Consider the following 72,089-nt stretch of genomic DNA (forward strand, 5'->3'; position numbering starts at 1 on the left):
CTCAAGGTCATCACACTTATGCTTAACGAACTTCATGTCTAGGGTTAGGTTCACCACTGTATCTTGAAGGGCATGTAGACCGTCTTCATTAGCCCCAATCTTGGTCTCCGCCTCAGTGATGCGGGCTCCCTCGTGAGCCAGTTGTGTGTGAAGCGATGCCACTTTTGCGTTAATGTCATCTAGTTTTTCATGAATGTCCACAAAGTTTTTGGCCATGGCCTCCATCATGCAGGTAAGGTCTGGGGGTGGGGCAGAGGATGGGAAGGATGGCTCCCCTTGAGTGAGAGTTGAGGCACCCTGTTCAGCCCTTGGGTCGACATGGTGAGCTTGTCCATGGCACCAGTTTTCCTCCAACCTTTGGCTCCCTTAGTCATGGCTCGGGGCCAGAGCCCGGTGGGTGTGCTCCACTGCAAAGAAGGGGGAGAGAACATGATCCCCCAGAAGATCTTTAAGGAGGTTCTTGGTGGCCACCTCCATCTTCCCTTTGAGGGTGTCCTCAGGTACACCAATAATGCAGACATTGTTCCTGTCATGAGGACAGGACGATGGAAGTGTTGGACACAGTGGAAGCGCTATTGATACACCCTTCACGGCGCTCTGTGCAGCGTTCTAGCTGTTACGCTCTGTGCTCTTCATAGCGAGGTTAGCCACGCCCCCTCCTTGCGTTGCAACTGTTTCCTGTTCTTCGCTACACTGGTGCCATTGGTTCCCGTGCCTTCTGTGTATTTTCCTCCCGACTGGAATTTATCTTCTATAGCGTCCTTGTTCCTGTTCCTTAGCTTTCCGCCTTTTGCAGTGCTACTCTCGGCATCTTTTTCTTTCTGTTTATTTCCTCCGTTTCTCTCCCTGCGCTCGGACTTTCACTTTCTGGTAACTCCGCCTCCTTTTTCTCTGCATTTTCGGACTGCTTTTCCTCCGGGGCATCTTACTTTCACACTGCTATTTTTTCACAGCTCCTTCTAGCCTTTTGATTCTACTTTCTTTTTCTCCTTAACGTTTGGGTGAGTTCATCTGTATTCTGCCTTTCCCTTTTTTCTATACTTATGGTCCTCTTCTCTGTTTCTACTCATTCTTGTCTTTGCCGCATCACGTCTAGTTTCACGGCTTCTGTTTTAGTTTCTTTGGTTCTTCTCCAGTTTTCCCTTACACCCTACCTGCAGCTTATCCTGAATTGGATGGATGAAAGGACTTGGTTTTCCGGCCTTTTTCTGTCGGATACTGAAGCTGGACCTGTTACCTTGCACTTACCGGATCCCCTGCTGTGGACCCCCTTGTCCTTATTTCCTCGTGGCGCTTACTCTTGCGCTCCTCAGTGACTGTATTCTTCCCGGAACTGAAAGATCTTTGGACTTCCATCCAGCCTTGTGCACATTCAAGTAATTCAGGGTTTTTTTCTGCCACTGGCTTTTTCCCCTCCACAGGCTGTGCAGGGAATCCTCCGCCTTGGTTGCTGTCTGCCTTCTTACACAACCACTGTGGCGAGTTCCCGGAACAGACCGTATCTCTTCTCAAAAAAAAGGACTCCGGACCGGACTACGCCATCTGCTGAGGCTGAAATATCTTCCTGCGAATCAGACACCGAATCCCAGGTGAGCCCTACTAGTGACAGTTCCACCCTGAGCGGGACTCAAGGTCATCACACTTATGCTTAACAAACTTCATGTCTAGGGTTAGGTTCGCCACAGTATCTTGAAGGGCATGTAGACCGTCTTCGTTAGTCCGAATCCTGGTCTCCGCCACAGTGATGCAGGCTCCCTCGTGAGCCAGTTGTGTGTGAAGTGACACCACGTTTGCGTTAATGTCATCTAGTTTTTCATGAATGTCCGCAAAGTTTTTGGTCATGGCCTCCATCATGCAGGTAAGGTCTGGGGGTGGGGCAGAGGATGGGAAGGATGGCTCCCCTTGAGTGAGAGTTGAGGCGCCCTGTTCAGACCTTTGGGTCAACATGGTGAAATTGTCCATGGTACCAGTTTTCCTCCAACCTTTGGCTCCCTTAGTCATGGCTCGGGACCAGGCCTAATAACCTCCCTCCAATCAACATGTGTCTCTAGAGGAAAAAGTGCGGAGAAGGCATGCAGGAGCAAGCGGATGGTATCAGGCGTGGCCAGTGAGGCAGAAGTCTGGACTCCAGGATCTGGGGTTGCTATTGTGGCATCAGTAGCAGAGTACTTGTGTACCCCGGTCCACCCAATGATACCCGTGGGTACCACATGCAGGACTCAGGTTTGAAAGTCTCTGACTTGACAAATTGGACGTCTCGCCGCAAGCCAGCACAATGTGGACTGTCTCTCACTGGGCGCCCTGCGTACACCCTCGCCGGTGGAACAGACAGTAGCCCCTGTAGGGGGGAGAGCAGTGCAGATGGGTCCAGTGTAGGGGGAGCCCCACAAAAGAAAGGGAGGGGATCCTGCAGGGCGCTGGGGGAGACAATTAGGCTTCAACCATGGGGACCACTCCCAAGCTGCACAGGTCCTGAAGTACCCAGCCAGACAGTCGACAACAGAAATGTAGCATAGTCCACAGCTCCAGCCAGGGGGCGTTAGGATCTGATCCAGGTAGAGAGAGATGATTTGAGCAATTGCAGTGATGCAGGCCAGGTGAAGCTGGGTATGAGGGAGAAGGGTACAAATAAGCTGACTCCCCTCGTGTCACCCTTTGGTGCACTGGGCCCGGGTCGCCCACACCTGGGACCGCAGCCACGAGATTGCTTTGTGGGGAGAATGGAGTGGCCCCGCAGCACGTAACGTGAAGATTGATCATGCGGGTGACCCCCAGTGCGGTCCTGTATCCGCTGCAGTCAGGGCGGCCCCAGAGTAGTGTCCATCACGGCCCGGAAGCCAGAGGCCGAGGTAGCAGAAGGCTTGGTATGTGGGTCAACTCGGTCAGGGGTCCGGCAGGGTCTCGATGCGGCCACCAAGGCAGTGGGCAGAGGTCCAGAGTGGCCACAGGGCCCAGGGCACACGGGAGCGGGATAGAGGGGCTGCCGCCACATAGTGCCAGGGCCAAGGCGAACAGCGCTGGTGAGGGGATGACCCTCCAGTAGGCAGTAAATTGTGCTCTGCCCCGCCGGATCAATGCTCGCCCAATCACGGGTGCAGATCAATCAGACCAGTGACCGCTGGAACCCAGCCCCCCACCCCACCAGGGTGTGCGCCGCAGCGGGAGGTCCGGGTTACAGGCAGAGTTGCATTGTTAGCCCCTGCAGAGCCGCGGGTCACAAAGCAAACTGTCCACAGCCACTGCGTGGCATCCAGCGGCTCCGCTCCACCTTACGGGGGGACCCGGGTGGACAAGGGTGTTGTATGGTGTTAGTCCTGGCAGTGCATAGGGGCGGGTCCTCCAGAGATGGTGTCAGGCGGGAGGCTGCCGCTTATAAAGCAGGAGTGGCAGGATCTTCAGTGTTCGGGCGGGAGGAGCCCGGTGGTAACCTCTGATGCAGCCCATCCAAGAAAGGGTCCGCGTTCAGCCCGCAGGGAACTCAGCGGGAGGAAAGTCAGGTTGCCGGTGCCCCAGTGTTACACAATCCCAATGGAGAATTATAAAGTCTGGATCAGCCAGGAATCCGCCTTTTTATCGGATTATGTATGCCTGTGGCACAGAGCTTAGAAACTAGGCAGCCATTTTCCAGGCTGCTCAACAGCCCCCCCTCCCCCAAAGCATACAGCTTCTAGACCTCTCATTGCTATATACACAATCATCCACTTTCAGATCTTGCACAAAGCAACCCAATTAAACAAAAATAGTGCATTATAGGCGATTTTCCATCAATATATTGTAAGGTTGCAGAAGTAAGGCTTGGACACAATGGTGGCATGTTTTTGGATATAGACTTGTATTAATAATAAGAGGGTTGGAAGGAAAAATGCCTCTCTATCCTTAAAGATAAGAGGGGGACGAATGAAACTGTCTGAAACGGAAAATATATCACTGTTGTGTGCAAAAACCTACTACTCTCCCAAAGACTAATAATGTAAGATAACGGTGTAAGGGTGGTTCCTTCTTCTAGCAAAAACTGTTTGTTGTGCTTTTTTAAACAACATAATGGTTCCTAGTTCACTGCTAGTAAAAATGGATGCAAAATAATGTTACGAAAATGCAAGATTCCAGATACGAGGGTGTAGCTCCTTTGCCCTAGGTTTTTCCTTATCTCCACAGCCCTTTTGTCCTACAAGCTTGGCACACTACGCTACCAAGCGTAGGATTCCTTTTATTTAACCAAGAGAAAGAGTCCCCAGTTTTTTGGGTATTAAAAAGTGACGGAAGAGTAATATTTCACAAACAAGGTTCCAATGCTAGGGTTGTGCTCCTTTCCCTAGACTTATTCTTATTTAAGTCACAGCATAATTCTCAAGGAAGTGTTTCCTAGCTTCACAGTTCTGGTATCCTATTAGCTTGGCACAGTCCACTACCAAGCATAGGATTGCCCTTTTAGTCCTAGGGTTCTTGACCCTCTTTATTCTCAACCTCTGGCATGGGTGTGTGTCCCAGAACTGCAATACTTTATACGGCTTGGGCTGCTTCCCTGCCAAGCAAATATTTACTCTTGATATATCTCTTTGCTTCTGTCAGGGCCGCAGACCCTCTTTACTTTAAACTTCAGCTTCACGTATGGGTGCGAGACCCAGACTTGAAAATTTGTGCTGTGTCTACTTAGTTCACTCTCCTGCCAAGCAAACAGTTCTCTCTCTCTTATTCACTGCAGGGTCTGTGAGAAACCGGAGGGTGTCTCACCCGCTAGTACCCAGGGATCTCTCTCTCAGGTGGCCAGGGCACGGCCATCGCCTTTGGATCCAGACCCTGGGGGTGGACCAGTGTGGGAGGATCACCTGGGTGAGGGGTCTTTCGGGAGGGGTGAGACAGCCGATGGTGAGAGACAGTATTCTTCCCCTTAATTCTTCATCTAACTCATCCTATTATTCTGGTTTCCGCGAGGTCCCAACTCCCCCCCCCCTTTTTTACACAAACACTAGGCCGAGGAAGAGGGTAACTGAGAATAACCCTACTAACTCTCATACATCGTACTGGACATGTCCCATTAATCGGGTCAGGGAAGGTCAGGCACTTGACTTTAGGGGCATACGCCTGATACCAATTAGCTTTCAGATAAAAGGCAGAACCTAGAGACACACATTGAGCAAGGCAGAACACGGGTACGAGCAGAGGTGTCCAGTCAAAATGTCGAAAACATTTGGTCGAATGACAAAAATGTCGAAAAAATAATGTCGATTTTTTTTTTTTAATGCTTTCTTTTTTTATTTACATTTTTTTGGGGTTCCGCAAGTAAAAAAAAGGGTTAAAACAGATTATTTTTTTTAAAAAAAGGGGGCTTGGGGGGAACCCCCCATTTCGAACAAAAAACAAACAAAAAAAGACATTAGAAAAATAAAATGTGAACATTATTTTTTCGACATTTTGACTTTCGACCAAATGTTATTCGAAAAGGTCACTATAAACCACAAGCAGAACTTCTGGGGTGAAGGCAAACCTACTGGAGCAGTACGACGGACCAAGGGACGGAAACCCCAAGAATTCCCCAATGGAGGTTGTTGCCTCCGACAGGCCATGAAAGACACTTGGAGAAGGCCAGATCCCACATCAGAAGGCTGCACTGTGTTTGAAGGACACCAGCGAAAGGCAGAGTTGAGGAATCGAGGCCAAGCCTGTGGTACTAACTGTAAGAAAGACGGATCTCTCTCAGGTAAGTTCCTTTTATGTATCTTTATTGCCTCCACGTAGAAGTAGGTACATAGGAGAAAAGACCCCGGCTTCTGCCACCCGGCAGGCATTCACCAACTGACAACCTCCGAATGCACGCACGTCCACATGTAACATTCCAACCTGCAAGGCGCGCGTGCATTCCATTACATTTATGACCATTGGATACAACACTTCTCCCTCTGCAGATTAATCAAAGATCCAAAGAGGACAACACCAAACAAACCCAAGAATACACAACATGTGGCCACCACGCTGTGCACTCCATCATAAATTCACTGACAATTCCTTACCACCACAAACCGAATGCTGCAAACAGAACCCCACACAGATATGACAGGAAGCCATGTGCCAAGCCATGTATCACCCATACCAGATAGTACACATCCAGCTATCAAGATACAAACCACCCGCCTAAAGCGAACAACCCGAAAATAATATGCCACCAATAAATTACACATTCATCATACCAATACTCATCCAAACACCAACGCAGAGCCAACCACAAGAACACCAGTAACTAACACAACCCTTGTTCCAACTACTCAAACCCAAGGACCAAACCCGCGAGGACTCTAACCCCAACACTAACACCAACTCCGAGCTGCCCCTCGGAGCACAGGCCTGCCACACCTGACACCCAAAAACTGAACTAACGCTCACAACCAACAGTGCACTATTCACCTTCCGCCCCAGGCTGCCACCCCAGAGCCTCCAGCCTGCCACACCAGAGCACCACCCACAGGAAATGGACCCTCCCGGCCAAGCAAAACCCAACAACAAGCACTAGAACCGGGTCCCGTCAACCACCAGGAAAAGAAAAAAACATCAAGTAAACAACCCACAGGTAAGTAAACCACCTGCATCGCACATTACCCTCAAGCAGATGTAACCAACTAAGTGCACCTAGCACTAAGCAAAACTACTGACACTTAACTGACCAACAACAAAACCTTACAACCCTACTCTGCCATCGCAAAGCAACGCCAGTAACTGAAGCATGCCAACATAAATATGCAAAAACCACAACTCCACCTGTATAGCATCCAGGGCCCGGCCGGCACCCCACACGCTATGGAGAAACATGCCATCACCACTAGCACCCAAATAGACCCACCTGGCCATCTATTGGGTGAAACAATGTTAAGTGAAATTGCTCATCCAACAGCAGAAATCACTACACACCAAAGAGCAACTTATCATCTCCTGCACCCAAAAGATCCACCCGGCCATCTATAGGGTAAAATCTAAGGTAAATTTGCTCTCAGCAGGAACGAATACCACTGCAAACACACTGGAAACACAATCTACAGTGAGCATAAAATCTAACTGCAACCTGCTTTCGTGCAACTGCGGTAGCATGAACCCACCCGGCGTTCATGACGAAAGAGTACCTTGCTCAGAAACACTCATAAAAATCCGGTCAAGAAGTACTCAACAACCGCACATGTCCCTACCTTGGACATCCTGGCAGTAAACCACAATACTACAAGCCAGTAAATTAAAACCAGCGTAACCTAACCCGTACCCGGGTACCATGAACCCGCCCGGCGCTCATGACTACCCATAATAATACGGCTGCTCAAAAGCCTATAGTCGCACATGTCTCTAGCATGTACATCCTAGCAGGCATACGTATTTCAGCACGTTACCACAACACGAGCAAACACAGAGCATACTCACTGACAAAAATGTTTGTGTAACCAAGTAATTACATGGAAGATAAAGCACAAAAACATATCCCAACTTTCCATGTCTACATAGTTGCCATAAAAGTCCAGGCCCAACGTTCACGGGCTTGACACTCCTGTTACGCGATCGGACATCGGGAAACATCTGGATAAAGGAGAAAAATGAAACCCTCCCAACCTTACCACCCTCGAGTCCGACCATTCCCAAAACAACTTAAAACAAAATGCATTTCCAGCGCACCTGTACTAAATAAACAACGTTAGAGGGAATCCCAACTGCTTTGGGGAAAACCAGCTCCACCCCCCCTGCAAAAGAAACACATTTCCTTTTACATTAACTTGACTCGTGACAGGGCCACAAACACATAACATTCACTCATGCATACAGGCCCAACCAGAACAAGAACACCTGAGTCCACCAACACCATTTACGCACTCACACCGGCCTCACACAACGAAATAGCAGAAAATAGTATTAACTGTCACTTAACGTGAGATTATTGATCCCCACGTAAAAATCATACAAATCCGGATCCAACTCCCTGAGGACGGAAAGGAAAGAAACACATCGGACACAAAAAGGACCCTGGTGGTAGTTCTCCGTCCCACACGACACACACTCGCGGTCGCATTTCTTTTTCGCATAACAACAGTACTTGCCGTCACTGGCCTGTTCGAAACTCCTTTTCCTGGAAGCATGGACAGGTGCAACAACATCATCATGTCGTTCGGTGGAACAGCCTCCCCGATAATCTCGTTGCTCCATACTGCTAGTACCATCCGGCACCTCCTCATCGACTTTATTGTCCATGCGCAGTTGACATGCGGGCTGGCCAGTCACATTGCAGGATATTAGGTATGTACCGATCCTGCGTTGCAAAACAGGGCATGCGTTGCATTCCACTCGAACAAATGCGCCTTCACAGATCCTCGATTGGTTCCTCCTTACGCAACAGCCAGGCACATTACTTGATGAAAAGGGCCCCGCCCCACATCGACTGAGATCCTCAGGAAACGCTACGGCCATTGCTTAACGCAGAACACAGGATCCCTATAGTTGATATGGGAATCTCACTGCGCTGCCACTTCAAAATGCACAGATACAGGCAAAATACCTCCGGCACCGTCATGAAAGCTGTACCTCAACTACTGGACCCGGGGGCACGGCAAGCTAATGGCCCCTGCTACAGTTGCAGCTGACAGACATTCAATTTTGAAGCTTCAATCCGATGGTCCCTGCTGCACGCAAGTGCCGGACACCTATGAGTGGACCAGGGATCACTGTGACTCCCGCTGCAGCGGAAGGACTGGACCCAGGAGTCACGTACCTAGATGGCACCTGCTACAGTCACAGAACGCACTCCGGCCAAATCAGTCCATCGGCGCTAGATCTTCGGCACTGGACCCAAGGGCCCTGCAATCTCGGTGGCCCCCGCTGCAGTCAACCGACAAACAACGCTCCAGCAGATGACAGACAGCGGCCCGCCGGGTGGGATATTCGAAATGGAGGGCAGTGTCTTCTCCAGGTCTGCCGCTCCCTCCGCAGCAGCCCCAAACCTTGTCGCCAGTGTAAGAAAGACAGACTCTCTCAGGTAAGCTCCTTTTATGTGTCTTTATTGCCTCCACGTAGAAGTAGTTACATAGGAGAAAAGACACCGGCTTCTCCCACACGGCAGGCAGTCACCAACTGACAACCTCCAAATGCATGCACGTCCACACGTAACATTCCAACCTGCAAGGCGCACGTGCATTCCATTACATTTATGACCATTGGATACAACACTAACCTTGACTCGTGGATTGGAAATCAATAAACCAAGAAAGAAACGCACACAGCCGGTGAGTTGACAAGTGACCTGAGAGACTGGTGTGTTAAAAGCAAGTTTGAAGTGGCAATGTTATATTGCAAGTGAAGGATGCACGCGTGTAGATGGGACGCGAAGAAAGGCAGACCTGGGAATGAACTTTGAAGTAAGGACAGCTATGAAGTCAGTGATACTGAGTAACGGAGTGGTCCAGCAAAAGGAATAAGCCCACTCGAAAGTCGCAGCGAAGGTTGCATTGTATCGATAAAGCAAGTGAACTGCAAAAGCGAAGTCAGCAAAGTTAACTGCTAGAGAATGAGAGAGTGAATGAAGAACCTTGAACTTTTAGTTGAAGGGGTCCTGCAGAGGTCTGTAAAAAAAGCCATGCACATTCGAAAGTCTTCGCCATCTGATAGCGTTCCGAGCATGACTGAGGGAGACCCGGAGTGTAATAAGCTTGGGGACGGGAACCCCCTTGCAAGTCTTGTTGAACTTTGTTCTGAAGAAATCCGAGCCTGACAGAGGGGGACCTACCAGAACTTTGTTGTGAAGGGTCTGAGCCCGACATAGTGGGACCCACGTGAACTGTGTTTTGAAGAGGTCTGAGCCCAACAGAGGGGAACCTGCATGAACATTTTGTTGAAACATTATTTGGAAGTCTGGAAAGAGAGACTTTAATGTGGAAGGCCACGTTTTGGAACTGTTTTTTTTGTGTTGAAACCCCAAGCCAGAGTGTATCATCCTGCCTACAGAGACCGCCTTACTGCATGTGGTCTCATGAGCAGATTCAATCACATTTATTCTTTTGAACACTGTTTTTTCCTTTACGTACATTTCTCCTTTATTCACTTGTTGTGCAAGAGACAGGGCAGTCATTAGGTTTTGTTAGCATAGGCCATTTTGATTTGACAGACTCCACTAGGACTGTTTTGTTTATCATTTGATGGTCGAGATTACTCCCATCTTAGTTATAGGGCAAGGTAGGAGTTTTTCCAACCCCAGAAGCTTCAATAAAGGTTTTACAAATTGTACCTATTGTGTCAGTGTCATACTTGTGATACCATGCCCCCCCCACAGGTCCCAGACCCTCTCTCTCATTTGTATCCCAAACCCTCTTTCTCTTGCGTGTGTGTCCCATGCTTGCATCTTCGAATTGTATCCATTTGGTTCACTCTCATAGCAAGTATACCACTGTTTCTCCTTTAATTCAGGGTCCCAGTACCTTTCTCTCCAGTCTGTGAGCTCCCCCTGATGGTTCTCTGGACCTCCCACAGCTCCTGGGCAACCTGCATACCTGTTTGCTTCCCTCTTGACTGTACCCGCAGTTCCCAGGCAGGTGTAACCTCCCTGGAGGCTCCGGTGGTATTCGGGCATCCAGTGGGGTCTGAATGTCCCTGCAGACTGAGGCTTACCTCTGGCTGAGTGTTCTGCTTTCTCCGCACTTCACCTCACGCTGGTGGCTTGCTCGCACTATTCCTCTTCGCAGGAAGGCTCTCCCTCTCTCTTGTCTCTCTGTCACTTGTGGTAGAGCCTGAGCATGAACCTGTTTGACTTTGGATCTTGCATGTTGGACTGATGTATCTTTCAGAATCACTCACTGGCCTTGGAAAACCAGACCGCTTGCTTGGCTTCTCGCAGGTGATCCTTATACTCCTGGCCCTCTTCTTAATCACAGTACCAGCATTAAAGCTACATGCATCATATGTTGTGCTATCTAGCAGTGTTATCATGTAGGTGAGTTTGGCTATATCTATAATACTTTGTGTTATCTGGTTTTTCTGTGTTATCATGCAGATTAGTTTGGTTAACTTGACACGAATATATATTAGCTGAATCCAGGGAAGGTACAGGAGGATTTTGAAGAGGGGTTGGACATGGTAAAGTGGGGTGATACCACATTCTCTGGTGATGATCATCCCAATCCCATAGGGGAATTCTCTCCCTGTGTGATCCTCCCTTGGTGCATCACCCCAGGGGACCGATTGTACTGTGGATGGACCACCCTGGTCCCATGGAAAAGATTCACCCCCAGGGAAGAAGGGACGACATCCTCAGATTCATCACAATATACAAATAATGTCATTATATGACAACAGAATTAACTTAAATGTTGGTCTACCAGCTTGCATTCTATCTTACTAATTGCTATGCCACAACCTTCTTCAGGACACTCAATTAATCTATTATTTTGTTGTACATATTGATACACTGTTGCTATGTCTTTCTTCCTCCATTATATTTCCCATATAATTTCTAAAAATGCTTTGTCCCACTGAGCATCTATACTGAGCGTATGGCCCTTTAGGAATGTGCATGCAATAGATGGGTTCACAGAATAACTCAGAGTACAAATAATCAAACCAACTCAGGAAGGTGGCAAAGTACTGTTTTATTAACAATTATTTAAAACTGGGAGTTACAACAAACATCAACGGATGTACGCTAAATTTCTCTCAATGATCTTTTCATAAAAACTAGATTATATACTTAAAATACATCCGAGGTTACATCATACTACGTGGCAAATGATGAAAAACCAACTGGGAATTGGTATAGACTTAAGAGGAACATCTAAGTACACATTATATATTAGCTAGGATTGCGATTGGCTGCCCACTCTCAGGTGGCCAATACATGCCTACCTCTAAAACATGTCATCTTTAAAATCATTAGATACATGGTTTCTCATTGGTCTTTAAACCATAAGGTCCTTCATTATATGGACCACTACAATTGATGTTCACACTTGTGCCATGTCTGGAACATTTGGTTCATTAAGCAGCACATAAGCCCAGACCCACGTGCAAGGAGATGGGCCTGACTCTACCTCCCCACCCAATTAGCCCAGCATCTCTCATCACCCAAGCCTTTTGCCATGAAGATTGTCTTTGAATGTGGCCTTGAAAAGTATCCTTGTCTCTGGGAATACGTTGGAGTGCAGGCACTCAATACCGTTGTTCTGAAGCTCTGGGTTCGACTCTATTTTCATCCTTGGCTCACGTGACAGGAGACCACGATTTGGTCCATTTTGAAGGTTTTAAATGTCTAAATAAATAAAACTTGGCACTCTTGGTGTTCCTTCTTTGCACCTTAACAAGAGATGATTCATCCTTCGCACGTTCACTCCTTTCCAGAATAGACAGCCGACCTTGGCTGCTTCAATCTTGACTTCAGACCAGACAACCTTGCCATGCAGCTTCACTATTCAGTTTATTCTTACAGCGCCACAATTTCCCCTTTCTTCTTCATGGGTCCTGGCTTACCAAAATTCATGATACTGATGTCCAGCTCCTATAAAGTGGCAGCTCTGCCTGCATTCTATTCAGTACACAATAGCCAGCTTGTATCATGACTTAGTCTACTTGCGTTTCAGCGTTTGTACAATTATTGAATGGTTGATTCTCTGCAGCACTTGGTGCATGTATAATCTTCTTTTTTGCATTTAAAAGTTCTCTTGACTCTTTACTTCGTCATTAGTTTCTGTAGGATCCATACATATGCTTCAGCCAGTATCCTGAGACTTTGTTCATATTTTCTTATGACATCACAGCCTTTTTCTTTGCTCTTTTATCATATTCCTTCAGGCGGTTGCTTCCTCAGATTGTCGTCCCTTCAGGGATACATTCGATAGGGTTGTCTCAATGGGTATATTCTTTCCAATATACGCTGCCGTATTGGCACAACTGCTGGTGTCAAACACGGCACGATCTCAGGCTTCCAACATATAGGAGGTAGGGGGGCAGGATTTTCTGCAGAGGCATGCAGCTGCTCCTCTACAATATTCTTTAACTTAAGTTGTATTAATCTCATTGGCAAGGTTCTTTCCCGAATTGCTACTTCATTACGTATATAAGTGTGAAAGACTGCCTGGTTATACAGTAAGTGCTCATCCAATCTCCTTAGATGGAAACATTTCCAGTGTATGTAAACTTCTAGATAATGCTCATCTCATGGAATGGTAAGCTGAATTATTTATACCACCATTTTAGTTTATACTCCTATCACAATCTTTATTTGCTGCTGTTCTTATACATTCTGTATATTTGGTTATGTCACTTCTGTTCCTTCTGTTGGGATGCACTTACAGAATCCCAGGTTGAGAAAAACCTATTAGCACGTACCATTGTGTGAACAGGGTAAGTTTTGCGCGGCACATGCTGCATATATCAGTTGTAGTTAGTTTTGACACATATTAGATACTGTGAGACAAGCATGATATCAAGAGAGACACAGACTCAAAAGTAGCAGTTTGAAAAACCTTTATTATTAAACTTTGTGGGGTTGGTGTAATGCCTACCTGGCCTAACTTTAAGAGGATTATTCCTCCAACTGATGCTTCTAAGGGCCGTCGATGTCCATTGGTCCAAAACCAAAGTTTGTCTGTGTCCAAACCTATGCTTGCCCTCACTATTAAACCAAATGTGTTAAGGGATTTCCTTAAAGGAAAAACGGTGCTTAAAAAAAAAGGAAATGTAAACCGCATGCTGGTTTCAGGTAGTCTTACCAATAGGTGTAGTTCTGCCATTTCAAAATAGTTCAACTCAAAAGGGTTGCCATTGGAGCCTTTCGCAAAGGGCTCTTGCCATAAGTCAGTAAAGTTTACAATGTCTCTGGGCCTCCTGGGGTTCCCTTCCCCAAGCTTTGATTCTTCCAGTTCCCAAATAAAAAGACACTGTTCGTGTTAGGCCTCTCAGGGCTCCCTAGCCACGCTTCAGCCCCTCACGAACACCGGGCCAGCATCTCGGCACGCTGTTCCCCTCAGGATCCTCCAGTCTTCTCTTCCTGCAACTCCCTGTTCCTTGACTCCTCTTGTCCAGTCAAAATTCTCAACTCGCTCCTCTCTGATTCTGGCAGAACAACCCTTTTTATTCTGCAGGTGAGAGTCAATTGGAGTCAGGTGTGCACAGTTGGGAAAATGTGCCTGGCCTTGCCTGACTCTATTAGTGGGACAATTCAAAGGTGTTAGATGGTAAGCCTCACTTTGTATCCCTATGTTGTTTCTATGGGTAATCCTCGTTGCTCCTGATTGCCTCATCCTAGTCCCAGTACTTATTGGAAATGTGGAGGGGGAGATGGGACAAGACCAATGAGGGTTCTTGCGGGGCAAAGGGTAATATGGTGGTTGAAATTGGGGAGAAGGCGAACGCCGGTTGGATTTTTATATAACTGGGATAGTTCCCTTTTCCCAATTTCATCTTTCTTTACTGGCGATTTGGAATGTTTGGACCAATATGGATAAGAAGTCCTTTAACTTAAATTGGGGAAGGACCCATTGATGTTATAGCCAAACAGATTCTGTTCCCTCTGGTTCCCGTACTTCCACACCTTTCCCATTCTATTATGATTGGACTTTTCTTCCTTCTTCAAGAGAAATAGACCTGAATATCCTATGAAGGCTTTGGGATATCTTCCCTACCCCCTGTTATCCTAATCAGATACTGCGTTTCGCCAGAGTGTCTCCCGGATTTACTACCCCAAAATCCCCTACCAAGGGGATCCTCCCTCGCTTGTCCATCCCCGGGGTTGAGATTCAAATGAGCTGGCCCTCCCCTGGCCACCTGACTAGAGGAGTCTCTGGGCCTACCTTGGAGATTACCCTCAGGTCTCTCACAATACCCACATATAGAAACACAGAGGAAGCAACAAATATAATATTGTTGCAGTTGCAGAGGTTAAAGATAGGGCATTGCATAGGCCCTGTGTTTAGTAGTTGTATACAAAGTTATGTTCTTTAGTGAGGTCCAAGGAAAGAGCTGAAGCAGGTGGAGGATAGAGTCAGAAAGATACTGTGATAGGATAGATGTCATTGTGTTAACATGGCAGAAGTGCTGCCATATAGGATTTTAAGGCACAGTACACAATTAACAGAATAGAAAAAGTAGGCATTGATGTGGAGCTGCAACTTCGTTTACTCAATCCCAAGACAAATTCCTTTTCTGTCCCCCAGGAGAGAACCCGAGATCAGAGACACCTGCAGTGCACAGATAAACGCTAATTGTATCCAGCTGCAGGGCGTGAATATTGTGGGAACAGAATGTTAGTTGTTGGGATAGCAAGGTGGAATGTGCCCTTTGAAGGAAACATTCATGAAAATAGTGCATGAGGTTTTGTGATGCCATGAGGCCAGGCAACGATTTAGTGCACAATTGCCCCCACTCAAAGTGACTTCATCCCATTTGAATTATAAGTGGACACACAACCAGAGCAAATACATCCCTGAAATTCAGACTCAAGAGTGGTACCCTGGTCATGTCATTACTGGGCACCTGGAGTTTGGAGGAGATAAGATGGGAGCAGTGCCTGGAACACACTGTGATTTGGATAGCAGCAGAGATGATGCCAGTAAATTTGATACACGGTCGGAGTGCAGCTTTTGTGCGCCACTTTACACATCCGTGCCTTCCATCATGCAGTATTGGCAGCTCAATCTACCTCCATTTTAGTTACTGGTGGGGCAGATAAAAGGCAGGAAATATGTTTTCATAAACAGTTTGCTGCTTATCTTTCCAGCTAACCAACGTGGTTGTTTCCCATTCTCCCCTTAATATTGGTCTTTTGACTGTATGGTTGGGTGCCCCACTGGTGACATATGAGTGGCACGTGATTACCATCTAAGCTAGGTCTTGGTCTGGTCCTGAAATGGTCCTGAAATGGCATTAGCTCACTCTGAGTCTCACAGGCATGGGGCCAGCGTCCACCTCTGCTACATCTGTACATAGTCTCTACTCAGTTCCCTTGCTTGTCTCTGTTCACCACCCCTGCATTCCAACATGGGGCACAATAAACCAGCAACCACCAGTTACCCGTTTTCTACCTCCAAGCTCTACATGTGCTCCGTAGCTGCCAGTGTAGACCTTCTGCCCATTTACCATGGACAAGAGAACACGTAAGAGTGCTGATGATCAAACATATTTTTTCTTCAAATGTTCCTTTTTTCTGCCCTGTTCCTCTGCTCTTCACTGACTCTGGCTTCTGACCCCACAGGTGGAAACAAAAATCAAGGATGGAACGGATTGGCAACTTTCATTGCCAAATCTCACCTTTGTCCGGCCAATAGAAGGCCATGAAAGTGTCTACATAAGATGCATTTGTTGGGTAGATGGATTTGTAACTCAATAGAAGGAAAGATTCTCGTTGTGCATGCCATATTGATGTTAAGAATGGATGTGATATTGTTAGAATTTTGCAGTTTTGCATGTATCTAGAATAGTTAATTAAAAGTTGCTAAAGTTACTTTTAGTGTTATTTTGTGTCAAGTATGATATATTTAGATGTGTATACATGTAGCAACATAATGAAGATTGTGTGAACATAATATGGGAGCACATTGTGCAACTTAGCGCAATGAGATTTAAAAAGCAACGCTTCATACAAAGTGGAAAACGTCTCTTGAATGGGTTTGTGAAATAGATTTCTAGCTGGTTCAGAAGAATGGCTGGCTAAGGATGAAAGTATCAATTAGCAGAGGAACAGCTGCAAAAAACATGGAAGTGGCTATTTGGAGCTGAAATAGAATGAGGGCATGGGCCCAGGGTTTTTTAGCTTTGAAATTGTTTTTCAATTGGCCGAAGAAGCATCTGCCACCTGGCACGGTCAATCTAGGGCTAGTGCCTAAAACCGTAAAAGGGTAACGCAAACCAGATGGATTGAACTGGTGGTTGCATAATGAAAGGGTGCTAAGAGGACATCAAGAATAAATGCCCAATGTCAGAGTGTTTGGAGAAACAAGTTAGTGCCCGATGAAAGGAGCCTTTTGTTAGCTCTCTGTAGCCTCATAAAGTACCCATATATAAACCATCTATGTCAGATTTAGCATTGCAGATCTGTGACCAAGTGGAATCCCATGTTTGGGTTGTGTGTCTTGCATAAAAAAACAAGAAGGAGGTTGGGCTTGTATTTGCAATGTCATGAAGATTTAACTTCTGAGGGGATGGTGCCACAGTGAAGGTAGTCAATGAGATTTTGGGGATTAGATTTCCTTGTATAGGGCCAACCCATTTGTATTTTGGGTGATGACTTTGTAAGGGAACATGAGGGAGATGTGTGAGTGTGTTAACTGTTCTGGAAATGTATATATACGGTATCTGTTCTGTGGTTGAGGGGGGCTCAGGTTAGATCAATCTCCAAGGAGTTGTCTAGCCTCTTGCCCAGCGGCCGTTGTAAAATAAACTTGCTTTAATGACAATGTGCATTCTGTTATTGAGAGGTGAGCTATTTTAGAGTGCAGAGATCTGAAGTCAGCCCTTACGCCTTCATGCCTTCCAATGGGCTGAGACTCCCACCCACAACATCTTCTGTCTGCCAAGACAAACATCCAGTAGGCCTCAAGTGTGTAGGGCTTCCCACCACATATGGGGTCCCTGTGTTTCTGCAAGCACAGATTGGAACAGATTGCACAGCCCTACCAGTGTTTGATTGACAGGGGTCACTGTGCAATCAATCGTTCCATAAAAGGCGAGGCACTTCATTGATCAAAATGTGAGGTCTATCACTATGTTAAGACCACACTACGCCCTGGTACATCATTTTTTGTTGATAATAACATAATAATCATATTTTTATAGCACCTCAAACCAGATTCCTCAAGAGATAATATGTTCATCTCACTTGTGTGATAGTTAATGTATTGACCTCAGCACAATGACAAGTTGGGATGCCTCTGGCCCACTTTGGCCTTGTGATTGCGGGTTGCGGACTAATCTCATAAGATTGTGCTTTACCCACTGATCTATCTTACTGGCATGCTGTCCAAATAGCACTGTTTATCCCCCTCTCCACACACACACCCCAACGATTAATGTTATGTCACAGTGGTCGCATTGCAATGTTGTGAATTGCTTGTACAGCAAGTGCCAATGGTGCCATCTTTGCGAGTCACACAGTGTACCGCACTTACTAGCTGATATAGTAAAGAGGATTAGTGTTATCGCCTGTGGCGATATGGAATGTTTTGGTGACAACGGAAAGATACTAATTAAATCTAAGAAATAAAGCTGCAATGAGTTTGCGGATGCTATGGCAAAGCAAAACACTGCTTTCCCACAAAATTATCTGAAGAAAATAATATTTCAGTATGCTCCTGCAAGCAAGCAGCTGTACAGTGTGGAATTAGAGCACCCCAAGTCAAAGCCAGGATTCCTACTCCACTCCCAGTCAATAAATACCGGGAGTGGTCTTCAGTGAGTTCAAATGAGGTCCTTTACTCGTGAATGTATTGATTTTTGTCAGCAAGACATTTTCGAGATGACACTCTGCCCAAGTATCTGTGTGATTCCGACTGGGAGCAGGTGAGGTGAGGGTGGTTGTCAGATAATACATACGCCATTTTGTGAATTACACATTTCTGTCATGACATTGTTTTTTTTAAACTTGTTTCAATAGACCCGCATAAACAGGTACTCCCGAACTGCATGCCTCGACACAGCAGCAAAGCCATTGTGCTTTTTCCCTCTCTCCTCACTAACCTAACCCAACCCCTTCATTTCAGAACGGCCAGGGCACCTGCTGTCCATGCAAATAGAAGTGGTGTGTGCTATACTCCCAGTAACATAACATATTATCCTATGACATGAGAGGAACTGTTGAAACGCCTTGCAGGTTCTCTCAGAGTTTCCCCGTAGTCAGGAGTGTTGCTCGGTCGGGAAAAGATCTGGGGCTACACTAATGTCGGGATTGTCGGGACCCGGGGCTAGCTAGCCTTTTGGTTGTAGACTCTGAGATTCTATCCGGGGCTACAACCAAAAGACCCGGGGCTATAGTCCCCAAAGCCCCCCCACCCCTAGCAACGCCTCTGCCGGTAGTTATTGTCCAGCTGTCAGCCATCATTTAGACAATGCACAGCCATCAGATGTACAATGAAATGTTTCCGATTTATCGGACTCACCTGCATTTGAACTGTTCCATTAAATTTGAGGCCCACTGCACTGCAGCTAAATAGAATACCACTGGAAGGTGGTGCAGTGAGGCCGGAGTCAGCGGACTGAGGTGAGCATGCAGGACTGTCATGTGGCATTAGCAGTGCACGCACATTTCACATTCCTTCTTCAAAAGCAGGATGCATATGGTTGGGCATGAGTCTGCCTGCCTGCGCATTTCCCATTTGCCTTTTCGAGCAGATTAAACCGGAAATGAATGCCACGGGCCAAAAATGTATTACTTCTCTCTTCTCTCACGCAACAAGTTCATTTTCGTTGTGGGGTCACCAACTTCCTACAGAAGGCACGCTCTTACTCTTTCTGTGACTGGAAAAAACAGCCGTATTTTAAAATGCAGTGCAAATAGCACTTTCTTTACCTTTCTGGGGAGGGCAAGACAATGAAAAGCTTAAAAAATATTGTACTATTATATTAAGACCAACTTTTTGATAATTTCTCTAAGGATAAAATTATGAGTTCACCATCTTTTTCTCTCACTTTTGCCTGCTGTTAAACGTTTACGGTCGTAGAGTAGACATGAACCAAAGAATGTTTTCATTAATTTATTCATTAATTAATTAATTTGGGGGCGGGACAGTGCTTAATTTGTGGGCTGGGGGGTTGCCAGGGCTCAGCACTGGCACTTATTTTTGAGTCCTGACACTTATTGTCGCAGAATCAGTTTGATTATGGTGTGGTGTTTGGGCAACTTTATTGGTTCAGCTGTCAGTCTTCGTAGTCAAACATGAAGCAACTTCAGTATGCAACGTCTAGTGGTCTCTGCACTCTGGGCCAGCGCATTGTTATTCATGAGCCTGATGATTCAGGTATGTAGGGCGACGCTAGTTATCTATTTTCAGCAAGAACAATGGGTTGGAAGGTGGCAGTCAATCCTCTGTGCGTGTGGAAAGGACAGTGGCCATGCTGGCAGCACCAACACAGTGCAAAGGTCAATGCCAAAGAGCAGTGTCTGCACGAGTGCCAACCTACACAGAAGGATCTAGCTGCAGTGAAGTTTGTTAGTTCAGTTATGATTTGTCCTGAATTTGCTGATCAATTTTCTATAGGAGCAAAGCACATTTGCTCTTTTTCTCTGGATCGATGGTCAACATGTTCCACTTGTCACTTTTAGAATCAGAGCCACATGTTAACAATGATGTGTTTTAAAAAGCACTTCAATATTTCCCTTAGTTCAAGACGCAACTAGCATCTTGAGTTATTTTGTGTTAGGTTGATTGATATCTGTAAAACGCACGTGTCTTGGGTGGTGCATCCATCGACCCCAATGAGCCATTGAGAGTTACAGCTTTAACCCCAAATATCCTGAAACTGTGGGGAGCAGCCCATGGCTGGTGGCAACAGTAGACTGGGAGATGCACGCCCGGATGTGTAACAAGCATGCTTGAAAATATCTGATCCACAGCACTTATTTTTTTGCAAATTATGCATTGGAGGCAGCAGGGGTTGTGCAGCACCATGAAATACTTTACCTTTAGTATGGAACGATGGTTCAATAATTGTGTTTTCAATTTCTTGATCTTGTTTTCTAGCGGCAGCTTAATATGCTGTATCTGAGTTTACGCAACATCCTATTCTGAGAAACAACTGTTAAGAAAAAGGTTTGGTGATAAGGTGAAGGATTTCCCACTGTACTGCCAAACAATGACAAAATTGGCGGAATTACCGCTGGTGGAATTACCGCCTGCGTTAATTCCACCAAAATCCAATGGACTCCAATAATTGGGAAATACACTGCCCTACCACCACTTGTAATCCTGAGGTAAATCCATGGGACCAAGTGGCGGTAACAGTAATTCCATTCGGCTGTATTTCAACAGATTTACCAGCGAAATACTCATAATGACGCCTGAAGAATTTAAGGTACAGACAAACCCTTATTATAAGTAGTAAAAATGCATTCGTTTAGGGACACTGCATGGATGAGGGGGAGCATAAGAACAACCAGAAAAAACAAGTCAATAACCGTTTACGGGTTTAATAAATTGGGCCTTACCATACATATTTATTATAGTTGTCCATGAAAGTCTTTGGGAAGATAGAAAAGTACTTTAAGTATCCGTACCAGTATTTTAAACAGGCCCGGAATCAAGAGCAACCATGTCAAAAGTGGAAAGTGGACATGGACAGCGTGAGGTGGGAATTGGAGGAAATAGGGTAGGTTACCTTTAGACTTTCAAATGTTTTTGGGTTCAAATTCACTCCAAGTGGAAATGAAGGCAGACAATATCCAAAGTTGGTTACATAGGATCAAAAGGCTTAAAGGAGTTATATGGGGCATGGGGTTTAGAGTCAAGGAAAAGTCTCCAAGCAGGTTAGGCCACTTCCAGTGAGAGAAGCAGGACACATGGCTTCGATATCTACACACTGGTCACCATGGTCGATATTCTCACAGATTGAGACAAGATCTCTCAAGAAGGAGCAGTTTTTAAGTTGTGTCTAAAGAGCATTTCAAAAACGTTCATCATTTTGGCAGTTGCTTGTGATGGAGAACTTTGGAGATGGTGAAAATGGCCAGAACGTAATGGGGCGCTGTTGCCAGAGGTTGAAGGATACTCAATGGGCCTTGGATTATTGCTTGGATCTCCCTAGGTCAGTTCATCTGTTGATGTTGAGAAGCACATGGTGGAACTGCTGTAGGGTTTATCAATGGTTAGCACCCTCTTAGGGAGCGCCAACCAATTAGGTTGCTTATATCCCGGGCTGAATGTAAGGGTCCAACCCCATTTCTGAGCAAACCGAGCAGTGGAGGCAGCCGTTGGCCATCCTAACTCCCACTCCATACTCTCCCCATCACCGATCAGACCCCCACTCAGCTGCTGCAGCGCTGCCACAATGCATCTCACCTGCTGACACCCACGGCCGCCATGGAAATGAAAGAGGGGTCTGCATGAAGCCCTGACCACCATTTCCATGGAGCCCATGTTTGGTGAGAAGGCATTTGTGTGAGTGAATGGGTCGCATGTTCACCGGGACCCATTCATTCACACAACTATAATGCTGTTTGCATCCCGAGGGTTAGCTTCAGTGTGCTTAAAGTATGAAGCACCTGTTCTGGGCGCTTCACCGGATGGTAACGGCACCGGGGTCCAGCGTTAACTTGGAACCCCCAAGCCGTTGCCGTCTGATGAAGCCCCAAGAATGGGTACTTATTGCTATAATATTCCATGGCCCCCCAATGGGCTTGATGAATTGTTCTTGGGCGCAATAGTGGCTATTTATTTTCAGATTTTCTGTTTAATTACACAACGCCATCAAATGCCACTTTTACTGTGCTAGACTTTACAAGAGCTAACTTCCACTACACCATGTACCACAGCTGGGGCAATGCTTCTTGTTTACTGACATGTTCTGCACATCTCCACTTACACCTCGAAAGGTTGAGCTGGCAAATGATATGACATGATATGATATGATAGGTTATTTATAACGTGCTTAATACCCAGAGGTTTCTAAGCGTGGACCCGGGAATCGAACCTGTGTTGTTCCGTGTCATCTTGCTTTCAAGGCGAGAACGTTGCCGCTGAGCTATCCTCCCGAGACTGTATTCTTCTCTCTTGGTAAGAGAGAGCAATGGGCACCAAAGCTATGAATGCTCCGCTCACCAGGGCTTCCGGACACTTGGTCTCAGCTTTAGGTCAGTTAAATGTTCATCAATGATGCAGAAGGTCTCACTGGCCCTAAAGTGGAATTCAGTAAGCAGTTGTACTCTTCAGTCAGTCTTCAGTCTTTTAAGGAGTCAGGCAAGGAAAGTCTTCTAAGTTTAGCAAAAGGGTTTTCCCCAAAAATTGCTAAAACGTGGTGGCCAATAGATTGCATTTTATTAGAAACACCCAAACTCTTACTTGTGTTATTTCAAGCACCTTAAATGATCAATCAGTATGTTACTGAAGTGCAGTCACCCTCTCACTTTTACTAGCAATCTGGGTGTTGGCTTCCCATAGCAGCCATTAATTCCCAAAGTAGAAAGCTATATGCAAATTATTCTGAGCAAACATAGACCAACATCTCTGCTGCTCCACTGCACTGATAAATTGGATAATAATGATCATAATAATGATATGACTGATGATCCTGATAAAGATTATGATCCATTAGAGCCCATTCAGGAACGTGGATTACCGCTGAAAAAGAAGTGATACTGAGGATTCGGAGAATTACAGCACAGACAAGGGGTTATAGTAGTAATAGAAGCTCACTCGCACATGTGTACAGTCTCTTTCCGAAACAGCCTTCCTGTCACAGATCCGAAAGTACGTCACATCATTATGTGCATCTAGAACACAACCAGCAACAAAGCTAGCAACACAGTGCCGAGATGAGGTCAGCCTGTGTGTCTCATCCCCCAATGAAAGTTAAAAGTGAGGCAGCACTTCACAAAGAAGAAACAGAAAAAGAATCTGCTCACTTGCATGGTCTCCCGCAAAACGTTGTGCTGAGGGAAAAACAGGGACCAACTTGAGTACCACATCCATGCAGTCCCATATGTTCTGGCAGTTTGAGAAGACATGGGAAGAACACAAAAGACCTGATATGCACCACTCCCCATTCCACCAGACAAGCAGAATGCCAACCCCAGCCCACACAATTACCCTGCAAATTCTGTAGCTGGGTCATTGCTTTGAACCCCAATCCCTACTGCCAGCCACCATTTCTTCTCTCATAAGACACTACCAGAATTCTGCAACATGCTTTTGGCTATAGTGGTGTTCTGGATGGTCCAACCACCCCAATCTCTGGGCCTGGCATTTCTTGGGATCAGGAAGAGACACTCTGGAGCAAGCAGGACACTCAGGCAAGTTTCAGAAGTCATCAGGTTTATTTTCTTCAGCAGGCAATACACATCATACACCAGGGACATCTCAGGAACTCTGCTCTAAATCACTGGGTTTCTATCCGTGATTCGTTGATTTTACATGGCATGATCAATGTGCTGTTCTTCTCCCTTCTTGTGATTCGCTGGCCTCTCTGCCACTCGACCTGGTCTAAACCGGTTTTACCCACTCCTGGCCCCCTCCTTTGTCCTTTACATGAACTCTTTATAAAAAAATATCTCCACTGGTGTCATCATGACTCACAGCAATCCACCATTTTAGGAATCGCCTGGCCATGCCTGACCTATCACAAAATGGTGGATCACCCTATTTCTGGTCATATTGTGATACCTTGTCCAATTTAAGTCTAGTTTAATAGTAAAATATACTTAGCATGCACTACTTAACAAGCTGTCTATCGTTTAAAACATTCTGACCTTATAAACATGAATCAGTTTTAAAGCGCTTTGCTGCGAAGCACTATAATTCTTATTTCTAAAACATTTGAAGGCATTGATCACCCCACTAAGTTATCTATGTTTGGTTTGAGGGGGTGTGGGTTTATCTCTACTACATTCAGTCTGATGGGGAGGGTCTAAGCACTTCTGTACACTCCCCCCGCTTTTATAGTATTTAGTCATCTACTCAATCCATAGAACTATACCCATGTCCACCCTCCTCAATGTTCAATGTACCTACACATTTTTGACCTAATCACCTTTTCTATAAACACTTTCCTTCAATCTGAGAGGTATCCTAACACATTTCTACAACGTCAGTACTAACACATTATACTTTCCTAGTCTGAACATGTATGTGTCCCTAAAACTACTTTTATTTTATTAAGCCCTACCTCCATTCCCCAGATTTACTTTGAACTAACTATATGCCTCAGATAATTTTACAGCCACTATGCCTTTTTTGAGAGACAGTCACTACTTGAGGTAACCCAACAGCCCATTATTTTCACACAGTTTGCCCATTATGCGGCTCATTTTCCACATCCTTCCTGCAACTCCCATCCCACAACATAATGTCTTGCTCCCATTGTCCTGCCCATTCATATTCTCAAATGCACAAAGTTCATTTTTTTCTTTTCACTGTTAAATCTTCCACCAGACTCCTCTCGATTTGGCATCTGCAGACCGTCTGTGTCCTGTCGATTTTGTCCTCTTTTTTGAGCTATTTTGCAGCAAGTTCTCGGGGCCCTTTACTTTCACAGGCCAGTTCTTTCACTTTGGAGTGTCTCTTTTTCCATAGAGCATTAGTTGTATGACCATTAAATGTCAACAGGGGGGCACTTTAGCTAGGTAACACAAGGATGGGGGAGTCTTTTTGCAGACAAAAACTTTGAATGAAATTGGGCATGTAGTTGGGTTCCTCAGTAACTTCTCTCTGCTTATGTAGTTAACCAATTGTCTGATTCAAATAGGTCCCTCGTTGTCCAGCTGTAATATAAAACTGAATTAGTTTCCTTTGTAAAGTAAGCATGTCTCTACTATTCATACATTTCATCTCAACCCATCCCCTTAAATCCCTTTTTGTTTTCCGTGCCCTAGCAACATTTTCCTGCCTTCTAAACAACCTTAACTTTAAGTAACACGTTTTGACCATCCCTGCCTCCTAGAAAAACTACATTTATACATTTTCTGAACATCCCTGCCTCCTAGACAAATCTATATCAAATACTTTCTTTTTGGTGTATCAAAAGCTACTAATTCTCTCCCTTTTGTGTATACCTCATCGTTTGTCTTACTACATATGGTCAACCTGCTGGAACCTGATTTGTTTACAATAAATATATTTAATTTTCGTAATATTTGTCCCTTCAAGGGACTTTTTCATTGTCTCTCTAGATTGACATTCTCAAATATAGAGGTACTTGATACATTAAAACAAAACATTGTTAAAATACAATAAAAAAAGGTCCATTGTTGTCTTTTCCATCTCCTGGGCGCATCCGTAGCGGACAAGGATGTCTTTTCTCAGGAATCCCTGTTGTCTGTAGAAAATCGAAATAGAGACCAAAGTCATTCAAGGACTGGCAAGGGGGTCAAGTTATTTCCTAACCCAAAATCTTTCTCCTTGCTGCTAACAAAAAATGTTTATGTACGATCATCTCTCACTTCCTTCAGCTCATTTAATTTATGGCTTTCTCCGACTCGGTTGTGCACATAAGAACAAACTTGTTTACCGGACCTGTACACTGTTTAGGCCTATTTTTTAGCCTTCTTTTCTGCTCAGCTGAACGGTCTTCGTCTGCTTAGCAGAACGTGCTTCTACAGCTTTGCTGAACGTGCTTCCTGCTCAGCTGTTTCTCCATCTTTCTCCCGATTGTGTTGGACCATGGTCTTTTTCTTCTGTGCTTTACTTTCATCCTGTGAGACAACCAAAAACATTATCTCCTCCCTATCTCCACTACACTAACCTATCCGACCCCCGTTTTTCTAGACTATGGCACCAATCCTTACTACATGTCTTCATTTTTATCATAAAACTACATTGTTTGCCTATTTCTAAACATTTTTGTATACTTGTCAAGTCTACCCCTTTTAGTGTCCCATAAATTAAAAAATGGTTACCCACCTTCGATTTGACTTTTGTTTTCTGCGTTTTGTCTGAAGTGGCCATGCTTGTATCTATTTTCTACTCTCTTCACACCTGATTGCACCTATCTTGGGGAAATGGCTACACACTTGAAGACACAGTGGGCCTCATTGCGAGTCACCCGGTACGGAAATAATGGTGGCGGTAAATCAGCCGCCACCCTTGTTTCCGGACCAGGTGATCTCGAGTTCTGCAGGCGGGAGGTGTCATTCCCGCCATGTGTGACCTGGCGGGTTTAACACCACCCGCCTGCAGGCGGAAATGGAAACACCGGCTCCATCATAGACGGAACCAATTCATTGTCCCCATTCCCATTGAGTCCTATCAGACTCAATGGGAATGGGGATTTACCGAATTCCGCCTCTGGAATTCCCGGGTCACCGGGGTCATAATCCTCTGGTAATTCCGGGAATCACAGAAGCAGAATGGTAATACGAGTCCGGCGATAACCTGCCGGAATTTCAGGCACGGTTACCGCCTGACTTGTAATGAGGCCTAGTGTCCCTATCTACCTCTTTTTCTGTTACTTACCTGGATCCTCTTACTTTTAGTAATGATCAACTGTGTGTCCACACCCTTGTAGTGTGGACCAGTACTTACCTCTTTTATCTTTTTTCCCTATTTAAGGCCATGCAGACATTTCTTCTATGTTCACGCAAGGGCCACGATTTTCATCTGTAACATAAACCAAAATTGTTAATCGCACTCAAAAAATGGTAATTTACTTACCCATGTATTTTCTTCTTAAATTGGCTCTTTTCACAATATTCCTTGTCTGGGTAACCCAATTTTGGTCAACCATACCCTTTTTGCTGGTTCTCTGTTACTTCCTGATGCGTTTTTGTCGTTCTGTGCAATGTTTAATGTCGGCTTGGAATCCTCATTTATGCTATTTGTTTTCAACTTTTTGATTGTTTTGCTTATTTTATGCTTCCTATTTAATCCCCTAACCATTCATTCATCCAATCATTTCTGCATTCATCTTTCTCTTTAATTCATCATTTATTTTACATCATTTATATATTTATTTAAATAATGTTCTTTTTTTTAAAACTGAGCTCTTTTATTCCTATACAGTTTATGGTAAACAAATTATTTTCATCTTCTCCTAATTAATTTTTCTGGACCTATGCCAAAAAGGCCCAAAGTCTACCCAACGTTTTTTGAAACTTTTTCCAATATTCTTTTATTTATTCTGGGTGCTGCTAGATATTTTTCATGTATACTCAAAATGTTTCCTTTCCTTTTAGTGTGTGATGCTCCTTACCAAAGCACCACTTCATACTCCTTTAAGCCCTATCTAGGTATATCGTTATCTATGATGCTACTTAGCCTAAATCTTTTTATGAGAACCATTACTGTCCTTCATGATCCATTTTATTATTCATGCCTTAATCATCTGCCATATTTCCTTGCTCTATGGCTGTCTCTAATTTCATGGAGGTCAACTGTCCCCTATTTGCTCATAAATATGTGTGATCTGAGACTGAATTCATCATATACTCTCACCACTTTTCCACTAGGTCAAACAATTATCCATAATACTGCGCTTTTGACACAACAATAAAAACCTTTTGGTTCCTATCAAAACAATCTCATCGGCCTTCTGCCTTGTTCATGCCCCTATACATATACCTATATTCAAATGGTGCATTTCTCAGAATAAAACAAAACACACTTTTCTTTGATTACCTAAACAACATCATCATGCTTAGGCTTTGTCAACGAATCCTTTCCTCAACCACTGGCAAATGCCTGTTACGCATATACAAAAACTTCATCATAACACACTCTCCTCCAGAGATTGCTAATTTCTTACTAAACAAAACTTACACTTATAGTCTTCAAAAACCATCCTCAGCCTTCTAATATTCATTCAATACCTTTTTGTCTTTGCTGTATGGACATACAGTCCCAATGTCTACCACTAGACCAAAAATTGTTCTCTCTTTGCCATATTAGTTCTTGGCACCTTTAAAACCTAGTGCCACTAACAATTCTGAACGCTTTAGGTCACCCTGTGAGGCTGTCCTACTGTGAATGCATAATACAAAAATAATCAAGATGAAGCGATCTAACAAGAAACAAAGTGATTCTGTGTATGTGTATTTATTTTGCATTAACACAGAAGGTTTTGGATGACTTGACAATTTACTTTACAATCCTTTCGATAAGCACGAAAGTTTAGGAAGTACAAACGGACAAGGCTGGTTGTGGATAGTGGTAACACGGATGAGTGTCGACCTCTGGGGTTATTGAGGTCAAAACTTCATTAGAATGCACATTTCCCAAAATGGATGATTATTGGACGATTATTGGGGCCAAACTTACGAGATTGGAGGTAGCCATGGCGCTAGTTGCACCATTGCTGCCTCCAATACCTGGTCCGGCACCCGTGTTGTTCAATGGGGACTTACCGGTCTATTCCGACCCTGGAGGGACCGGTAAGTCCCCATTGAACAAACCAATCCCCATTCCCATTTGAGCCCCAAGAGGGCTCAATGGGAATGGGGAGGGCGCAAATAACAGGCTTGCGATTGGCAAGCCCGTTATTTGCGCCCTGTTCCGTTAGCGGGACCCGTAAAGGACGTGTGGTCCGACCACAGGTCCCTTACGGTTCCCGCTAAGGGACCTCGGAATTGGGCGGTAGGGGATTACCGGCACTGGTCTCCTTACCGGTGCCCGTAATCCCTTACCGCCCACCTCGGAAGGACCTCCACAGTTTAGTGTTTGTAAATGTTCTTTAGAAAATGGTGTAGTTTCCCCAGGGAAATCCTTCTAAAAGATCCTTGGGTGAAACTGGGTAAAAGTTGAAATGTGTGCTTTTTCTGCTTGTCTAAGAGCATTTGGACAGATATTCAGGTCCTGATTCTGAGTTGCATGCAAACATAGGAAAGTGTCCTTCCATACCGGAAGAGCACTTTCCTTAAAAGCGGAATATTCTGTTAAAGTGATAAGTGATAATGTGGCGGCCTGGGCCTGGCGTCAAAGCCACAACTTTTGCATTTGCCTGATTTCCTGCTTGACAACTTCCCTCAGCAACCATGAGGATGGCTGGCCATGCCCTGCGAGGGGATTCTCCTTTCAAAAGCACCGGTTTTGCACATAACAAAGGAGATAAACTATGGCACCTCTGAGGTGTGGTTATCCTCTACTGCATCCTTTTCCCTCTCTAAAAATAGCATTTCCCAGACTGCAGCACCAGTTTCCTAAATTGTTAAACACTTTCACAAATTAGTCAGTCTTTAAAGAAATGCTTGTACTGCCACCGATGCACAGGTTTCTCCCACAACAAGAGATTTTAGCAGCTTTTGCTGCACTAAAGCACGACGTGTTCCCTCCAATACGTCCACCCATCTCAAAATAATGCTGCTGGAAACTGGAGAAGAGGTTGCTAGCTTTCCACGCAGGAATGCCCATTTAGCAGGAGCGCACAATCGGGCCCTGAGTCAATACAGATAAAAGGGGCAGCACCCTTTTCCTCATTGGCATTACACCCATTTTGTAAGTGATGCTTTTCTATACGCAAATGGAACAGATGTATGGCTGTTGCTCATTGGTTTATGGCCGACAGGTTTTTGGGACTGCTGAAAGTACAAGCTAAAAATGAAAAAAATAATGTGCAATTTGTTTTTCTTCATTCTGATTGTATGACTTCCGTAAAAACGACAAGCATTGACAAAGCCTATAGTTTTGGCTGCTGTATAGTGAATGCATCGCATGAGGCATTGCCACTGTAAATGTCTTTAATGATATTACGCCCCCAATACCTGGCAGGACTCCCCCTAAAAATCACTTTCATGGTGCTACGCCCACAGTACGTGAAAGCTTTGTCACTGAAAATCGCTTTCTGCTGAACTAACAATTATGCAAAGTTGCTTCTCTAAATCACATCAATGGTGCTGTGTCCACAATAAATGGAAGCATTCATACTGCAGTAAACCACGCTGATGATGTTGGCCAACAATGGATGCCAGCATTGTCAGGGTAAATCACTTTGAATAGGATGTGCCCGAAATATAAAGCAGCATTCACACCATGAATCACTTTGTTTGATGCTGTGCTCAAGATACGCGGCCGAATTCACACTGCAAATCGCTCTCAAGATGCTGCCTGCACAATATGCACAGGGGTTGCCACTGGAACTCCTCACTCGGCAGCCAGTTGAACACACATTGTTTTTATTTTTGAAATGGCAGTAATAAAAGCCAGCCCAGCTTATTGCACAAAAGCAGGAGGAGACAGGAGAGTGCAGAGAGGGAGAAACCTCTTTGCAGCCTAGGTAGTTATAACCCCCTCTTGGCAGCCATAGCTCCACTGAGAAAGAAGTGCCAGCCAACAGGTGGCACTTCTTTCTAAGAAGTGCTGTGACTGGAATCACTAGAACATCCGTCCCATAAGGGTGTGACTTACACTGGGCCTCATTACGAGGTAGGCGGTAAGGGATTACCGGCACCGGTAAGGACACCGGTGCCGGTAATCCCTTACCACCCTATTCCGAGGTCCCTTAGTGGGTCCCTTCCTCAATGTCTAGTTTTACCAGGTGTTATGGAAGGGACCCGTTACGGGACTTCAGAGCTAAGCGGGCCCGTTATTAGATCCATCCCCATTCCTATTGAGCCCTATGGGGGCTCGAATGGGAATGGGGGAATGGTTCCCGGAATGGGGACTTACCGGGACCTCCAAGGTCGGAATGACCCGGTAAGTCCCTATTCCGGGAACATGGACCCGGAATGCGGTAAGGGGGTAGCAATGGCTACCTTCTTCCTGGTAATGAGGCCCACTGTCTTATAAGGGTTAGAATCAAAGCAGAGTGTGTGCTACTCTACAGGAGGGAAATAGCAAATTAGACTGCATTGTATCCTTACACAAATCCAAAAAGCCTATATACATAGTAACACGTTTGCTGGCAAAGTTCGCTTTGCAAATGGGACTGCAATTTCACTCAAGAGGGCTCTTTCTAAACACTGCACTCCATGGATCCTCAAAGTCTGGGTTAGGTTCTGTGCTCAAGATATTCTTTTACATAACTATATTGGGTTATTCATAACGTGCTTAATACCCAGAGGTTTTTAACCCGACCCGTGGATGGAACCTGTGTTGCTCTACGTCGTCTTGCTGCCAAGACAAGCACATTTCCCCTGAGCTATCCTCCCGAGACATGTCGAGTGATGTCTTTCCTCGGATGATAGCCTTGTGGCCCATGTTGTCATGGTCATTTATGCACGCCCTGCAGCAGGTCCCGATGTGAACCTCTATGATTATCTGCACGAGACTGGAGAAAGGGGAAAATGTGTTACTAACAAAACAGCCTAATATGTCACCTGCAATTATATGGGGAACACATTTCTCTTTCAGGTATGGGGCAACAAAGGGATCCTTGGGGTGCCCCTTCTCAGTGGCAACGTGCTCGCCTTGGATGCAAGACAACACAGAGCAACACAGGTTCGATCCCTGGGTCCGCGCTTAGAAACCTCTGGGTATTAAGTGTGTTATAAATAACCTATCATATATCATATCCCTGCCTGCAAATGGTTTCAGAGAAGGAACAGGAGGCGTCAGCCCAGGAAATGGGGGTGCCTGAAAGGGCACTACATGCTACTTGTATTCCTTTTATGCACACACACACATACAAATACACACCCATACACAATATCTTGTCGTACAAACAGTAACACTAGTGCATAGTCTGTCACAAGTCTCAGCTGGATAAACACGAGCTGGCTGTTGGGCTAAATGAAGTAGTGGTCACCCTGAGGTTCGATGCTGCCATCTTTTTTCCCATTTGCAAAAACTAGCAAAACATCCAACCAGTCACTGGCCATATGCCAGTTATAAAAGTTGCATCCAAACAGTCAAACACACAAATATGTTTTACCACAGAAAAGTCTAGAGGCAGGAGGTTGGAATAGTGTAGCGGTGCAGCGTCAGGTAGGAAATGGATGGAGAAGGGGCAGATGCCATTTAGACACTAGGAGCAGATAAAAAATGGAAAAACCAGGACCAACTAAACTGTTGAGAGTGCTAGCATAAATAATGTAAAACATGCCAACTATACCTAACATATACATAAGGAATTCTTCTGAATACCATAAACACCATTTCAAGCAAAAGGAATGCTTCTTCAATTTTTTGTTGTGGCTATTGGGTGTGGCCAAAGCGCCGCCTACAAGCCAACACTATTGTATTAGAATACAGCTAGGGAGAAATGGCATATGAGAAGGAATACAAATCTTGTAGATGTTGCTTGGTTATTTACCCACCCATTGACTGTGCATGGTCTGCTAATCCCCCTGCAGATTAACAAGGGGTGTCCTGGGAGTCCCTCTGCCAGACATTAGTCCTGGTTACAAGAGACTTACCCAGAGTCTTTAGCTCACTATCTTTCACAAAGAAGAAATATCCCAGACATATCAGTCTTTGTCCTGCCCTGGGGCAGTCCAGCACCGAAATGCTAGGCAATTCTCCTCTGAACAAGAGTACCAACAGAAACCCCAGACACGTGTTTCGGTCTGGTTGGACCTCATCAGTAGGGTGGATCTGTGCCTCTCTAAGAATAGTGAGCAAGGGGTCCACGTCTGGATTCCCCTAGTAACTTAGGGTGAGACCCAAAGTTACTTAAATATGCAGATTAACAAGGGGTGTCCTGGGAGTCCCTCTGCCAGACATTAGTCCTGGTTACAAGAGACTTACCCAGAGTCTTTAGCTCACTATCTTTCACAAAGAAGAAATATCCCAGACATATCAGTCTTTGTCCTGCCCTGGGGCAGTCCAGCACCGAAATGCTAGGCAATTCTCCTCTGAACAAGAGTACCAACAGAAACCCCAGACACGTGTTTCGGTCTGGTTGGACCTCATCAGTAGGGTGGATCTGTGCCTCTCTAAGAATAGTGAGCAAGGGGTCCACGTCTGGATTCCCCTAGTAACTTAGGGTGAGACCCAAAGTTACTTAAATATGCAGATTAACAAGGGGTGTCCTGGGAGTCCCTCTGCCAGACATTAGTCCTGGTTACAAGAGACTTACCCAGAGTCTTTAGCTCACTATCTTTCACAAAGAAGAAATATCCCAGACATATCAGTCTTTGTCCTGCCCTGGGGCAGTCCAGCACCGAAATGCTAGGCAATTCTCCTCTGAACAAGAGTACCAACAGAAACCCCAGACACGTGTTTCGGTCTGGTTGGACCTCATCAGTAGGGTGGATCTGTGCCTCTCTAAGAATAGTGAGCAAGGGGTCCACGTCTGGATTCCCCTAGTAACTTAGGGTGAGACCCAAAGTTACTTAAATATGCAGATTAACAAGGGGTGTCCTGGGAGTCCCTCTGCCAGACATTAGTCCTGGTTACAAGAGACTTACCCAGAGTCTTTAGCTCACTATCTTTCACAAAGAAGAAATATCCCAGACATATCAGTCTTTGTCCTGCCCTGGGGCAGTCCAGCACCGAAATGCTAGGCAATTCTCCTCTGAACAAGAGTACCAACAGAAACCCCAGACACGTGTTTCGGTCTGGTTGGACCTCATCAGTAGGGTGGATCTGTGCCTCTCTAAGAATAGTGAGCAAGGGGTCCACGTCTGGATTCCCCTAGTAACTTAGGGTGAGACCCAAAGTTACTTAAATATGCAGATTAACAAGGGGTGTCCTGGGAGTCCCTCTGCCAGACATTAGTCCTGGTTACAAGAGACTTACCCAGAGTCTTTAGCTCACTATCTTTCACAAAGAAGAAATATCCCAGACATATCAGTCTTTGTCCTGCCCTGGGGCAGTCCAGCACCGAAATGCTAGGCAATTCTCCTCTGAACAAGAGTACCAACAGAAACCCCAGACACGTGTTTCGGTCTGGTTGGACCTCATCAGTAGGGTGGATCTGTGCCTCTCTAAGAATAGTGAGCAAGGGGTCCACGTCTGGATTCCCCTAGTAACTTAGGGTGAGACCCAAAGTTACTTAAATATGCAGATTAACAAGGGGTGTCCTGGGAGTCCCTCTGCCAGACATTAGTCCTGGTTACAAGAGACTTACCCAGAGTCTTTAGCTCACTATCTTTCACAAAGAAGAAATATCCCAGACATATCAGTCTTTGTCCTGCCCTGGGGCAGTCCAGCACCGAAATGCTAGGCAATTCTCCCCTGAACAAGAGTACCAACAGAAACCCCAGACACGTGTTTCGGTCTGGTTGGACCTCATCAGTAGGGTGGATCTGTGCCTCTCTAAGAATAGTGAGCAAGGGGTCCACGTCTGGATTCCCCTAGTAACTTAGGGTGAGACCCAAAGTTACTTAAATATGCAGATTAACAAGGGGTGTCCTGGGAGTCCCTCTGCCAGACATTAGTCCTGGTTACAAGAGACTTACCCAGAGTCTTTAGCTCACTATCTTTCACAAAGAAGAAATATCCCAGACATATCAGTCTTTGTCCTGCCCTGGGGCAGTCCAGCACCGAAATGCTAGGCAATTCTCCTCTGAACAAGAGTACCAACAGAAACCCCAGACACGTGTTTCGGTCTGGTTGGACCTCATCAGTAGGGTGGATCTGTGCCTCTCTAAGAATAGTGAGCAAGGGGTCCACGTCTGGATTCCCCTAGTAACTTAGGGTGAGACCCAAAGTTACTTAAATATGCAGATTAACAAGGGGTGTCCTGGGAGTCCCTCTGCCAGACATTAGTCCTGGTTACAAGAGACTTACCCAGAGTCTTTAGCTCACTATCTTTCACAAAGAAGAAATATCCCAGACATATCAGTCTTTGTCCTGCCCTGGGGCAGTCCAGCACCGAAATGCTAGGCAATTCTCCTCTGAACAAGAGTACCAACAGAAACCCCAGACACGTGTTTCGGTCTGGTTGGACCTCATCAGTAGGGTGGATCTGTGCCTCTCTAAGAATAGTGAGCAAGGGGTCCACGTCTGGATTCCCCTAGTAACTTAGGGTGAGACCCAAAGTTACTTAAATATGCAGATTAACAAGGGGTGTCCTGGGAGTCCCTCTGCCAGACATTAGTCCTGGTTACAAGAGACTTACCCAGAGTCTTTAGCTCACTATCTTTCACAAAGAAGAAATATCCCAGACATATCAGTCTTTGTCCTGCCCTGGGGCAGTCCAGCACCGAAATGCTAGGCAATTCTCCTCTGAACAAGAGTACCAACAGAAATCCCAGACACGTGTTTCGGTCTGGTTGGACCTCATCAGTAGGGTGGATCTGTGCCTCTCTAAGAATAGTGAGCAAGGGGTCCACGTCTGGATTCCCCTAGTAACTTAGGGTGAGACCCAAAGTTACTTAAATATGCAGATTAACAAGGGGTGTCCTGGGAGTCCCTCTGCCAGACATTAGTCCTGGTTACAAGAGACTTACCCAGAGTCTTTAGCTCACTATCTTTCACAAAGAAGAAATATCCCAGACATATCAGTCTTTGTCCTGCCCTGGGGCAGTCCAGCACCGAAATGCTAGGCAATTCTCCTCTGAACAAGAGTACCAACAGAAACCCCAGACACGTGTTTCGGTCTGGTTGGACCTCATCAGTAGGGTGGATCTGTGCCTCTCTAAGAATAGTGAGCAAGGGGTCCACGTCTGGATTCCCCTAGTAACTTAGGGTGAGACCCAAAGTTACTTAAATATGCAGATTAACAAGGGGTGTCCTGGGAGTCCCTCTGCCAGACATTAGTCCTGGTTACAAGAGACTTACCCAGAGTCTTTAGCTCACTATCTTTCACAAAGAAGAAATATCCCAGACATATCAGTCTTTGTCCTGCCCTGGGGCAGTCCAGCACCGAAATGCTAGGCAATTCTCCTCTGAACAAGAGTACCAACAGAAACCCCAGACATGTGTTTCGGTCTGGTTGGACCTCATCAGTAGGGTGGATCTGTGCCTCTCTAAGAATAGTGAGCAAGGGGTCCACGTCTGGATTCCCCTAGTAACTTAGGGTGAGACCCAAAGTTACTTAAATATGCAGATTAACAAGGGGTGTCCTGGGAGTCCCTCTGCCAGACATTAGTCCTGGTTACAAGAGACTTACCCAGAGTCTTTAGCTCACTATCTTTCACAAAGAAGAAATATCCCAGACATATCAGTCTTTGTCCTGCCCTGGGGCAGTCCAGCACCGAAATGCTAGGCAATTCTCCTCTGAACAAGAGTACCAACAGAAACCCCAGACACGTGTTTCAGTCTGGTTGGACCTCATCAGTAGGGTGGATCTGTGTCTCTCTAAGAATAGTGAGCAAGGGGTCCACGTCTGGATTCCCCTAGTAACTTAGGGTGAGACCCAAAGTTACTTAAATATGCAGATTAACAAGGGGTGTCCTGGGAGTCCCTCTGCCAGACATTAGTCCTGGTTACAAGAGACTTACCCAGAGTCCCCTGGCCACATCTACCCACTTGTAAATGTGCTATTGACTGCGCATTGTCTGCTAATCTCTAGGGCCACCCTTTGCCCACTTGTAAATGTGCAATTGACTGAGCATGGTCTGCTAATTCCTGTGGCCATCCCCACCCACTTTTAAATGTGCTATTGACTGTGCATGGTCTGCAAATTCCCGTGACCAACCCCACCCACTTGTAAATGTGCTATTGACTGTGCATGTTCTGCTAATTCCCGTGACCACACCCACCCACTTATAAATGTGCTATTGACTGCGCATGGTCTGATAATCCCTGTGGCGACCCCCACCCACTTGTAAATGTGCTATTGACTGCGCATGGTCTGCTAATACTCGTGGCCACCCCTACCCACTTGTAAATGTGATATTGACTGAGCATGGTCTCCTAATCCCTGTGGCCACCCCCATCCACTTGTAAATGTGCTATTGACTGCGCATGGTCTGCGAATCCCCGTGGCCACCCCCACCGACTTGTAAATGTGCTATTGACTGCGCATGGTCTGCTAATCCCCTTGGCCACCCCTACCCACTTGAAAATGTGCTATTGACTGCGCATGGTTTGCTAATCCCCATGGCCACCCCCACCCACTTGTAAATGTGCTATTGACTGCGCATGGTCCGCTAGTCCCCGTGGCCACCCCATCCCACTTGTAAATGTGCTATTGACTGCGCATGGTCTGCTAACCCCGTGGCCACCCCCACCCACTTGTAAATGTGCTATTGACTGAGCATGGTCTGCTAATCCCCCTGGCCACCCATACCCACTTGTAAATGTGCTATTGACTGCGCATGGTCTGCTAATCCCCGTGGCCACCCCCACCCACTTGTAAATGTGCTATTGACTGCACATGGTCTGCGAATCCCCGTGGCCACTCCCACCCACTTTTAAATGTGCTATTGACTGCACATGGTCTGCTAATCCCTGTGGCCACCCCCACCCACTTGTACATGTGTTATTGACTGCGCATGGTCTGCGAATCCCCGTGGCCACCCCCACCCACTTGTAAATGTGCTATTGACTGTGCATGGTCTGCTAACCCCGTGGCCACCCCCACCCACTTGTAAATGTGCTATTGACTGTGCATGGTCTGCTAATCCCCGTGGCCACCCCATCCCACTTGTAAATGTGCTACTGGTGTAATACAATTGTTTTAACTGGGTCCGCCTTCAACCACTCGATGTATAAGCACTCTCTGTGTCCTTCACTGAAGTCCTCTTAAAATCAAACATTGGCAAAGCCAACAGTTGTAGCTTGTGTTTTGGTATTAGGCATGTGCCAGGTGGAGCTATTATATGCATAGACATTCACACCATGTTGCAGCTGCTAAAATCAATGGTCAGATAGCACCACCACGGGAGTGCCTGGTAAATGCATTTCCCATGCCTACACAAATGTCCAAACTGTTGGCATTGTCAATGCTTGTTTTGAATGGATGCTGAGACAAGAAAAGAAAGCACAAAGTTTGTTCTTCAGTTAATATGGAAGGTTAGGCTGGAGGCTACGTTCCTATGTCTGCAACTGGTAGTCAGAAAGGATCTTGAACCAGTGAACTATTGCCAGTGCTTGACTTCCTTCGGTGCACGCGCAGAGCAGCACCGCTGCCTGTTTTTCTCACCAGATTAACAAAGTGCTGCCCGCGCAGCTGAGCTGAACGTGTGAGCGCGCCCACGCTTGAGGCCGTAATACACTCATTCAAGTGCTGCTCGCACGAGCCTCCGCTATGTCTCGGGCACGCTAAAAGGATGCACAATTGCACAAACATTGTGGCGCTACTTTGACCAAAGCGAATAAAAAAATAGGCTATTCTTAAAACAAGCTCTGACTTGAGATCGCCGAATTTGAATGCACTAAATTGAAAGCTACTAAAATTAACCCGAGCCGTGATTCAGCATTGAATGTGGGCAGTGCCTCATCTTTCCAAGGTTCTGTTTGAGGAACAACATACATTTGCAACATGTCTGTGGTCGGGCGGGAATGAAGGTCACCCAGCTGCTGGAATTCTTAAAAGTCGTGTTCATTTTGCTGTTGGCCTCCGCGATAAGAAACACACTATCGTGCCCTTTCTTCCTGCTCTTTCATTGTCTAGCGCCTGGATTTTGGAGCAATATTTCTCTTTTACAGTTTTGGAGTAGATTTATAGCATGCACGGCTATTTTAAGGGATTTTGGGGTCTGGGGCACAGAGAAATGTGGACCTCCCCTGAGCAAAGAAATGAAGGGGTGCAAGAATATTTGTGGTTGCTGCACCCAGCCACAACCCACTGTTTGATACGCTGCCATGGCAGAGCTTTATTTAAGCACTGAAACACCCTTGGAGAACCACCCTGGCCTAATCCCGTTCATTCATGATGGAGTCAGTTTAATATTCCAGTGTTTTTTTTATTTTTTTATTTATGCTTTTGGCTAATTCAAGCCTTTTTAAAAAAAAATTTATTTGGTTTGTTGATCAAATCAACTTTTCAAATAATTTACAAAAGAAAAACATAACAAGGCAATAATCAATTTACAATCAGTAATTGAGTGCTTAACACTGATTCAGAAACACAATAAATGAAGAATGATTCAAATTAAGATTAAACATTTGAAGATTAATAGAACAATTATGTTACAATAATCATTCAATTACAATTCAAACTAAGAAAGTTTATCTGACCTGATGACTCTTATAGGTTAATATCTAAGTCCAGCAGTATCACTTCAAGATAATGAACTATTACTACTTTTATAGCCAATCTTGGATTTGAAAAAATGTATTGCCAAATTTGATCATAATCCAAGTAATATTCAAATTGAAAACATGCTGAAAAAAACCTTTTGCGGGTCACATTCAACCCGGGACACACTGCGACAAGATGTTGTAAAGTCTCTTTCTGCTGCTTATTTAAACAATAGCGACAGTGATTTAGATTTTTAGGTATTTGTTTTCTCCTATACAACACTTCAAGGGGGGCATGAATATTTTTGGTTGCTGCACCCCGCCACAACCCACTGTTTGATACGCTGCCATGGCAGAGAATTATTTAAGCAATGAAACACCCTTGGAGAACCCTGGCCTAATGCCGTTCATTCATGATGGAGTCAGTTTCCAGTGTTTTTTTTAATTTATTTTTATTTATGCTTTTGGCTAATTCAAGACTTTTGCATTACATACCATTAAGATTAATACAATCAATACACATTATTCATAAAACACACTTAAAAACATTCAATCTAATCATCCATTTAAAAAGAATTTAAGAAAATAATTCATTCTGATAAATCCAATCTTCATAGGTTTTGATAACTGCCAACATTTAGGGTCTAGCCGCTTCTGCGGTCAATCTAATTTTAACCATAGTCCATATATGAAAGTCCGAAGCCACCACCTTCAGCGGTTCTGCAGAACAGAGCAAGGACCAAAATGTATCATATTTATGTCCCCCAAAGTTTGCTGTGAAAGACTCTTAGCCCCTTTCATACAGATTACCCAATCCAGGACAGCAGTCAAGATGTGCCAAGTTTCTAGCTGTACCCCACAAATGCAACATCATCTCAGCTCTCTGTGTTCCTGGATGCAGTCCCCCTTTACCTCCCATACTGGCAGTATATTCACCCTTAAATAAAGGACAAATCGTTAAAGGGATAAGCTGTAGTGTTTGGTCAAGTAGCTACAGGGCTCACCCAATAAGAACTCTGCTTGGTAAACTCTATATAGCATTTGCGGTGTGTCAATCCGTCAATGGTCGCAACACAATCCCACAACAGCAAGCGCTTCTTCAGTTCATGCAGGAAGACCCCAGGCTGCAACATGTCCTCCACTTGGAGGCCTTTGTCTCTTAAGTGACTGATGGCTATATTCTTCAGCCTGTGACACGCTAAGTTACCGAGCCTAAAATTAGCATGCGCCCCCAGTAAATGTAAGAAACGGTTTGTGCTAACACCAGACTCGCCTTCCGGAATCTTCATGTACAGCCAAGTACACCTCATCTTCCAGTGGGTAGCCATCAAGGTCAGCACCAGCTCCATTGTCAGAGCTTCAACCAGCACTGACTGTAGAACTCCTACGATTGTCCTCAAGAGCTTGCACTCTATGGTGTTCAACCATTTCAACACCATATAACAAAGTGGGAATGGCAGATGTCTTATATACTTCAATGAGGCCCTCAATAGACTCACCCCCCCTTAGTTCTAACAAAGTTCCTCAACACTTTCCATTTACGCATCAGCTTATTAGCCCCTGTGCCCCCAACCATAGCCTGGAAGGGGATGCCTGGAAATGGGCAGCCCAGGTAGATATCATTTTTAACTTGCTGGAGCTTAGTGCCCTCCAACCACCAGCTGTAACTCACCCCCTTTTTCCACTTATACTGTACTTGTAAGATCTTAGGGCCACATTACGAGTTGGGCAGTATCCCAGCGGTAAATCCGCCAGACTACTGGCCAACTGAATTACCGTTACCGCCACTTGGTCTGGTGGAATTACCATGGTGGAATTTCTGCTGCGGTAATTCCGCCGATTGTGTCGATTTATCGGCAGTGAGTGGCAGAATTTACCTCCAGGATTTGCTTTTAAAGAGGCAAAAGGGGAGGTCAAAGGACAGAGGATTGGGGGACACTGAATTGCAGTGCGAGGGAAGAGTAATGGGTGCCAGACCACAGAGCTGAAAAGGTACGGTTATAGAGGTAAAATGAAAACCAGAGAAGGACAGAGTCAGAGAAACCCACAGAGGAAAGAGAGGAAAGAAGTATAGAGTGAACAACCATGTCAAATGCAGCAAGGAGAACGAGTAGAGTACGTATTGAAGAGTGCTTACAATGTCTGGCAGTGAGGAGAGAGATGGTGAGGACATGGAGTAAAGCTGTCTCGGTCAAATGCATAGAACGAAAGTCAAATTGGTGAAGGGGAAGGAGGGAGTGAAGATGGAGATAGACAGAAATGTTTGAGTGGACGACTTAGAAGAGAAATTGAATGGTAGTTAGAAGGAAGAGAGGGATCCAGAGAGGGTTTTTTTAAATTAGGAAGTATTATAGCACATTTGAAACTAGTTGGAAAATCAGATGTAGAGGGACAAGAGTTAAGAAAAACAGTGATATATGTGAAAAAAAAGATGGTAAAACTTTAGAAATTTGGGAAGAAGGTAAGGTAAGGGTTTAGAAAGACATTTGGCAGTGTTAGTATCGTAAATGGAAATAACATATGATAGTGATTGGAGTGGAGAAGAACGGCAAGGGTGAGTCGGAGAGATGGGAGGGAAGGACATAAGTAAAGAACTTTGATGAAAAATAGTTGCAGAAGTCAAGTGCAGAAAGAAAGGAATGAAGAGAAGGGTCAGGGGATGGGGAGAGAGCACACAATCCCCTTGCTGGAAAAGACAATGAGATCTGGGAGAGTGCATTTGAATAAGATCGGGAAAGTAGCCCTTTTAGCCAGAAGAAGAGTAGAATCATATGAAGAGTGAAGAAGGGAAGAGAGGAGAGTATGGAGATCAGAAAGGGCTTGTGTCTTCCTCCAGTGACGTTCAGCCCTCTGCAAGGACGTCTGGAGAGAACACAGTTGGGAAGAAAGCCAGGGTTACGATGGATTCTTGGAAGGGATAAAAGAGTACAGAGGGTGAAGGGGGTCTAAAGTAGATTGGAAGGCATAAGAAAGACGGCTACAGCTTTGTCCAGAGTATAAGAAGAGAAAATAGACAAGGGAAGTGGCAAAGAAGAAACAGAATACACAAAAGAGGGTCAAAGTTCTTTAGGTTATGATCAGAGAATGGAGATTGATTGGTTGGGATGGAAGGGGGAGATGGGGTATGGAGTATGATCAGACAGATGGAGGGCGGTACCAAGAATGGATGTCCATGAAATAACCAAAGATAAAATAACGAATGAGAAATGACCGAATAATTTTGGGTCAATAAACGAAAATTAGTGTTGCGTTTTTTTCACTTTTTTATTTTCATAATCCAGGAGGAGACCCCCCCCCCCGCACCTCCACTTGCCCCTACCTTAACGTATACCCTTAACCCACCCCCACCTATTTTTTTAAGAAAAAAGAACACATATTTAGAATAAAATTCGGCCACATAAACTCGGTAATTTCTCCTTTGTTGTTTTTGCATTTGGTTATTTCTACAGATACCATTGAGATAAGTGGAGTTAGAGGCAGAGGAAGAGAAGACTAAACTGAGAGGAGAACTAAAGATATGGGATTGAGGAGATGAAAGAGGAAACATTTTGTAAGAAAAAAGTTGACAACGAAGTGGGCAGGGAGCATGAGTTGAAGAAAGATGGAGATTAAAATCACCTAAAAGAAAAAAGGGGGAGGAAGACGGGAGAGTAAAAGAATGTCCAAGCCATCACAGGATGAGGATAAAGTGCCAGGCGGGCAAAAAATAATGAGAAATATGTGAAGATGTGGCCTGGAAAAGGAGGAAAATGATACTTAAAGGAAAGAAAGGATGAGGCAGAAGTGAGGGATGAAAGAAGAGTGAAAGAGAATGCCATTGCTGCTGCCTGGTCTGTGTAGTTGAGGGAAAGGGAAGTAGATGGAGTGGAAAAGGAGGCAGGGATAACAGTGTCAGTGGAGGAGATCCAAGTTTCATTGATGCAACGAAAGTAGAGATTAAGGCGAAATGAAGAGATTGAGAATAGAATGGGTCGTGTGACAGACAAACCGAGCATTGAATAAACCGATAGAGAGAGATGGGGCAACGTGAAAGGAAGAGAAAGCAAGAAGATTATTAAGATTGAGGGTATGCGCATTAAGAGAAGGTACAAAAGAGCAGGATGGTCAAAGAACAGAAATAGACCTAGTTATAATGAGAAAAGAAGGTAGAGAAAAGATTGAGGAGAAGTAGAAAACTACGATGAGGAGGAGTGCATAAAACAGCTAAAGATGTGATGATGGGGCATAGAGTGGTGGCAGCAAAAAGAGGATAGCATAATGAGAAATCAGAGAAAGACAGAGGGAAGAAGTATAGGAGTCCAACAGGCCCTAACAGGGGCAAAACAGGGCAGATAATGCAATGCCCTTGTGAACAGCCACCCTTAGGCAGGGTTGGCCGGGGCAAGGACACCATGCAAAGTGCAACTATATAGGGAGAGAAAGCTCTCTGTCTCATAGATTAATGTACAGGTCCCTGGGGTTTTCAAAGACTGAAGGTCAGTCTATGCTAAGCTCCTTAACGGAGTATTCAACCTAACAAAGTTAACTGTCATCAATATATTGATAAGAATGATCTCTTATTGAATGGGTTTATTTCAATTTAAAACCCGTAATAAAGTGATTTATGCTAACTAAAGTGACCAGGCCTAACACCTTATCAGTGACTTCCAAGTGCAAGTACAATAAAATACAAAGTTTCACAGGTCAAGAGGTACACGCAAGTATTATGTTACAGACCATGACACTGATTATACACAACAGTACATGTTCGGCAATCTGCTCGACAATACATTTATAGGATTCATACCTGTTAGTCTGACATTGGATATTTTTTATGCGAATCATAAAACAACACCTACTCTGGTATTGTCAAAAAACCCAACATGTTTCGTTCCTCTAATGTAATTGTCAAAATAATTATGGGAACTTCTTCTGGAGTAAACAACATTAATAGAGACCAAATTGGTCTATCATGAGGTAATTGTGTGTGGCACTTGTGAAGCTCTACACATTTGGACAATCTTCAACATGGAGTAACATGTGATGGAGGCACAGACGTATTTATACATCTAATTCCTCGATGTCTCCCTTCTCAATAGGGCGTATCACCCTAGACCATAAAATAAAACACGAGCCTCCACTATGTCTCTGGCACGTTAAAAGGATGGACAATTGCACAAACATTGTAGCGCTACTTTGACCAAAGCGAATAAAAGAATAGGCTATTCTTAAAACAAGCTCTGACTTGAGATCGCTGAATTTGAATGCACTAAATTGAAAGCTACTACAATTAACCCGAGCCGTGATTCAGCGTTGAATGTGGGCAGTGTCTCATCTTTCCAAGGTTCTGTTTGAGGAACAACATACATTTGCAACATGTCTGTGGTCGGGCGGGAATGAAGGTCACCCAGCTGCTGGAATTCTTAAAAGTCGTGTTCATTTTGCTGTTGGCCTCCGCGATAAGAAACACACTATCGTGCCCTTTCTTCCTGCTCTTTCATTGTCTAGCGCCTGGATTTTGGAGCAATATTTTTTTTTACAGTTTTGGAGTAGATTTATAGCATGCACGGCTATTTTAAGGGATTTTGGGGTCTGGGGCACAGAGAAATGTGGACCTCCCCTGAGCAAAGAAATGAAGGGGTGCAAGAATATTTGTGGTTGCTGTACCCTGCCACAATCCACTGTTTGATATGCTGCCATGGCAGAGCTTTATTTAAGCACTGAAACACCCTTGGAGAACCACCCTGGCCTAATCCCGTTAATTCATGATGGAGTCAGTTTAATATTCCATACTGGCTGTATATTCAACCTTAAATAAAGGACAAATCGTTAAAGGGATAAGCTGTAGTGTTTGGTCAAGTAACTACAGGGCTCACCCAATAAGAACTCTGCTTGGTAAACTCTATATAGCATTTGCGGTGTGTCAATCCGTCAATGGTCGCAACACAATCCCACAACAGCAAGCGCTTCCTCAGTTCATGCAAGAAGACCCCAGGCTGCAACATGTCCTCCACTTGGAGGCCTATGTCTCTTAAGTGACTGATGGCTATATTCTTCAGGCTGTGACACGCTAAGTTACCGAACCTAAAATTAGCATGCGCCCCCAGTAAATGTAAGAAACGGTTTGTGCTAACACCAGACTCGCCTTCCGGAATCTTCATGTACAGCCAAGTATACCTCATCTTCCAGTGGGTAGCCATCAAGGTCAGCCCCAGCTCCATTGTCAGAGCTTCAACCAGCACTGACTGTAGAACTCCTACGATTGTCCTCAAGAGCTTGCACTCTATGGTGTTCAACCATTTAACGTTGACCCCAGCATGGCCTCAACACCATATAACAAAGTGGGAATGGCAGATGTCTTATATACTTCAATGAGGCCCTCAATAGACTCACCCCCCCCCTTAGTTCTAACAAAGTTCCTCAAGACTTTCCATTTACGCATCAGCTTATTAGCCCCTGTGCCCCCAACCATAGCCTGGAAGGGGATGCCTGGAAATGGGCAGCCCAGGTAGATATCATTTTTAACTTGCTGGAGCTTAGTGCCCTCCAACCACCAGCTGTAACTCACCCCCTTTTTCCACTTATACTGTACTTGTAAGATCTTATGGCCACATTACGAGTTGGGCAGTATCCCAGCGGTAAATCCGCCAGACTACTGGCCAACTGAATTACCGTTACCGCCACTTGGTCTGGTGGAATTACCATGGTGGAATTTCTGCTGCGGTAATTCCATCGATTGTGTCGATTTATCGGCAGTGAGTGGCAGAATTTAACTCCAGGATTTGCTTTTAAAGAGGCAAAGGGGGAGGTCAAAGGACAGAGCATTGGGGGACACTGAATTGCAGTGCGAGGGAAGAGTAATGGGTGCCAGACCACAGAGCTGAAAAGGTACGGTTATAGAGGTAAAATGAAAACCAGAGAAGGACAGAGTCAGAGAAACCCACAGAGGAAAGAGAGGAAAGAAGTATAGAGTGAACAACCATGTCAAATGCAGCAAGGAGAACGAGTAGAGTACGTATTGAAGAGTGCTTACAATGTCTGGCAGTGAGGAGAGAGATGGTGAGGACATGGAGTAAAGCTGTCTCGGTCAAATGCATAGAACGAAAGTCAAATTGGTGAAGGGGAAGGAGGGAGTGAAGATGGAGGTAGACAGAAATGTTTGAGTGGACGACTTAGAAGAGAAATGGGATGGTAGTTAGAAGGAAGAGAGGGATCCAGAGAGGGTTTTTTAAATTAAGAAGTATTATAGCATGTTTGAAACTAGTTGGAAAATCAGATGTAGAGGGACAAGAGTTAATAAAAACAGTGAGATATGTGAAAAAAAGATGGTAAAACTTTAGAAATTTGGGAAGAAGGTAAGGTAAGGGTTTAGAAAGACATTTGGCAGTGTTAGTATCGTAAATGGAAATAACATATGATAGTGATTGGAGTGGAGAAGAACGGCAAGGGTGAGTAGGAGAGATGGGAGGGAAGGACATAAGTAAAGAACTTTGATGAAAAAACAGTTGCAGAAGTCAAGTGCAGAAAGAAAGGAATGAAGAGAAGGGTCAGGGGATGGGGAGAGAGCACACAATCCCCTTGCTGGAAAAGACAATGAGATCTGGGAGAGTGCATTTGAATAAGATCGGGAAAGTAGCCCTTTTAGCCAGAAGAAGAGTAGAATCATATCAAGAGTGAAGAAGGGCAGAGAGGAGAGTATGGAGATCAGAAAGGGCTTGTGTCTTCCTCCAGTGACGTTCAGCCCTCTGCAAGGACGTCTGGAGAGAACACAGTTGGGAAGAAAGCCAGGGTTACGATGGATTCTTGGAAGGGATAAAAGAGTACAGAGGGTGAAGGGGGTCTAAAGTAGATTGGAAGGCATAAGAAAGACGGCTACAGCTTTGTCCAGAGTATAAGAAGAGATAATAGACAAGGGAAGTGGCAAAGAAGAAACAGAATACACAAAAGAGGGTCAAAGTTCTTTAGGTTATGATCAGAGAATGGAGATTGATTGGTTGGGATGGAAGGGGGAGATGGGGTATGGAGTATGATCAGACAGATGGAGGGCGGTACCAAGAATGGATGTCCATGAAATAACCAAAGATAAAATAACGAATGAGAAATGACCGAATAATTTTGGGGCAAAAAACGAAAATGAGTCTTGCTTTTTTTCACTTTTTTCTTTTCATAATGCAGGGGGAGAACCCCCCCCCCCCCCCCGCACCTCCACTTGCCCCTAACTTAACGTATACCCTTAGCCCACCCCCACCTATTTTTTTAAGGAAAAAGAACACATATTTAGAATAAAATTCGGCCACATAAACTCAGTAATTTCTCCTTTGTTGTTTTTGCATTTGGTTATTTCTACAGATACCATTGAGATAAGTGGAGTTAGAGGCAGAGGAAGAGAAGACTAAACTGAGAGGAGAACTAAAGATATGGGATTGAGGAGATGAAAGAGGAAACATTTTGTAAGAAAAAAGTTGACAACGAGGTGGGCAGGGAGCATGAGTTGAAGAAAGATGGAGATTAAAATCACCTAAAAGAAAAAAGGGGGCGGAAGACGGGAGAGTAAAAGAATGTCCAAGCCATCACAGGATGAGGATAAAGTGCCAGGCGGACAAAAAATAATGAGAAAAATGTGAAGAAGTGGCCTGGAAAAGGAGGAAAATGATACTCAAAGGAAATAAAAGATGAGGCAGAAGGGAGGGATGAAAGAAGAGTGAAAGAGAATGCCATTGCTGCTGCCTGGTCTGTGTAGTTGAGGGAAAGAGAAGTAGATGGAGTGGAAAAGGAGGCAGGGATAACAGTGTCAGTGGAGGAGATCCAAGTTTCATTGATGCAACGAAAGTAGAGATTAAGGCGAAATGAAGAGGTTGAGAATAGAATGGGTCATGTGACAGACAAACCGAGCATTGAGTAAACCGATAGAGAGAGATGGGGCAACGTGAGAGGAAGAAACAGAAAGAAGATTATTAAGATTGAGGGTATGCGCATTAAGAGAAGGTACAAAAGAGCAGGATGGTCGAAGAACAGAAATAGACCTAGTTATAATGAGAAAAGAAGGTAGAGAAAAGATTGAGGAGAAGTAGAAAACTACGACGAGGAGGAGTGCATAAAACAGCCAAAGATGTGATGATGGGGCATAGAGTGGTGGCAGCAAAAGGAGGATAGCATAATGAGAAATCAGAGAAAGACAGAGGGAAGAAGTATAGGAGTCCAACAGGCCCTAAGAGGGGCAAAACAGGGCAGATAATGCAATGCCCTTGTGAACAGCCACCCTTAGGCAGGGTTGGCCGGGGCAAGGACACCATGCAAAGTGCAACTATATAGGGAGAGAAAGCTCACTGTCTCATAGATTAATGTACAGGTCCCTGGGGTTTTCAAAGACTGAAGGTCAGTCTATGCTAAGCTCCTTAACGGAGTATTCAACCTAACAAAGTTAACTGTCATCAATATATTGATAAGAATGATCTCTTATTGAACGGGTTTATTTCAATTTAAAACCCATAATAAAGTGACTTATGCTAACTAAAGTGACCAGGCCTAACACCTTATCAGTGACTTTCAAGTGCAAGTACAATAAAATACAAAGTTTCACAGGTCAAGAGGTACACGCAAGTATTATGTTACAGACCATGACACTGATTATACACAACAGTACATGTTCGGCAATCTGCTCAACAATACATTTATAGGATTCATACCTGTTAGTCTGACATTGGAGATTTTTTATGCGAATCATAAAACAACACCTACTCTGGTATTGTCAAAAAACCCAACATGTTTCGTTCCTCTAATGTAATTGTCAAAATAATTATGGGAACTTCTTCTGGAGTAAACAACATTAATAGAGACCAAATTGGTCTATCATGAGGTAATTGTGTGTGGCACTTGTGAAGCTCTACACATTTGGACAATCTTCAACATGGAGTAACATGTGATGGAGGCACAGACGTATTTATACATCTAATTCCTCAATGTCTTCCTTCTCAATAGGGTGTATCACCCTAGACCATAAAACAAAAGAAAAGAAAGGAACCTAATTATGGAGGGGTATTCCTTTCTATCGTCTCCAATACTAATAAAGAGTATATGGTAGACATAAATTATGCTTACCATTTTTCAGTATCTGTAATGCACCAGTAGCTATTGCAGTCTCTCAGTGTAACTGTGGCTGGACCCTAAAAAACACATATGTGGGGCTAGTGTCAAACAGTCCACAAGTTGAAACAATGCTGCACTAAAAGCATAAGGTCAAGAATACACTTAGGCAAATGAGTTTGTCCTCCAACTACTTAATGTGCTAAGAGGGGCCTGGGTGAACCGTTTTATGCAGTATAGAAATTATCTCTCCATCATTCAGTATACGAATGACAAACACCGTGGACAGTAGAAATGCCCCCACCCCTTCATCTTGTCTAGCAATGACCCCATGAGAATATCTCAACAGGCACTAGGCCCATGGCTCCCAAATGGCATTTTATTTTGGATCTCTATCAAGCAGGTAGTACAGGAGTGACAAGTCCTCAATTAAAGCACTCTAGGAATGACATCTCCCATCATCAGGCAACATGGGCATGGTATTCTCCCTCGCCATGCAGTGTAGGTGTGCTACCTCACCGTAACAGGCGGCAAAGGTGTAAGAATTCTTCCCGTCTGGCAGGGTAGGTACGAGCCCACCCCTCACTAAGCCCTATGGGCCAGATTCTTAAAAATGAGGGCAAATGAAAAAAGCCTGTCTTGGTGAAATGATGGAAAGTTAAAGCATTTCCGCCCCGGTCTGGGATTTGCAGTACAGGTGTGGCCCCGTTGAACAGCATAGGTTGGAACCACCCACATGAGGTAGCACAGGTAATGGCAGCATGGGTCTGGCAGTAAAGCTCAATTAACCCCCAACCCACAGATTAGGCAGCACAGATAATAGCAATGCCCCTCTGGCAGTGTAAATGTCGCCATTTTAGGTAGGTAGTCAGTCACGTCCACCATTAGATAGTAAAGTTATGATGCATACACAAAATATAGGAAGTTAGTGCCCTCGCCAATGCAAAATTGGAGGACGCCGGCATACTTTATGAAACTTAAACGTAACACGAGGCAGTTTTCACACAGTTTGGTTACATTTTTGTTCAGGACTTCAATATGTAAAATCAGGGTTTGGGATTTTTGTAAAATCCATCAATGTTATATTTTCCCGAAATGATGGTTCAGTGAAAGACATGCTGCATCCCCATTGTGCTTTAAGAGGCGCGCGTTCAGTCACGTGGTGAATCTGCTGAAGCAGATTGCCTCGACTACCACATCGACAGTCTGCTCCCACCGATTTTGGTTATCTCCAACTAAGGTGGTAAAAGAAACTGAAACCTGCATGGGTCCTGGGTTACCGTCCCTTTTATATCCCAGCACGAAAATGAGCGGTAATAGTGGCCAGCATGTCCATGCAGAGGGGCCATCATTACAATGGTAATACATTTGGAAGCTCATGGTGAGTCAAGCCTCTCCACTCAGATTAAAATTAGATATCTGCAAAAATGCTTTCAGTTTTCCCTCGCAGAGCTGGGAACAACATGGAGCATATTTTTGCTCCATGATATGATTGGTTATTTATAATGCGCTTAATACCCAGAGGTTTCTCAGTGTGGACCTGGGGATCGAACCTGTGTCATGTCGTCTTGCTTCCAAGGTGAGCATGTTGCCCCTCGCCTATCCTCCTGTGACGATTGTCCCTCGATGACCCATTCTGTCGAAGAAAATCCGGTAAAAATGGTCAGGTTAGAAAATCATACAGCACAGTTCAACGAACCTGTTCTATGGGAGGTTTCCCACTAGGGTGGGTCTACAACCACACTGTAGCTCACTGTATCTTTCACAGAAGAGAAATACAATGTGCATATCATTCTGGTCCCACCCACCAGGAAAGCCCAGGCCAGCACTGGCAATTGTCCTCTGAAAAAGAGTACCAACAGCGGCCCCAGACATGTATTTCAGTTTTGTTGGGCCTCCTCAGTGAGGTGAAACTGAGACTCTCTAAGCATAGTGAGCGAGGGGTTTGCGTCTGGATTACCCCGGATAACATAGGGTAAAGCCCCAGCATTACAAAATGTACACACAATTGTGGGAGCCCCTTTACTAAGAATGAACACGGTTCAAAGAACTGTTCTAAGGGAGGTTTCCCACCTAGGAAGGTCTACAGCCACTAAAACAGGTTATCTGGCCGTGTTCGTTCTGGGTAGAGAGGCTTCCAGACCTTTGCATTAAGGTCAGAAAATCCCACGGAGCTTGTCCCCTGTGATTGTTTTATAGCCATTCCTTTTTGAAGCCACATTTAATTAAGCATGTTTGTGATTTTGCTCCATATGAAGAAGTTCACATATATTTGCGCAATTTCTTCCTTGCGGGAAGAATTTGTGGAAAATAATGCATTCTCAGAAAATAGTAACTTAGGCCTTTGTTTCTACCAAATCATTTATAGTTGTAGTTGCTGCTCATAAAAATGGCAGATGCTACAGCAGATACTGTGCCTTACTGGAAGAAAGCGAGAAGGACTTGTATGGAAATTCAAGACTGAGGCAGACAGGAAGTACTGCAAGATTCAACAGAGAAACTACCACACAGCAGTAAATCATACCACGAAAGCTCACTTCACAAACAAGATTTTGGGATGGCTTCTATACAGCTTCTGGCGTCAAGATAAATTGCTCCAAATCTATGATACTTAACATCACAAAGGTGAGGAAGATTAAAGGACATCGCTGCAGCACCTACATTTTGGTGCAGTAGTGTGCTCGAGCACGTGCGAAAACACCGCTGAGTATTCATTAGGATCTCGGGACTAATCCACCTGATATACATCCAGGGAACACCACTTGGTAACAAGTGAATTACATAGTGGAACTACATTAGCACACTACTGAGAACTTTACACATCTTACATCAGGAAATTCGCCTTGTTTTACTCACTATCTTTGTTGAACTGAGAAGTTTTTGGGGTATCAGTTCACTCTGAGGAAGACCTTTATTGGTTGAAACATGTGTTCTGTGTTCCTCTGTCGGATTTGTCCAATTTATATTTGATATAAAACCTGTGAAGAGAACTTTGCTGACAATCATTGTATTTATTCAATTAGACCAGCGGCAAGTAAGCTGTACTATATTGTTGAACTTTACTATGTGTCTGCATTGAGCACATGGAGGTCTAGACTAACCTACATTTATGTTCCATTATCTACTGTCCTGCAGCAAAGGCACTTAATACCATCTGCAAGAGCATTTTTAGGGTAGAGATACAGACCCTCAACTTTGAAAAGGAAACACCCTGGGACCTGATTTAAAACATCTCCAGTACTCTAGTTTGTTGATTTCCAAAACCTAAACTCTTATTTGTACCATAGGAGAAGTAGCAATGTTCTAAAATTAAAACACTCTTGGGCCTCATTACAAGTTTACCGGTCCGGAAACAAGGGTGCCGGTAAGCTCACGGCACCCTTGTTTCCGGACCAGCAATCTCTGAGTTGGCCTGCCGGGGTCGCTGCACCTGACAGGTCTGCCCACACGGGCGCAGTGGCCACGGTGGGCAGCCCGTTTACGGAAGTGCAGGCACCGTTAGCAACGGTGCTGACGCTTCCGCGTCTCCACTCTCATAAAGTCCTATGGGACTCTATGGGAATGGGGACAAACATTTTACTGGCACCTGACTTCCTGGGCCGCCGGACTTGTAATCTCCCGTGGCACCGGGAAGTCAGGCGGCGGTAACATTTTATGAGTCCGGCAATGAGGCCCACTGTTTCAAATTTAAAAGCAAAAATGTACATACCTGCATGTCGATGGAAACTGCAAAAATCGTGTATTTTGATTTCAAATATTTATAATTATAGTTGTGCTTATTTATTTTCCAACATATTTGCTTATTAGCAAACTCTCTATTATGTGGTACAATTTAAGGAAACAGAATTATGTTTTGGCTTTTTACTTGAGTGATGACAACTCATTTGTGGCCAGGCCCTGGTTTCCAGGTTACAAATATGAGCCATTAGCAAACTATTATTAATCCCAAAAGCAGTCAAGTGACTTCTTAGACTAAATGTAATAAGTACAATACTGTCCTGCACAATCTGTGGGGTTGCTATCCATGCTTCGGACCAGCTCTTGTGCCATGTAACCTTTTCAGGAGTGATTTGGTTCCCACTGCCTGTAATGGGACTGGGGAATTACAGTGTTGCTTTTATGCTAATTTATATCTCTTTTGGACCAAATGCATGCAAAGTTCAGGTTGACACAATAATGTGTCGTGCAAGCTATGAATTTGTACTTTTCAAACAGACAATGCTTATCTTCTCAAGAGGTAAAGGCAAGTGCCCCTGAACATTGAAGCACCCGGCCTATGCTGTTGTGCCCAATGCCATGCCCTATGAAATAATTAAACTAAAAACTACAAGCGTGTGCACCCAAACTTCTCGTCACTGTTTGTTTCTTGTTAAGAATGTATTTGCTGCTTAAGCCATACTTGGTGTTTTGCAACTTGTGAGCTAACCAATGCTACTGTGCGCTACCAGGCTGTAGTCTCCAGTTTTCCTATACAATGGGCCTCATTACAAGCATGACGGTAGCCGTGCCTGTATGGCAGGCACTGCTACCGCCATACTCGCTACCGGCCCGCCACCCGCGATTGGGCAATAACCGGCCCATTACGAGTTGAATATGCCGGTAATTGCCCATTTGCGGGTGGCGGTAATGCCAGGCTCCCGATCCCCATTCTGCCCCATAGGGCACAACGGGGGTGGGGAGCATGGTTGCAATCACGAGTTCTGCTCGCGGGTACCGCACAGCCGGCCAGGTAATACATGGCGGGCTGTCAGGAACTCACCAGCAGAACTTGTAATGCAGCGGGACGGTATGAACGGTGCTGGCGCCTTACCGGTAAAGTGAGTAAGGTGTTTACTTGGGAAAATTGGTGTGGTTTTAATCACTAATTTCACTTTCACCTTTCTTTATTTTTAGACACTCTTGTGAGATGATGGTATATCTTGTGCCTGACAAGACGATGAAAGAACGCAGCAGAAATGTCTGTGGTTGTCAATACAAAGGACTGAAACCAAAGATGAAGTAATGAAACACACCATCCTCGGTGAGCATTGGGTTGGAAATGGCCACTACGACGTAAATCAGAAAATACCGTAATCTTGTGGACACCAGATTGGACAAAAGAAAAGCTATATACCAGACAAAGAAGAAAGCTTTCAAAGGCTGGGCATTGAAAAGCATGAATAAAGTGCCAGGACCTGGTAAATCAGGGTTTTGACATTTCATTTACATTAGGTTTATGGTCTCTTTAGGCTCTTTCATTGCTACTGTAATTTAGAATTATGGCAACCATTTTAGGAACAAAACAAATAATATTAGCTTTCTTTCATGTCATTTGGGATACCCCCAAAGCCAAAAAGACCTCTGCTCACCCTATACTTGGCTAGCAAAGAATGAATATGTACTGCACTGGAGGCCTGTGGGTGAGGCAGTGAGGTGTGTGGGGTTCAGAAAAGGCAGTAACAAGGGGTAAAAAAAATGAATTTTAATTGTATTCATTGTTAATCTAATTGTATGTTTTGAGCATGGCTAAAGATGTGAAAAAGGAGAAGCGCATGGCGTTTCAAAACAATTGGTCACCACACGCAAGGACTTCACGGACATGATGCATACTAATGAAACTTCCACTATCCCTGAGCATTGCAACAAGATGGCATTTTGGCAAAAAAGGGCACCTATTCAGTGAACGTTAGTGACACATCTGGTGAAAGTATTCAAAGAGGGGGGAGAGCACTAGGAGCTGGTGGTAGCCGTGCCTTACTCAGAAGTATTCTAGCTACTCTTCCTTTTTCTCCTTTTCGCACTTGCAGCCGGTTGGTAGAAACAGTGGGGCCCGTACTGTATGTGCCCAAGGAGCAGTTCTGTTTAGATTTGGTTGGTGTTTCTATCCATCTGGCACTAGTACATTTAATCATATATGTCTAATTCTGTTATCTCAATTGAGTATAATAAATTGGATCCACACAATTTTGTGTTTCATTGGTGATTTATTGTGGTTTTTCAAGGTTTTGAGGAGAGGGTGCCAACACCTTACACCAGGTCTTTATCAAGGCTGGATTGATTTTATATGTTGCAGCGATGGGGTGTTGGCTAGAGGCTTCATGGGTGATACATAGTAAAGAATGTGCACACATTAACGCTGAACAAGACGGGGAACGCGAGTGCAGCTAATCAGCAACCTATTCAAGATACACCTAACCAAGAAGAACGTGATATTCTTTACTATGGATCACCCATGAGGCCTCCAGCCAACACTCCAGTGCTGCAACATATCTAATCAATACAGCCTTGATAAAGACCTTGCGTAAGATCGAAACACGTGTCGGCACCCTCTCCTCAAAACCTTGAAAAACCACAATAAATCACCAATGAAAATCTGTTGAAAGTGTGTAGGGCATTTACAGTCATGCCTCAGAGGCGATAAACATTCCTTGGAAAAATAATGGACACTGTCTTCTTTATGAAGGACATTGTTGGTAAATCACTAGGGCTGTGCCTGGACGATTTTACTCACAGGACATCTAAAAACTGGCAATGATTAAAAATATTCATTTGCTGCGTTATTTGTGGAAAGCAAGGGTCTTTATTGTCTGAAACTCCAGCCGAGTCACCACACATCAACCCAATCGAGATGGTCTGGACACCTGTCAACGAGTGTTGATTTATCAACCTCAAAAGGAAAACAAACTGAGTCTGTTGTGCCAAAATTCAAACCTGTGTTTTTTTGGGAGCAGCACAGACTTCTAGGGCAAGTATTTAAATCAATGAGGTATCTTGGCAATAGTTAGAATACAAGATGGTTGCCGGCCACAGGACGAATACCCATTATCTTCCAAGGTCGATCACTGCTTTGTTGGAGAGGTTGTGAGGAAAGTGGATCACTATATAACATATATTTTATTTTATTTATGTATTCATTTATTTGCACAGTGCCGATAGCTCACAAGCATCAGGGCGCATTAACATAAACACAAAGGGACAGATGGTACATATAATGCAACACAGGACTAATGGTCAGAGCCACACATAAATCAGGAGTTGCCTGTATAAGACAAAGATTGTCTGTATGAAAGGAGAGTTATGATCAGTTGAATATACATATGCTAGGGATGTCAATAATAGAAATATTCTGAAGGGAGGTGTGTTCCAAAATAAAAAATATTGTGAGCGTTCATCAACCATGGGTCCGAGTAGTATTTGTGCTGAGTAACATAGATGAAGCTAGAGTTGATTCACTGAGATCCAGTGGTCCAAGTTGAGCTCTCATCTATTAGTGGCATCCAGACTAATCCTGGCACAATAGTCCAAACAGACTGATCCGCCTCTGCTGACCATTTGGTGGGCCTAGGTCTGGTGTTTATCCCTTGGAGGGCCCTTATCAAATGTATATATCTACTACAAATGGTCTGGTTTTGCCTCGGGTCATGTTTATTCATCCTGAAAAAGTAGAAAGTTAAATCCTGTGAGTCACTAAGGGCAATCCAGACGTGGACCACTTGCTCATCATTCCCTAGAGAGGATCAGCTTCACCTCACTGAGGAGGCCCAGCAAGGCTGAAACACGTGTCTGGGGTCACGGATGGTACTCTTGTTCAGAGGCGAATTCCCCAGCATTTATTTATTTATTTATTCGTATTTGTTAAGCGCACGAAAAACAGCCCTGGGGCATCGTGGCGGTGCTGGACTGCACCTGTGGGTGGGACTAGACTAATATTCAAATGTTTATTTCTCCTCTGTGACGGGTGCAGTGAGCTAAAACCTAGTTGTAGACTTCCTGAGTGGGATACAATTAATAGAACAGTTTAATTGCGCACGGCTCGTCCTCAATAGAGGACTTCTATAAATATCCCTAGCAGGGCGCTTAGCCATATATATTCCACTGAAATTGAACGCTCAGGGCATGTATATATTCATCCTGAGAAGGGGGAAAGTTAAGTCATGTGGCATACTCCCTCCTAAGCCAAGGGGACCCTCGGTCACAACCTCTTTTCATATTCCCATTTCTGGCCATTTATTTAGTGCATGGTTGGTGTTTAGTATAGACGAGAAATAATTCATCACCTAGTCTAAGCAGTGAAGCAGGATTTTATATTCATTATTAAACTGCTTAAAATATGTTTTTGCAACACTTTAGAAGCTGTATATAGGGGTGTGTTTCCCCCCACAGAAAAAGATTTGAAATAATTCTACATATCAACACCTAGAGTATCATTTGACCACAGTGAGAAAGGCCTCAATTATTAAACAGAATTAAGTGTGTCCGCATGCATTCTAAAGAATAATATACTTCATAACCTACAAGAAAGGATATTGCACATCCAGCCAGAGGTCCAGGACCTTACAAAGTAGCTTGGCCTTCGACCTGGTTGCTTTGTTGGGCCCCGGATCACCTGGATGCATGGCAATAGCCTTCAAACCTACACTAGGTGGTTCTTAATCCCATGCATGGAGGTAAGGTTACAAACGGGGTAAGATAGCACAGCAAGCGCTCTCTATGACATCTATACAGAGCCTGCTGACAGAGGTTCGAATCCCGGCAGGGCCAAACTCAGCCTTTCATTCTTCCGAGGTGGATAAATTAGCACCACACACTGTGGGTAATAATAAGAGGGTTCTTAGTCTATACAAGTGCACAATTATTATAATGACTTCCTAGGTAGTGAATGCTACCTGGGCTACCTCACCACATGCAATGTCAGTCATTCTTTAATATGTCTGGCTATTGGAAACACTGGTTAATGCAAGGAGAATCTGGTGTTATGTGCAGTTCCCACTGTATGCTGATCCCCGTTCCTCGTTATCAGATAAAAAATAGATTTTTATTTTTTAAAGTAAGATAATTAAGAATTTGTAGACAAGTTTTTGTCATTGATGGTGTGAGTTTGAAAGTGTGTTTGCTTTCTCTTAAGGAGGGATTGCTTATCCTTATGGTTCCTATGGCTCCTATTGCCCATAAGACTGCTAAGCGATTGCAAGGGGATATGCCTCATTACGACCCAGGTCCATGCCGGTGTCCGCCATGACGGAATGGGGAATTACCACCCCATTCCGAGGTTGGTGGTGCAGTAATTCCTCATGCCGCCATGGCCCTTCCCCATTCCCATTTTTGCCCCGTAGGGCTCAATGGGAATGGGGAAAGCGCTAATAACGGTACCGCAAATTGCGGTACCGTTATTAGCACCAAAGTCCCTTTGCGGGGGAAAAACCAGCCGTTAAGGTCGGGTCCCGCAAAGGGAGCTCGTAATCAGGCGTTAAGCGTTTAACGGCGCCGACACCTTTTACGGCACCGTTAAACCCTTAACGCCAGGGTCCTAATGAGGCCAGACTCCCCTCAGCATTTCTTTAGAAATGATCCCCAATATTTCATGGCAGCGAGTCTTCAGGCAACATTAATTCTTGCGGCCCCAGCAAGGCAGTCTAATGTGTCCTCCTCCCTCCCTCATGCTGGCTTTCGGACTGATCAAGCTCCAGCTTTTTAAGTACCATGTGTATTGGATGCTTTGCATGCATTCTGATTTCAATGATCAAAACAATGTCACACATCCCCTGGGGAATTGTGTTTACAAGCGAAGCGGCTCAGCGTGGACTCGATCTGCAGCAACCCCTGCCAGCATAAACAGTCTGGAGTCATTTTCCAATGAACTTTTCGCACCAGTCGGAGACTTTGCAACATTCTTCAAGTCGTCACATGAGGACACTTCTGTGCTCTCCTGCCCATGTCAAGTATGTCTGGCAAGCGGACCTTCCCACAGTCTAGACACTGTGAAAATCTAAAGTGACAGTCCTCGCATATTCTGTGGTTTCACCTAGTGCTTGCTAGAGGGTTTTAAGAACATTTACTGGCTGTACCCGCATATCCTGCACCGTTCAGGAGCTTTTTCTCCCTCTCCCATTCCCTCCCTCTCTCTATCTCTCACTGTGCTTGCTTTTTCTCTCTAACTCTATGGCCCTAATGACGAGTCTGCCGGGAACCCACTGGAGCTACAAATGGGTTACCTTACCGAAAGCTACGTAAACTGAAAGCTATGTAAACTGATCGTCGCATGTTATAGCAACACTTCTTCTTCTGCAATTCCTGTGTTATTTGAAATTCTCCGTTTGCTTTTTTTTCTTTTCAAGTTTATCAGCATGCAACGTGTTAAGGTAACATCACTTTTTGAGCAAAGTAAACAACTCATGGATAGCAAAAGGAGGACAACGCCCAAAAGTGCAGTGTGGTTAACATTCATTTCTCCCATTACAGGTATCAGTCCCCAAGTTTAGAGCAGGTCCCTCAAATTGCTTCTCCCCTCCCTTTACCCTGTAAATGGCCCCCTCCAGTGCACATGTTTTTGAGTGGTGTTTCAGACTGCCCTCTCCGCCTCCACCGCCAGCTCGCAGATGCTTGTTTAGATGGGCATCCGATGCACTGTATCTGCACGGGTCAAGTCCTAAAATAAAAAGTGGGGGTGGGGGGGGGCTCATTAACGTACCAATTGAATGTGTAGTCACCAGAAATTAGCATATCAACGTGCGCTCTGCAAAAAGTGGGGGAACTCTGTAAAAAGAAAGCAGGGGGACTCTGTCAACCCGCGTGTACCCTCGACTTGAGCCCTATATATGAGGGAGAGGTATAAAAGACAGAGAGAGGCAGAGAGAGAGAGAGTGAGAGAGAAGAATTGACAGTGGCCATGTGAGCTAGAGAATGGAACCTGTCTGCAAGACCCAAGTGGTGGGAGTGCAGGGTTGCAGGACGTTTTGCCTTGTAAGACCTATCCCACCTTCTCATGACTGACTCCCCTCTAAGATCTTCAACCACCTTACACTACACGTACCCCCCCCACCTCCACCGCATTGGATGCCACATACTAGCCGTTAACGCAGCAACACTAAATGCATAATGGCTAAGCTCTACTCTTAAGCCCTATCACACTCTCCCACATCAGTGGCTAACCAGAAACAAGGTTCTGTTGTGTATCAGAGCGTGGGCCCTTCCCTGTGGATAACATAATCCCAATTTCCACAAATCCAAAGAAAGAAGATTGGCACACAGGATCCAGGTACTTCCCACCTGCACCCATCACCACCACAGGTTTCGCATCTGCCTCTCCCACTGTCTCACTAATAATACCCCCTTTTTCCTTACAGTGCCAAGTACAGTGAGACCACCAATTGTGACAGAAGTGTGCAGTACAAAACCACATACATTACATTTGTACAGCATACACTTGCACAACGAGTTTAAAACCTTGCTCTTGAGTCCTGTGTGCGATGTGCAACTTACCTTTCCATTTCCTGGCAAGGATGACCCATCCTTTCATCTTTCTGAGGTTGGCAGCATTGAACGTTTTGCGGGTAGGCGACAATAATGCTAATGTCATCATTTAACATTGTCACAAAGGTTGATGGTACTTTGCAAAGGTAAAAAGTCAGTTTGACTTTTAGTGGAGTTCGGTATGTCAAGCATTTTGTCAATTTATTACTACAGCTAAATACTGTGGCCTGATTACAAGTTTGGAGGTGGTGGTAAAACACCCGGTAATTGCTGTTACTGGGTGTTTCACCGCTCAGCCAAATTATGAGTTTAATTTTTGAAACCCAAACCAGGTGGTTTTGTGTGGTGTATTTTACCACCACACAAAACCAGTACCACATGCAGTAATTACCGGGTGCAGTTCCACCACATGCAATAATTACCGGATCCTCATAGAATTGCAAAATGGGGAATAATGATATGGGGTACATGATACGCAATCATGCTGCCCTAATGGGTCACCCAGTAATTACCACCTGTGGTAATAGTAAACAAGTTTGGAGGTACTATGGGGTGTATTACTTCCAAACTCAAAATCAGGCCCATACACATATTAAGGTATGCTCCAGAACTAATAGAGAACATACTAGATAATTATGTGTTATTTATATAGTGTTTACGCCTAAGCACTTTACATAGAACATATTTACATACAATATCACCCATCTGAAATTGGAACTCATGAAACGCATAGTTGACATTGCCAGTATTTGAACCTGCAATCTGTAGATCACAGCAGTGAGCGCCCAACCCGCTGAGCTGTTTTACCAGCATAACTAGTTAGCTAGTTAGCCTATAGCTAGTTATGCTAATTATGCTAGCTGTATCCACAGTCTCCCCAGTGCACATTGTTTCCATTTGTTTCTGTCTGCGTCCCTTGCTTGGTCTGCAAGGTCTATGTTGATGCATTCAATAACACTGAGCCAGAATTGACTGAAGTGGGTGCATTTGCGGAACATAGATAGGACAAGCCTTTTTCTTACTGTATTTTCAATATTGCTCTGGGTTTGAAAGGCAGACTGTACACCTGCTTCCTGGTGTCCAATTCAGTCTGAATATGACGTAGTAATGAGAGAGAAGGTTCTGTAGGCATTTTTAGATTTTCGGTTGTCAGTGGTTACACACACCCACTTCTCTGTTGGTTTTGGATTTTGGAGTCTGCAACTCTTTGCACGAGTCTGCCCTACACTGGTGACAATAGCTCAAGATGCCCGCGTGGATTCTTTTCCGGAATACGATATGCCAACGCTTGTTTTTAAAGACATGTGCATCTGGGTACTGACCCTTTGTTAGCGATGTTGGATATGTTTCATTCACATCAAAAGGACTGGCCACTGTTTTCTGTCTATTGGTTTGCATGTGTGTTTGTTGTATTCCCTCTTCACGTTCTCCGGAAAACCTGTGCCTCTCAGCATGTAGAGGCCCATATCTGAGCAACTGGGTCCATCGCCGGCCGTCTTTTCCCTTCTCAACACCTTCAAGGAGCAAAGGACAGTCCCAATTGCGTTCAAACAGCTTTCGTTCATCCTCGCCTCAAAAATCATGGCAGCCCAAATACCCCAGATAATTACCACCCAATCTCAAACACACCTTTCATTTGCAAAATTCTTGAGAAACGAACGAGTGCGACAGAGTGTAGCAGTTAAGCAGGCAACTTTGTATCTGCTTGTGTGTGACAACTTTATTGTGTAATTTAACCTGCCGGCCCGTTTCTCCGCGATTCATTGCTTTTGTCTGCCTGACGACTATGTCCCTCTGGACTCTGCTCACCGGCCTGGGAGCAATCGGCTCAGTGATGCAGCTTGCATATAAACTCAATTCCTGCGTCAAACTCATGCAATGAGTGTGACAGAGTGTGGCAGTTAAGCAGTTGAGCAGCGTAGCAACTTTGCCCAATGCCAGGTAACCTATTACTGGACCTTTTTTTTCTTCTATCCTTATTTGTTTTATTAATCCGCACACAATTATTGTGAGGCCTATGTACAATTTGTGGAATGGGAAAAAAGATGGCCAAATTTTCCTTTTTTAACGCGGTTCCTCTTTCTGATCAGGTGATGCTCTCGACCATTAATCTGCCATGGCCTCACCATCTCCTGTTCTGTTGGTTCTCCAACCTCATGTCAAATCCAGTCTGGTCGCGCACGCCGAGTTGAGGTGACCTATACCCTTGCAATACAGAGTCGTATCACGGATCACTTTACAGTCTCCTCTCTTTGTTTGCACGACTCCCTTGGAGACCACACTGTGTTACCGCAATTAGATTCCTCACTTGTGAACCTGCCATCTTGTTCTCATGACTCTGCTCAGACTTCAATTCAAGTGATCCCCATTGAGTTCGGACAAATCTCCCCTAAGATTTCTGCAGCTGCACCAATCTCAACCTTAAGCTACTAATATCAACCAAACCAGTGGGCAGGGAGTACTGTGGTTCTATTTGGCTGAAATATGTGAGTGGGTTGGGTCTTCAGATGTTGAACGGCTCCCTTGAGGGTGACATCCCAAGCAAGTTCACCTGGTCTAATGGAGTTTCCCCACTATACTCTTGATTATATCTTTGTTAGCGGTGGTCTTCTTTTCGCCCTCTGAAACACTTGTGTACGAGCGCAATATAAATAAAATATCATTTCATTTCAAATGCACTTCTTTTCTGGTTGATCGGTCTGATAGCAGCAGCCATTGTTTTTTTAAAGCTGAATTTGCATTGGGGAATGTGGAGCATGTGGTTTCGAAAAAGGTTTATGCGGATCTTACCATCAATACAGCTGGCAACAGAATTAGGTGGAATCCTTCTTCTATTCAGGGTGCTAATAAGTCAGTCGAATCCTACTTAAACTCGACATCCTCCGAATGGCAATTCAAAGTCTTTTCAGTGGATAATATTATTCATTTTATGAATCTTATTATTGATTGTAACTTTGGGGCAGGTAGGACTGGCTATGTGTTTCATAAACCAAAACATGTACATTGCTTTGATCTAGAGGTCGCCAGACGGGGAAAAAACCGAATGCATTAATTAGGCAAATTACTGAATCTACCATTCTGCCCATTGCCTCAAAGTGTTCCCAAATCAAGAAAGTGAAGCAAACTTTTCGAAATTGGTCAAAAGAGACACACGCTGACAGAAGTCAATTAGACACGGAATATATGTTAACTTCCCTGAGTAATCGTAATTCTCAGGAATTCCGGAAATGTATAAATGGTTGTGTGACTCCACAATCTGCAAACCAGGTTAAACCCATTGCTGAGTCTTTATAGGTTTCCCATTATTTCGCCCTCTTTGCACCACCAGTAAATTGTATACACACCAACCCCGATTTGATTGAATTTGACAAGGGATGGAGACCCATAATCCTTTGTGATTTGATAGTAGTAACCATAAATAATATTAGCCCCTCACAGGCCCCCAGGCCAAATCAAGTGTCAAAATTGTTGTAAAAGGGGAACGCCGAGGCATGGGCAACCATTCTGGTTGCATTGTTGAACATATTATCTCTTGATTTAGTTTTCCCAAATCATGGTCGACGGCATATATCCTCCCCATTTATAAAAACGGATCAAGACTAGATCCGCATAACTATCATCCGATTTCAACTCTGGACACACACAGTAAGGTGAATTTGCTACGTTGCTGCTGGAACAACTTGATGGCTGGCAGAAAAGGGTGCATACGATAAAGAAATGGTAAACCAGCTTCCAAAAGCACTGGGAACAACTCTTAATGGTCTTACCCTGAAATGTGTTATGAGTCAGGTTGGATTTGGGAAATATGAGTCCTTTTATTTGGCAACAATATACCAGCCACTTTTGATGCGGTCGATATGGGACTCTTGTAAGCCAATCTTAGGAAATGGGGAATCCCAGAGGGGTTGTTAAGGTTAATTATTGGTCTGCATGCTGAGTCAAATATTCATGTCAGACTTGACTATAAAGGGAATCTATCTCATATAATGTTCACCTATAGCGGTGTTAAGCAGGGTTCCATTTTGGCTCCCAGCCTTTTATATCTCTATATGTCCAACAGTGATGATTTTTTATTAACCGCCACATTTGCTTCTCCTAAAATTGGCAAGCTTAAAACAACGTGGTTGGGTTACGCTCACAATTTTATGATCTTCAACTGTTCTTGCATTGGTCTACAGCTGCTGATTAATGCCTTTCTCGAATTTGCAAAAATCCATTCTCTCGAGCCACATCCTCACAAGACTAAGGTTATGAGATGTACAACTCGTAGGAATGCTCCAAAATGTAAGATGGAAGCTGGAATTAGTCATCTAGAACAGGTAGAGAGTTTAGTTTATTTAGGATTTCCGATTTCCCTTAAATAGTCTAAATATTTATTTAAAAATGTGTTTGACACCCACACAACAGCGCTTTCCAATTAGATGATGATTTGATTTTAAATATGGTAAATATTCCTTGCTTTCAATCATGAGATTTTACCAAAGCAAGATAATATCCAAGCTTCTACAAGGGATTGAACTTCTGCATTTTTGGGTTCTTGACTATTTGGCCATTTTAGAAGCTAACATTTGGAGAAAGGCCTTAAAACCTCCCTGTTGTGTTCCTCTATCAGTAATTTGGTATGAGTTGAGTGTGCAATCATTAAAGAGCAGGGCCTGTTAGAAAATGTTTTCATTATTTTATAAAATTGTATGTCCAATTAGTGATTCATTGTTTCAAGATTTTTATACGATATATGAAGGGAAGAACGATTAACTAATTTTGTAATATTTGCACTAACTTATTATAGGAACTTGCCTTTCAAAAACTGATTTGATCTCCGATCCATCGCGCATGAAGCGGCTATTTGATAGACATGATTGGATTGCAACCATATCTAGTATGCATGGCTACACATCTTTGAGTTACCTGAGTGGGGATTATAAGAATGTGGGGGTACGCGCTCCACATCTCACAATTTATTCGAACAGAAGCATCAGACAAGGTTTTTTGCATTTCAGGGTGAATCTTTTCCCCATTCGAGTTCTTCTGGACAAATATAGCCTGCTGCCGCCTGAATTGGTGACATGCCATTTTTGCAAATCAGTGACCTAGTCTGAAACTCCTAAGCATTTGTTGATTACTTGTAGTGCGTTGAATGGGAAAAGATCAATCCATTTTAAGAAATTCTCTGAACTGTTTAATTTGGGTGATGATGAACTAGTCTGGTGTTATTGTTGGGCGGGATGGACAACATCTAACGTTCTCGCTGTACCTGGTTTTCTTAACTCACTGCAATTATATCAAATCATTTAGAAGGTGCAACTCAATTGAATTATCTGATTTAATTGTACGAATTGATCTGCTTTTAAACTGTCTTTTAGGAATTGCTATTGTTGATGGAAGGAATAATTTGTTTTAAGTTAAGATGAATGAATGTAGCACAGCATATCAGATATTTTAATTTATTGAATCATTATTCCGAATCACTTCTTTTAAGGGAATGTAATGTTTTATGAATGTTATCTTATCTAAAGTTGATGAATAAGTATGTATTTCTATTTAATGGCATTTGATTATGTATTCCTGTTGTTTGTTAACAGTAATTTTATAACCATATAACAAGTTATTGAGAAAATGTATCTACCAAGAGTTTCTGTAATATGTTGAGATCAACAACCTCCATGACTCACAGCACATATTCAGTCCTATGAGGGGAACTCAAACCATACTCTGCTCAATTTGGGACATGATAAAGAACAATGCAGACAATGACGCAACAAGTGCCCCTTCTTTCTGGATATTTCTGCCACATTCAACACCATCAGTCATGAGATCCTACTAAGAAAGGAAGTCACCCTGCAATGGATCACCTTCTTCTTGAATGGGAGAACAGAAACAGCACTCGGGGATTATTTTAGATCACTTGCTCTCAACCTGACATGCACACCCCAGTGCTCCAGTCTCACATCTGTTCTTATTTACAGAACCCGACATCCTGAATCACACAATAAGCATGGGCCTCACTTGTTTCAATTATTCAGACAACAATTAAACTGTCTTCAAACTCTACAGTGAAGCAAAAATGGACACATCCACCCTCAAACCATGCCTTGCACACATAGACTCTTGGACAACCTCTTACAAGCTCAACCCATACAAAACTAAGTTTGTGATCATAAATGTGATACCACCTAACCATGCAGCAAGCCCTTGGCCACATTTAATAGACTTTTGCCCGCAGCCTAATTCTACTGTGAGGAATCCTGAAATGCCTATGAGCAATGACGTATCATCAGAAACACAGGCTAAAGACATCTTAAGGAGCTTCTTCTTCCATCTCCACATCTAACGATGCATCATGACCTACCTAACCTTCATAAATACGACCCTGGCAGTTATCTCATTAGTACTATCTAGCCTCGACTATGCCAACAACCTCTACTTAGGACTCCCAGAACAACTACTCAACAGACTACAATGAGTCATACATGAAGACCCAGATTACTCCCTAGACTAAAAAGATTTAACAGACCACCACAGCACTACACTCACTTCACAGTCTCCCAATCAAGCAGAGGATCCACCTCAAAGCTCTTTTAATTGCTCACCACACCTGCCGGAGCAGGGGTTAGAATCCATCACACGGAACTGCATACAATACACAAAATCAAGAAAAGTCTGATACAGCAACAACATATTAATAACAGTACCAAGCTTCTGCCGGAAACATCATGGGGTCCTACTGGATCAACCAAAGCATCAGAAAACAGCCAAAAACCTTGCATTTGAATTAATCGCCAGCCGAATATCTGAACCCAGTGAACTATAAACCTACTCACCTCCACCTCGCCCAATTGAAAGCACTTCTTAATCTATAGAAATTACCAGAAACTCTTACACATAAATATCTCTTTGTGAGGCCTTAATTAATGATTGATTGGGCATTTTTATCAGTCCCCCTCCTGCTCGCATTAGTTCCTGCAAATGGATGATTTTCATGAGAAAGCAGGGTCAAAAGGTGCCCGCTAAGTGGAGAATTTGCTTTTGAGGGTGGGTTATAAAATGGAACATCTGGCCACCCTAGATGTTAATCTTCTGTACAGGCCAGAGATGTAATTATTTTTGGTATGTCCATTTGTTTTTATAAGAATATTCCATTAAATACTCCCAAAAGTCAGGGGACTAACTTGCTCAGAGTTGACCCCAGATCAACTTGAATTCAGTACAATGTAGGGCTGTATGAAATTAATACAAGTGTTATCCAAACCAATATAACCATTGCTTCTTTTTTCTTTTCTTCATTTAAAATGTTATAATTTTTACATTCAACCATTCAACATTATTTCACATGATTTGAATGCAATCGACTTATGAATATGCTCTGTTCCATTTAGGAGCAAACAATAGGTTAGTTTAGAACACCAGGTGAATATAGTAGCTTCATGCATTGGTTGATCAAAATATTTCTACAGTCCACGCTGGATTTATTTCCTTACTAATTCAAATTGCACAATTTCACCTTTCGCTTTTTGCTTTTCCAGTACAGAAGGCACAGTTTTCAGTGCTGTCTGTCTGGAAAACAAGTAGCTATTGATATTGTTACTGAAACAAATGTTGCATTCTTTTGGCATCTTTAACTTTACATTGAGGCAATGTTCATGTCTTGTAACATATGCTGTCCATGACTGAAAGTGGCACGTATTCATTTGTTTTGGTCTGTGCAGTATTTCTCCCAACAGTTGAAACAGTTGGAAATGAAAAAATTAGAAATGTACCTGTGTAGCAGTAAACCTGCTCCTGTCACTGTGTTGCTTTTTAGTGTTGGTTACAATAAACACTGAAAATGATCTCCCTCTGACAATAGCGGGTTCACTGCTAGAAGGTACATTTAAATTTTTCTCATCTTCAAAGTCCAGTAGCACCTGTGTCTATTAATTGCGGGCACTATGGTTATATAACATGTCTCGGCAGGCTGACTCTGCTGGTAAAGACAGTGTCGCCTGTGGAAAGGGGTCTTCGCCTTGCACGTCCCCATAATGGGTGGCGGCTATTACCAGCAAGGTCCACCTGTTGACGAGTGTTAAATCACATTATATACTGCCTAGAAAGTGATACAGATGGATCTGAAGGTTGATTCTACTGCAAATAGTGAACAGTTTTAGGTATGCAAAGCCCCTGTCAGGAGTTTTCTTCTGGAGCTGAATTGGAAGACACGTTTGACTGTTGGGTGGTGTGCATAAAGATTTTTGGTGACGGGACCACACAGCATTCCAATACCAGCAGTTATAATTGTCGAGGCAGGACAGAAGGTTGCAAAGACCACCATGATTCTCTAGAAAAAAAAGAGAAATGTGAGATTATGCATCAGTACTTACAGGTGGTAACATCTGGTTTAGACCTCGGACATAATTTGCGTGTTCACAGAGAGATCACATTCCATTAAAACCCATGGGAGGAGGTTATATAGGCACAGTTCCACATACAAGAATTACAGTCCTTTCTAAGTTGAAAAGGAGGTGGTTAAGAGTCACTCAACTTTCGATCTCATGGGGCGATAGCAAAGACGGAGTGAGCAGGGGAAGCGTAGTTGTGGATTTTCAGACAATATGGATTTAAACAGCCTAGTAGTAGAATGTGAAGTCAGTGGGCTGAGGCAGAGGTTGAAAAGTAGTGTTGGCAGTGGGGAGATGAATGGAAAAGTATGTGATTGTGTGGAGGAACAACGATCCATTTGGTGTCATCTCGAGAGGAAGAAGGGGGTACATGCAAAACCTAGTTCCTGACTACTAAATTACTGAAGAGAGGTGTTAAGGGTGGCACGGTCAATAGCGTAGATGGCCAGAGAGGTCTTCAGTAGAATCAGTGCAGCTGCTCCTTCACCTTTGGCTTGCATTGGTAGGTCATCCCCCATGTACAGTAGTGCTGATTCTGTAGTCCTAACGGATCTAAATCCGACTAGGGCCTGGTCCAAAAGGGTTGGTACCTCTCAGATAGCCTTGGAGTTGTAGGTAGTATTTTGTGCTATTTACAAATCTGGTGGTGAAATGACAGTGGCAATAGCCATCATATTTGTTTGGGTCTTCTGGGTTGAGAATGGGTTTCTTTGAGAGTGGTTTGATGTAAAAGGTTTTGAATTCTAAGAAGGTGCAGGGAATCATGAAGTGGAGGGACACGTTGATGGTTATTAAAACTGCTGAGTTCATCATACATGAGAAAATGAACTGCTTGATAAACGAATAGGGCAACGGCCAGATGGCGAGCCTGCCTTTCCGCTTATCAGTTCCGCAAAGGTAGTGATAGAATGCTGGTGGATTGTCATCAAGGCAGGAGGAGAGAGTGGTGAGGCGCCGTTGCGGCACTTGTGCATAGCGAGGGTGGTAATCCACCTTCCTTAACAGTGGTAAAGTGGTTCAGGAAGGAGGGCTTTCATGCAAGTGTCCTGGAAGGCAGTTCCAGAGTGATTTGGGATTACCTTAAAGACCATGGGGTGGTGTAGAGAAGCCGATTTTGGTGACAAAGACAAAAACACTGATTCATGGAATTATCTGCGCGTAAAACGCAGATTTGCGCGCCATTCTGCCCGAAAATCCTTGTTTGATGTATGGAATCAGGGGCAATGTTGAGACAGCTGCTAGAGAGGATGTATTGGGTGTTATAGCAGTCTGGAAGATCAAGCAGGCGTGAAGGAGAAGGCAGTGGATGTCATATGAGAAATGAGACATGTTGGTAGATGTGACAGGGGAGTCTGGCTCGGGGAGATAGGGTGCACGTGGGCAATGATTATAACTCATTTATGAACAATAATAATAATAATAATAATATCACATTTTTATGTAGTGCTTCATATGAGATCCCTTCTACACATTGTAATAATAGTTACTCAATGTAGGACCTTGCGTGCGTTAGGAATGGGTAGGTGGAGAGAAGAGGATTGGGGAAGGGTGTGGCAGAGATCTTGCTTTTTTATTTTTCATCCGAATGAGGAGGGTGTGGTATGTAAAAAGGAACAGGGGAAAACCTATTCGTGGGTGGTCTACGGTGGCTTAAGGTGGCCAATCAGCGAGACGGGAAAGGAGGTATTTGGTTGGGTTTTGAGTCAAGAAAGGTAGAAGTAGGAAAGGTAAGTCCTTCATTTTACAGGTGTGGGCATGATGAAGAGTAAACAGGGGGGTTGGTGGAATAGACACTCATGAGGGTATGATGAGATGACAACAGGACAACCGAGGAGGACCACTGATGACTGAGGAGGAGGAATGAGATATAAGGATGATGGGTGATTATGACGAATGATAATGGCCTAACATATTTGAACCCCTTAACTGCCAGGCTACTATACAAGTCTATGCAAAAAGGACGAGCATACACGCCCTTGGCATAGCACACATTGTGCAGAGGGTACTGCTCATGTTTACACTTACAAACAGGTCCGTTCTGGGCAATCTTTATCAATTGCACTGCGGAGTGCAAAAGAGAAGTGTAAGGAGGGAGGACAAAAGCATGTTTATGCCCATCTTTTGTCCTCTGCCATGACAAATGGGTAAACGCTGCCTGCTATTTGCACATGGTAGGTTGTATTTACAATGAATTCCAATGGAGTCCTCCTTTTTTCTGATGTAAAAAACAATCGAATTCCATAGGGACTCATTGGTTTTACTCCAGTAGGAAAATGTCACAGTGGCATAAAATCAAGTTGTTTTTGAAGGCGAGGGCAAAAGGGAGGTGGAAACGGAACTCGCATTCTGCCATGTGCTCTGCCTTCAAAAACAACAAAAATGCCCAAGTGAATGAATGAAGGCGTTAAAACACGTGTAACACTTTAACGCCTTTCTTTTACACCTTAATTTGCGTTCCAGGGACTTAAACAATGTGCTCCCTAGTGTGCAACAAGTGAGAAGGCTGAGGGTTTAGGAAGAGGAATGACGTGTGAGAAGGAGGAGTGACGAATGAGAACTGGTGAGTGAGGATGACGAATCAGGAGTGAGAAAGAAAAATGAGGAGTAATGAGCGGACCAATGAGGGTGTCGTAACATTTGTACTGTACTCCTGATATGGAGACTCGAATGGAAGCTGCACATCTGGAATCAAACACATTATTCCAAGAGCAGGGAAGAAATAGTTCCACACAATTAAATGTTCTGACACTAAGCAGTAACATCTCTGGTCCTATTCTTTCATATAGGTGTTAGCATAATTGACCTAAAATATTTAATTGATTTTTTTTACCTTTTTTTC

This window comes from Ambystoma mexicanum, chromosome 10 (genome assembly GCF_040938575.1).
Source record: "Ambystoma mexicanum isolate Mex_15411 chromosome 10, UKY_AmexF1_1, whole genome shotgun sequence".
NCBI classification, from domain to species: Eukaryota; Metazoa; Chordata; class Amphibia; order Caudata; family Ambystomatidae; genus Ambystoma; species Ambystoma mexicanum.